We start from the raw sequence: 72,089 nt of genomic DNA on the forward strand, positions 1-72,089 counted from the left end.
TTCAGCATATACAGGAATATAAGCCAACAGCTCAACTAGTTATTCTCCCAGTTCACTACTATTATCCCACACATCCAGGCGTGATTTACACTTTTGTCCTCATTTGTGTTTACCCGGGTCCAGGAAACAAAGTTAAACAAATCCACAGTTCTGCAGATTTTCTGTGTGAACATAACTGACTTTAATGCTCTTGTAACACTGAGTTCAACTGCTCAGATTTTGCTCCAGCAGGATTTCTTCTCATGTTTAAAAAGTTTCCACCCACTGAAAACACAGCACACAAATCTGTCATCTCACATCTCAACCAAGTTATTGAGCCTAAATAACAACAAGGGAGACAGCCCTCCTAAAATAACCAAATTTGAGAAAGTCTAACAACACCACAGAAAGTGTAAAGTATTTGTTTTCATTTCTTTCTTTCTTTTTAGAATAGGCTTCCTATGCATATGTCCACTTCTTCTTGCTTTTGCATAGTTATCAAGCTGCCTGGACAGTAATGCGCCATGATGATGATTGTTTTCATGTGCTATTTGTTTTGATGTCTTTTGAATCAGTATGTTATCTATGAATAAAGAACCACTGAACCCATATGTCATATTTTTGTCATATTTTGTGCTGAAAACAAATTAGATACTTACAACTGAAGCTTTACAAACACTTTTTACATTTATTTAAACAAATCACAGAATTGCAGTCAACATTTTATGTTTAAGGCCTACATACCTAAAATAATGTATTATTGTTGTTCTAATTAAAATACTTATCCTTGCATAGCTTTTGAGAAGAGACGTATGTCTCAAACAAGATCCAGCCATTTCTCACAGATTGTTTAACGTCCAGTGTCAGCAAACCAATACTAGAACAAATTCACATCTACAGCATAATAGTATCCAGTGCTGACAACAGTGCATTGTCAGCTGCTTGCAATGTAACAAGAGCACCAATGATTAAACAACACACATAAAAAAGTTATGTAAAAATGTTTTTCTATAAATATTTTAGTAGTTTGGCTACCCTACTGCATGTCAGCATATGGAAACTCGATGACTTACAGTATTTTTTGAATATTTAGCCAGCTATCTTCAGTTAGAAACACTTATGAAGCACCTTTAAACCACAAAGCCTTTAATCACACCCATTTTAGTGTTTTCATAGCATTTATCAACTTTGTAAATGATGCACTACATGTACAAAAGTACTGGGCCACATTTCTTTATCTTTGAATTCAGGTGTTTGCACTCCCAATGCCACATGTGTAAAATCAAGCACCTAGTCATGCATTTAACATTTATAAATATATGTGAAAAAATCGGTTGCACTAAAGAGCTCACTGAATTTTGGCTTGATTTAGACTTCTTACTGTAATACGATAAAATATTTTCCTTCTTACATACTACACGATCAACTGGAAGCAGTTTTAATGCAAGGTGAATGTAAGGAAACCACAGCAACTCAGTCACAAAGTGGTAGATCACACAAGTGTGTAAAAGTCGCCTCAATAACTCCAGCACTCCAAACCTCCTATTGCATTAACATCAGCACACAAACAGTGTACTGTGAGCTTCTGGGATGGTTTCAGTGGCTGAGCAGCTCATTTAGGTGTATAATGTAGGTGGCCAGTAATTTTGTCCATATGGTCTATATGTAAATACATAATAACTTTGTTATTACGGCCAGTAAAAACACGAAAGTACACACTGAAACTTTGTAATGAGATCAGACAACAAGAATTCGACCAGAGCTCGTGTACTGGAATAATTAGATCCTCTGTAATTTGAAAACAGTAAACAGTTATCACTTTATGAACTACTGATACTGATACTAGAACCTTCTGCTAGAAGGACTCACAAGATTAGCTGCTATTACAATACCAACAAATATTTTTACTTTAGCAGAAAAAGATTCCCGGCAAACTTGCTGTAAATCAAATGAATCAGTCAATGTGACTATGGATTATATCCATATGTATAAAGCAAATGAGAAACTTTATTCCATACTTCATTAAAACATGATAAAAAGATACTGACATGGCAACTACTGAATGTACTATAGTGTTGAGCCTGTAGGGAAAGTTAATTGTTAAAGAGTTTCTGCCCACAACAGCCTGATGGCGACAGAGAAGTAACCCACTGCCCCATATGCTGCTGTCTTTCACCCACGCAGAAGACAGAAGGAAGAAATGAACAATGACCTAGTTCTTCCTATCAGAGGGAACAGTTACAGCCAGTGAACTATGTGATGATATCAGCAACAACAGCAGAAACATTATCATATGCTGCTAATTTTGGTACATTTTTTTGGCCCATTTACTTTAGAAATTAAGGCCAGTTACAAACAAAAACAACAGATCCAGCCAGATGTGCTATTCGGAGAATGATTTTTGGTTTTCATTCATTCCTCCTGTTATAACAAGGGTATAGTGTTTGAACAAGAAAACATTGTTTTATCAGTCAGGAATCCCTCTGTTAGCCTTATAGCACACATTACAGTGCATACACTACAGTATTTTATACCTCCTGTAGGGACATTCATAAGCTAGCTTAAAACCTTGTTATCAATGAGCACTTTGTGGGAAAACAAAGGTTAAAAGAGGCAAGAAGGAATACTTCCATCATATAACAATGGCGTTAAACATGCATATAATTGTCACAGCCGATAAAGACAGAAGACTGTGTAATTTGCATGCTGAGGTGGACTCATCATCAGCCATTAAGTGCCCTGAGGGACGTAAACAGCCACATTAAACATTAGCAGGTCAGACATGAAAGTGCTGGATCCCTGCATTATTAATAGCGTCAGTGCTAATTGAAAGTCATAATTCCACAAATAAAAGCATCTGGGGAAGACATCATGTGTTTCTGCCCTGCTGCCAGATCTATGCCCTCAGATGGATGTGGAGCTAATTTTAGATTTTAGGTTTCTACTTCATCATATTATTTCTGCATACACCTGTAGGTTTGTGTGCTTTAGAGCTGGCTGATTTCTGCTGGGTTGTCTGCAGACTTTGTATTTGTGTGTGTTCTAGTGTACTTCTGATTTATTTCTTGTTGAGCTATTAAAAACATGAAATAAGAACACTGTTCACTCCTGGCACATTTGAGCAATTATTTCTAGAAAGTTAGGTCAGGGTTGCTGACATCCTTTTAGACCACAGGACACGTGTGGCTCAGACCACAGGCTCGACCAGTAAAACCATTGCATAAACATAACAAGGTTGTTCTCCCATCAAGTCGTTTCCTGATTTATTTTGTTATCACTGGTCTTCGGGTATTCCTGTGAGTTTTATTTGCTGTTTTTGTTCATTGTCCCTGTGTGATTGTTCAGATCACCCTTGTTAGTGTCGCCTGTGTTTTGTCTGCCACAGCAGTCATCAGCCTCGTCTGTATACCTGCAGTTTTCTTACCTGCTTTCCAGGGTTCCTCTCGTTTGTTCTTGTGTGTGGCCTCTGGACTGATTTGTGGACTTGTTTTGTGTTGTTTGCCTACTCCTCAATTAGATTGTTTGCTCCACTGAATGGTATCATTCTGGAGGAAAGATTTGAATTCTGGACAACATTTGGGTCTTCTTCCTTCATGACTCATTTTTCTGAAGATTTTCTGTCCATACATATAAACACATCCTCTTGTGAACAGATAAAAAAGTAAGTGGTCACAACTCCTGGGTTCATCCATCTTACCTTTGTGTGGAATGACTGGTCAATGAGTAATGTCTTTCTGTTGTCAGTAAGAGAATGGTAAAAGTGACAATACTGGATGAAATTGAGTTTGTATGACATGATCCATTCTCAAAGAAAAACAGTGAAAAAAAAATGCTTCTCTGAAACATTTAATTTCTGTATCCAGTGTTCAGGACTGGATAATGTGGCAGACCTGGCTTTGCTCTATGTTTGGCACATCTTAATTAAATGGTCTTTTTCTGAACTTTAACTTAATTGCTGTACTTGAAATAGCTGTAAATCTGAGATAATTGCAGATTCAAATTTTAAAAGCAATAGTCAGCCAACTTTTTCTTTGGGCATTGGCTGCTTTTTCACTCATTTTCTGTCTAGTCCTTGTACCTGAGCATTTTCAGGTGAATACTCTACACATAACAGACAACCTAGCAAAGAACCAATTTTAAATGGTATGTTTACGAACTTTGTTACCAGCAGCCTATTGCAAAAACACACAATTGTTCCCATTTTTTGATGAATCTAAAGTTAACATAGTTTGAGAGGCATAAAATTCTGCAGCAACAAGGTGATTCCCAAAGAGCTATCATCTGACAAACTGGCATATCTCAGCGTGTTGTGCCGTGTCTCTTTAAAAAAAGCTGTGGAATGGAGATATGCTGACAGTGGCAACAGGTCTTATGGAGTGATGTATCCAAATTTTTAATTCAAATCATTGTAAATATGTACGGAGGAGGTCAGGACAGAGGTACAGCTGTGAGCATCTACACCCATCTGTAGAACACAGTGAAGGCTCTGTCCTGGTTTGGAGAGGCGTTGCAGCCATTAGTGTTGGGTATCTTGTCAAGACTGATGGAAAAGTACCACCAGATTTTGATCCACTGTGATATAACATCTGGAAAGAGTATGCTGCCAGTGCAATAAAAGCATACCTAGACAGAAAAATCATACAATGCAACACTATCAGTCACTGATTATACTCCCCAGAGCCTGCACTTTAACATTATTGAAGAAAAGGGCAGCCAGTGTCCAGAGAAGGGCTTTGAATGTCCTTCATGTCAACTATTCCAGAAGACTACTTAGAGAAATTACAAGAAAGCCTGTCTAAGATTTCAGGCTGTGTTAAAGAATGACGATAGTGATACCAAATACTGACCATCAAGCTCATTACATTTGTACAACCTCTGTTATTGCCTTATATACTGCATTTCCATTAATGTTTGCACGATGGTGCATGTCAAAACGTTTGCACAGCACTCTGTAATAAGCACTTGAAATATGCCATAAGTAAATTCCATTTTCCTGCATAATAACAGTCTACTAATGGAGAGGAGCAACTGCTTATTTTATATGTACATTTTTACGTGATTGCAGTTTGAATGTTTGAATTTTAGTAGAGTATTTTCTAATTTTGATTATGCTTATTTATTTATTTAAGTAAGCATTTCTTTCCAACTAAATGGTCCATCTTTAAAACAGACTGACCTAAAGTTGTCCAGGTCTAACAGGCTTAATCGTGCTGTGATCTCAGGACGTGGGGTTTATGATGTTGGACCTGTGCTCGTTTTCTTCCCTCTCGTGCTTCTGCATGTGGATGTCGCTCGTTCGGTGCAGCATTCAATATAATATCCCAGGGGACGCCAGACATGCCATTGCGCACGCGCAGCGTAGTCATCTGACAGATGAGCGCTTTGGACGTTTCGCAGCACCGCTACATCGAGGGCCACCGCTGGGAACACAGAGCAGGACACAGACTCCACGAGGGACCGTCTCCTGCAAGAATAAAAGGACTCGTCACACGGAGAGCACCCTGCAAGAACACCCGCGGGTTTGGAGGTTTGCAAGCGCTGAAAATTCAGTGTAAAATGTAGCCAGCAGCGCTGGTGAGGGGTCGTTGTAATTTCTTGGGGGCTGCATGGCTCTTCCCAGGGATGCCATGAAAATCAGAGCAGCCGAGTGACTGAGAGACCGCTGCTCCTCGTTATCGCAGACACGCGGCGGCGACGGTGGAGGAGGTGAGCGATGGATCCTCGTGGAAAGATCTACACGAGGTAGCGCTTACGAAGATCCATCCAGGGAGAGCTGAACGTCTCTGTCGCGCAGTGTAGCCGTGTAAAGGATGGATTTCAGCCTGCTCCGGAATATCATCAGCAGATACGTAAGGCCCCCAGTGTGTCTGTCAACACTGTCACACAAGTGTAGCTCGGTGACTGGAAGTGCTCTGACACACGTTTTCATGGCTTTGGTTTTTGCACCTAAAACCGTGTTGCGTGTACATTTGCTCAGAGGGTTTGTGTGAGAGTGATAAATAACTTCCTGCAATAATACACATTTGACTCTAGCTGTTTTTTGTTTTGTTTTTGGGGGGTTTGGCACAGGCCGGTGGCTGTGGGCTTTGCGATGTTTTTGTGGAGCTGAATGGAGAATGTTCCAGTAGTTACAGATGCAGTGATGACTGGTGAATGTGTAGAATTAAAGAAAAAAAATGCATGCATGCATACTAAACTTCCTCATGGCTGGGACTCAATGGAAGTGAGAGGCCATGTCTTACACCTCTAGCTTGATAGAAGTTGCCCAGGTTAAGTTAATGAGGTTCTAAGAAAGGCGAGGCCATCAAAGCTTCATCATTTATCTCTAATGAGCAATCAGGTCTGCTTGTGAGCAGGAAATATCCACACAGTAATGATTGCAAGCTGTAATAATATTACTGGTTAGTCTGGTCTCAGTCTCTGTCATCAACAGCCACTGATCATCTATCGGGACATGAGGCAGCTGGTCGGTGGGAGCCTGAATTAGAGGGGGAAAAAAATGACTATTAGGAACCTGCTTTGACAGGCCCAGTGATGCTCATCAGACTGTGTACCTATAGAGCATTGGTAAATCTGCTACCGTCTGTGGCCCTTTCCCGTGACCTTAAATCTGGCTCAGGTGCAGTGACGATAGCCGAGTGTGTATCGAGTTATCTTTCTCATCATTCAAGCCTGTTTCGTACCCCTTGGTGTCTATGTGTGTGCACATGTGCGCGAAGCAGGCCAGCGACAGTGTGCGTGGAGCTTGACTGATGTTTCAGCAGGGCTAATATCAGGGGAAATCAGATCTGGGAGGGAGGTCATCATCATTACGATCCCTCGCTCTTTTTTCCAATTGCATCCTGCAATATTAAATAGACACGCAATTAATCACAAATTAAATCCTCTGCATATTGATTTGCAACTGGAGGGATGGATGATGACTGCCTTGGCACCTATTAGTTGTGTATCACCTTCTATTAACCCTGCCGTATTCAGAACAGATGCTCGGGTAATGAGGGTGCGTAGTAGTAACAAACCTTACATCCTTACATGAGATGAGGACAGGGTCCAAGCCGTTTTTATTTAGTCCAGATGGAGCCAAGTACACCCAAGTTGAGGTTGCTGCCCAAATGTAGCCAGCCCTCTAATTATTTATCAGTGTTGTTTAAAAAAGACTGCATGTTCTTTGGCCGTTAGAGGATGCAAATTTGATTTAGCCCACTTTAATCCACAGGGCAAGTTTTTGAGCCATTGCTTTTGCAACTAGTTTCCTTATTTTTACTGTCATCAATTCAGGATTTCTTGCTTGAAGCATTTCTGCTACTCTGCTCTTTGAGCTTCCTGCTTTTTCTGGACAGCATTGCAATGCCATATATGTGTAACCTAGTTTTGTTAGAGATTAAAAAAAAAATACAAATTTTCATTGTTGTTTCAGGTGTCTTTGTTTCAACAGAGAGTCATTAAAAACTATAAAATCACTGAAACATGTTGGCAGTTGGTCAGTGACACTACAAAGTATTGTAGAGACCTCAAAACAATATTGCTCATTGCTTTAATAGTTCAGATCTGTTGCATACGCCTTTATAATTAGATGAAAACTCGGAATGCACTGCATTCAGCCATGCTCGTTCACCTCTTCCCTGGCTGAAAAATTGCGGATGAATTGAGCCTGTGCACCATGGCAAACAATGTCGGGAAAGAAAACTGTGGTGTCATGAGATTTTGTGGTGCGTGACGTTTAAATGGAACAACAACTTAAGTCTGTTAAATTTTTTTTTTTTTTTTTTTGCATAAAAGAATGGCTGAGCCCTCATGCATTGAGATATAGAGGCTGATAGGTGCATGAGTGTGCACACAGACTTCTTCTGGTATGTTAGCAGTCGTTGCAGGAAGAGATTTTATTATAATTAAATTTATCTGTAAAAGGACCACCTGTGCTCTGAGTGTGTGTATGTGTGTTATGTGTGTTCTCGGTCTCCGCTCCCCTTCCTCTTCAGTGCTGTTTTCTCATCTGGTAATAATAGAGATGGAGTGATGCCTTAGACTGTTGCAAACTGTGAGAACTGCATGAGGTCATAATCTGTATAAGATAGTGCTCGTGTGTATGGGGCTGGACTTATTAGAAATAGCTGATGCCATGTAATAGCGTAATTATGTCCTCATGCTTTTAACTTCCACAACAGCCTCTCAGGGTCTCAATATTTGAAACTGTATCTGCTTTATTGCCACTGCACTGTGCTGTATATAGCTGTAATTTACCCTTGCCCCCCTGCTATCCTAACCCTCTTCTATCTTATCTCTAAATGTAAACTGTTATTCATGCTGAGACCTCGCACAAAATCAGCAGATAAAAAGAGAAAGGCCAGCGATGTTTCCCTTTTGATTAAAAAGGTGCCAGCAGCACCTTGCGTGCTGAAGGGCTTAAGAAGGGTTTCTAGCAACTTTACAGCCCTTTGAGTCCTGACTGGTGTTGAAAGGCAGAACACAGCCTGCTAGATTACTGTTTGCCACATCACTGCTACAAACAGTTAAGGGCAGTCTATTCCTGTCTGCTGCACCCTTTGGAGATGGGGCACTGGTGGAGCAATGGCAGCTGTAGGTGACAAAAACACACAGGATTTGTGTTTGGGGTTGAGCTTTGCCCGCTGATCTGTGTGCATATCAGAGGAAACAGTCACACATCTTTTGTGCTGGCAAATAAGAGTGATTTTTAAAAAAAAAAAAAAAATTTTTTTAGTCTCACAGCATGGCCCAAAGACAACGTTTTCTTTATGACACACCATTTCAAGCCTGTATTGTCGTGTCAGTGTTAAACGCAGACAAAATGAGAGGGTTTTTTTTTTTTCTTTTTTTTTTTTTGGATGCAGATTAGGGTGGCAGGAGGAAAAGGAGAGAGGAGAGGGAGAGGAGAAGTAGCACAGCTGGATTAAAGACTTATGTAACTGTTGGATCACAGCGAGCTGAAGTGGGAGAGGAAGCTGGGACAACAGCAGAATACAAATGTTGTCATGTTAAAGTAATCAGCTCATATTTATCCTTTGATAATGTTGCCGGTGTTTGTGTTATGAGGTATCCGGTGGCTCTTTAATGCTTTTGAAATGCTGTGCGCGGGCTGAAGGGTCACCATTCCCTTTTTTGTTTGTTTGTTTGTTTGCACCTGTATATTTATTTGTCCCAAACACTATTTTTAATGAATGATTAGAATGCCTAAATGCCCATATTGTCCTTAGGAGCCGTGTTCTCTCTCCTAATTTTACCACTTCCTTTTTCATTTCACTTTGTACCCCCCAAAAAATAAATTTGATAAACAGCAGAGTCTAATAAGTCTCATTGAACCAAATAAAAAACTCCAAGAGGATACTGTGGATATTTTCTGGGACACTAATCCAGTCTCATAATCACTTGATTAATGTTGTATCAGAGCATTAAATTGAGGGAAAAAATCCTACATGTTCGATCTCTACCCATTATAATGAAGCCTCTGTGATCTGTCTCTTTGCCTAATGAACCTGCAGACATGCTGTAGAAGTCTCTGCGTACTGTATTGCTGTGGTGATCAGTGACTAATGAGTGTCATTTTTTTTTTTTTTTTTTTTTTGATCAAGGTCCTCAGGCTCCTTTTTGTTATCCGTGTTCAGTGCGACAACAGACTTCAAAGCCTCTGTTAATAGGTTATTGCATTTGTTTTAGTGTTACCCCCCCAAATTTACACAGAATTACTTGCTTTGCTCATTAGAGTGCAACAGAGTCCATTAGATGGCTAATATCGTTGGGTTACGGCAGCAGTAAAATTAAAAGTTGAACAGTGCCAATTAAACTAAAGAAATGCACCAGGTGATAAGAGACAGTTACGCATGAAGTCACTGTAGCATCCACATAATACTCAAAGATAACATTTCTGAGGCTCTGTCGCAATATATATTTTAAAACGAGCTAAAATTGCTTAATAATATGGTCTAGTTATAGCTTCTGTTTTGAATAAAGCTAAACAGCATCACATCCTGCTCTGGAGTTGTGTACGTTGTCCATTCTATGTTAGCATGAGGAGTTCATTAAGGTAAGGCTCGCTCAGAGGAATTTGATCTGTCGGTTAATGAGGGATCACTGCTAAACATGCTGCGTGCAGCACAGCATGACTCGGCAGTGGAGGAAGTATGAGACATGACCATTTAATCAAGCCAGTTAATGGCGTATGTCTTTTATTGCCCCTCTCTAGTAGAAAGGCACCGCATCACAGAGGTGGCATAGATGGCACTGCTGGGGTCGAGTTAGCTTTTTCGTAATGAAAATATATGCATTCATGGTGCCGTTAAGTGCTTATGGAGCAAAGCCTCTGTGAATGGTAGGCACATTATTACACAATGCTAGATCTGGAAATACTCTCATGGCTTTCTAAAGCAGCATTTCGAATTCTAAAAAAATGGCAAAGCACCTACCTAATAGGAGTGCTTCACCCAGTGCAGAAACATAAAAGGGAAAGTTGTAGTGGTGGTTTCTTTTATTTAATTTTTTATTCTTTGCTGTAATAAAGTATATCCTGTCATTGTTGATGATTGATGGTGATGTAAGACCCGTCGCTCTGCTGGTTGGGGTTGTTAATAAAGACAAAGCCTCCATGTCCTGCTACCAGCCACCAAGCCACTTTGTCTGTTGGAGCAGCAGAGTGAAGAGGGAGCTGTGGGACACGGGTTGATACGGATCAGTGAGGATTAATGATCAGATAACTGCACACCACAATGCAATCTCTCTGCGTCTTCCTCCATCCCTCTCCCACAGTCACGCTGTCATAATGTGACACTTGCTGCCAGGAGATGGTGGGAACAAAGGGAGAAAACACTGCAGATAGAAATATGGGGGAGATGGATGGTGAATTCAGAGAACTGTGGATTTGAAGACTGGATGAAACGATGTAGAAATAGACAGAAGTAAATATTAGAATGTTTAAGATGTAAGCGAGCAATTGCATTGAAATAGCAATGACCATTTTCCACATTTGTCCTGACTACAGTGCAAAACTTTAACCTGAACTCCCACTAATGCATAACGAATCTGAGGCTAGATTATTGTAATTCCTTATAGTCGGGTTTTCCTGATAGCTTTATGGAAAGTCTCCAGTTGAACCAAAATGCTGCTGCAAGAGCACTAACAGGAAGACAGATCACATTTCTCTCTTACTGACTTCTCTTCACTGGTTCTTTGTTAAATCCAGAATTGAATTTAAAGTCCTTCTCCTCACATTTAAAGGCCTGAGCGATCAGGGTCAGTCACATCGTAAAGATTTCATATCACCATATTATCCACAACTGAGCACTTTGTGAGTTACCAAAAGTAGAAGGGGAGCCAGAACCTTCAACTATCAGCCTCCTCTCATGTGTGTTATCAGCTCTCAGTTTAGATTTGGAAGATAAACACCCTCATACATGATTAGACTTCCTTTTCGATCAAACCTATAGTTGGGGCTGGATCAGGTGACCCAGGCTCAGACTTTTATCTACTCCTGTAGTTTGTGTTTTGTCCTGCTTGGTCTCTTTATTGCTGTCAATTAAGGTGAAAAATACACATGGTTTATGCATTTACTTGGCCACTGAAAGGTCACTGGTTCAAAAGGCCAAACTCTGTCAAATCAAATATGTGGAACTACCCCATGTGACAAGGGACCAGCTGAAAGTAGCTTCCTCTTGTCAAATAAAGTGAACCTCCCACCAAAGGCCCTTTCTATAGCAGGAAAAACCTGGAATGCCAAATTAGGAGTATTTGGAAATTGCCCTTTTAGTTGACAGTGCTTTCTATTCTCCAGCCTCCCATTTAGATCCCCGGTTTGTCCTTTGAATGGATCACATCCTTAGCTTGATTTGATGCAAGCACTATAACAAATTGTACAAAGCTGTCCTTGGTCCAATACACTGTTTTTAATATTAAACCATCAAATGTACTGTATGGTCAGAGAGTTTGATTGTAACCAAGTTTTTGTTGTTGTTGTTGTTGTTGTTGTTGTTGTTGTTGTTGTTGTTGTTGTTGTTTTGGTATTAAATCAGTTGAAGAGTGGAAAGCTTAAAAAAACTGAATATAGAAAGAAATATTATTACGGTATTTATAACAGAACATGAAATTTCTTTGCACATCATGGTTATGTCGGGTATTTATAAGACGTTTAAAGTAAACAACTAAGGCTCAAGGTTAGGTGGCTTAATATTACCAGGACAGCTGTTTGATTTAGTCAGTTCCCTTTACAAAAAATAAATAAATGAAAGATTACTCGCACATGCTGCATCATGTCAGTGACAACTGCTTCTATTTTTGCTCTCAGCCCCACCTTCTCTCCCCGTTACTCTCCCTATACATCCTTTTCTTTGTCCTTGTTACCCTTTTTCTTCTGTAGAAATCTGTTGTTGCTGATTTCTTCCTGCTCTCTGCTTTTGCTGCTTTCGGTTTCTGCCTTACTTTGAGTTTCTTTCGGTTTCTTTAAATTTTCAGTGTTTGTCTGGGTCATGCTGCTCCCCCACCCCGTAATAGTTTGGAGGGGTCTCCAGTCGGCTGACACTGTTGGATCTGTGTCTATTTTTATCTCACTGCCAAGCGTCTGATGCCAGGATCTGGGTTTCTTTGCTTTTAAGTTTTGCAGTTAGCTATTTGGGTGTCTCACCTTGCATTGAATTCACTGTGATGTTGCATTACCCTTCATTTGATCTTTTGGGCCGTCTTATACTTGTTAAAACTTGTGGATTAAGTTGACAGGAAACACATTTGGGACATGTACGTCCTGTGGACTGAGCACAAATGTATTAGAAGTTGGGGGTTTTTTTCTCACTGACAATAATGAGCTACGTCTCTGCCAAAATGTTGAGGACGTTTGAAGCAGTGAAGCGCTACTTCCTCTAAAGTGCTTGTTCCAGAACTTTTCTGCTAATGGTCAACACTTCTGCTTTGAGCTGTGTCAGGTCAGCCGCTTTGCCAAAGTCTACGCTAGTGCTGCCCACTCAGGCCAAAACATTAGGACTCGTGTAGACACAAACAGCCAAATCCTGGTCTCGTGATTCTTGTTTTGTCTCGGAGAGCTCTGTTACTGCAGTAGCTTTTAATGTGGGACATCTCTGAGAAAAAATGTGCTGCGGTGAAGTCCCACAGTGCATTCTGTTAAGCCCTGGGGATGGTTTGCATGCACGGGAACTGATGTGTATTTAATTTTTCAAAGTCAAGCCACTGAATCAGTTGAAAATTGTAAGAGCAACAACATAGCTGTGTTTTGGACCTGTGCAGATGGAAGAGAGTAATCGAAAGATGGAGCAGAGGGCTGACTGCAGAATATCCTGACTGTTCTGCAGGAAGAAAAAGATAAATGACAAATCCACTGTACCGTGACTCAGAGCCGAACCCACCTACATGCATCACAAACATTAACACATCCTTCAATTTGGCTTGTCTTCTCTGTAAAGTTGTTTGTTAAAAGAAGTCACAGAAGTCGTGCAACACAGTCTTGTGTAACATTCTGTTGCAGTTTTTCTTCTAGGACTCTGTTTTTCTTGATCCTAATCAAAAAAAATTATAAATACTGTTTGCAAGAATTTTTTGATTAGTTGTATATTATCTACAATAATGTATACTGGCTGCTCATATACCGGTAAACTATGCTTCTACGTTGTGAAGTCATGTTTTAAGGAGGTGCTGGTAAAATGTTGGTGTTATTCAGCTGCATCGTTTCAATTGATGTAAGCCAGATAATAGCAAGGAGGTCATTAATTGTAAGTGGACACTTTGTGATATAACCCAGTTTCTTGTCCCTACCTTCTATTGCTATTTATATCTGTATGTTATTTCTTTCTTCTGCAGTGTGTCGGGGAGGAGATCTGGGTGGACAGTCGGACGGTGTATATTGGGCATAAAGAACCCCCTCCAGGAGCTGAGGCGTACATCCCTCAGCGTTATCCCGACAACCGCATTGTGTCCTCCAAGGTGAGCGGTCCTCAGCCCACAAGTCACTGCTGTAACACTTTTTATCATCACGCTACGTTAGTTTTATACTCAGGCAACCAAGTAATCCTGTTTTGTAGCTGTGTTTCTTTCATTTTTAAAGGATGTTTTACTTTTTTTGTCTTTATCATTGTTTTTTGGCACAGGGACTGTTACGATGTTTGCTTTTCTTTTCTTCTAAATGCCTTGATAGTAATTTTGCCGTTACTCTCTTCCACAGTACACCTTCTGGAACTTCATTCCCAAGAACCTGTTTGAGCAGTTCAGAAGAATCGCTAACTTTTACTTTTTGGTCATATTTTTGGTTCAGGTGAGATTTCGGCTTTATTAATGACAATTATTTTTCCACATCTCTTTAATCTGCCTACTGTGCGAGCACTGTAGGCACTGCATGTTTGTGCACTCTCTGTAGAAGATACTGTATGTTTATGCCACATTTCTGTCCTTGTAGAATTAGCAAATCATTTTTTTCCAAATTCTTTTTGGGGGGTTTGGTTTCTTTCTTTTAAACACAGCTTCACAAGTTCTTTGGAAACAGTAATAGTGTTTTGTGTCACTCTTTGATTTCCACCTGTAATATGGATCTCTGGTTGTTTTAGAATCTGCTGATTTTACATTTGTTAAGAGTCTTGAATTGATTCATAATTGCCAGAAGTGACAGTGGTGCTGTCTCATTATGTGGCTGTTTGCACTGTTTAATCATATGAGTGCTGATAGCTGTTTAGAAACTCCCTTATCGTTCACATATTTCAAAATAAGAGCACTCACTCATCTGAGGCTAATGCAAATGTGCAAAGTCAACGTTCTCGAATGGATTGTTGTAGTGCTCTCTCTGTACGTCAGAAGCTTTTCTTCTTCTTCTGAGCTGCCACATTGTATCAAATATAGTGGCTGAATAACAATGCAAGGATGGACTATTGATAATAGTCAAATAGTTAATAGTTCCGGTCTATTAAGGCAATTTCTCTTCCAGCAGTTGCCTTGATAGAGGAGTTTGAAACATGGCCACAGACTGGGAGCATGCATTTATTGATGATGGGGCGTGCTGAGGATGTGTTTGTAATTTAATAAAAAATTTTAAACTAAAATAATGACATTGCTTGCTGCATTTAATGTGTCTCTGAAACTGTAGGGGTGTATACACCTAAATATACTGATCATAACTATCCCAGCATGGTTAATCCTAAAGGAAAAGATCAAATTTGATCCCCAGCTTGAAGATCTGGTTCTTGGTTTTAAAAGCTCTTCACTTTTAAAACCAAGCACATTGAAACAGTGCTGTTTACTTGGCATCCTATCTTCTATTTGTGGCCACTTCTTAACCCCCACCCCCCCACTCTACGTCTTCCTCCTCCTGTTTCTTTCCCTTGCAGCTCATCATCGACACCCCCACCAGCCCAGTCACTAGTGGCCTGCCCCTCTTCTTTGTTATCACGGTCACCGCCATCAAACAGGTAGGACGCTCACAAATGTGCTTATATGTCCAAGAAAAATTGCCCACGATTATCCTCTATACGCATCAACTGCTGGCCTCAAATACCCACGCACTCTCCGTTCTCCGTTGCTCTATTATCTGTATATACACATTCCACTCCCAGCAAAGGGGCATGCCATTGAATCTGTCTGCTGATGTGAGAAATATGATCATGAATGGTCTCCTCTGTTAATCACTCGAGCTGAGGATCCCGTGACTCTGGGCGATGCATCCTCTCCGTTCCGTCCCAGTACTGAGGGATGGGGTACTATCAGTGATAGATAGAGCTATTCTCGCTCAGGAAGCCAGAGCTTTACTAGGACATAAATCTAAAACATGACACATTGGCTACAAATCCAGGAAACGGGTCACCAAGCTCAGAAAGTGCGATGCTAATTAATTACTGTGTATGACTTTGACCTCTTGCTCCCCTCTCTCTTGATCTGGTGCTGGCCCCAATTCTGCTTGTACAACAGTCTATATTCTTTGTTTCCCCACTGCCAACACACACACACACACACACACACACACACACACACACACACACACATACATTTATTTCCTCCTTTTTTTTCCGCCTCCCCTTACAATCTCGTTTTCTATCCCTTCCCTTGCTGCAACCCACTTGCTGCATCTCTCTCAGGGCTACGAGGATTGGCTCAGACACAAAGCTGACTGCTCTATAAACGAGTGTCCGGTGGACGTGGTGCAGCAGGGGAAGGTGGTGAGGACACAGAGTCACAAGCTACGGGTAAGAATGGCCTCATTAGAGCAGCATAGCACCTGAGGCCACAAAGCAACACTGCTGTTCTGCTGCATAGCTCACTTTTTTTTCCCTGTAACTGTCGCTCTCACCAGCCCACCCCACCCCTTTCTCTTCCTCTCTGCAGTCCTCTCGAACTTTCTTTACTGCTGCTTTTGCTCTCTCTTCACTTTCCCACCAATTAATTTCCCTGAAGCTGTGATAGATTGTCCCCTGGTGTAGCACGCAAGACCCTCGGAGGACGAAGACGACTGATGTATTTCACGATTTAGGATATTCCTGTCATCATCCTCTGATGTTCTCTTCTGTCATTCTGATGCAACAGTAAATCTCTGTTTGGTGGTGTGATTCAGTTTGCCCTCTGCAAATGATTTTCATAATTTCAAATCCCATCTTTGATCCAACTGGTAGTTTTTTTTTTGTTTTGTTTTTTTAATGTTTCCATCTTTTCCATCTCAGCTCACACAGGATTTCACGTTATTCCAGTATTATCGTTTCAGGTGAAACCACCATTGTTCCCTTAAGTCTTCTTTATTGAAATACGACTCAAGGAATCGTCTCAGCCCACTATCCGATTCTGTTCACTTTAATGCACAAATTAACTCTTCTTCTTTTCATAGAGCCATTACACCTCTTTCTGTATGAAAACACTCTTGTGTCGAGGTAATAGTGGAAATAAGGCTCATTAATTTGCATTTATTAGTGTGGCTTTATTTACAGCAGTGCTGCTCGTGGTACCAAATGCAGGGGCGAGTGCCAATATTTCTGTGAAAAATATAAACTAGTGTCACTCAGCTGGCATGCTGCTCTGCAGTAATCTGTCCTGTATCATCCAAGTATGAATGAAAACATCAGACTGCATAATACTAGCCCATCACCTAAAATGTAGATGCATAGAATAGAGCCTGACTGATATTATGTGTGTGCTAATATCAGTCTGCTGATGAATCTGCATTGGCAGTTATAGCAGCCGATAAATTCTTAATTTATCTGCTAAAAAAAAAAAGGAAAGAAGAGAGCGGAGAAACACCCTTCAACCGTGTAATAGGTGTTACAACTCTAAAACTTACCTGTTGGCGACACAGGAGTGCCTGGAGCTCACGAGGTAGACAGGCTGCTCCAGTCTCCATCAGTGAGATGCTGAACCACCAGTTGCTCTCTAAAGCGTTCATCAGAATATAGAAAACACTTAGAGGAAGCATAAAAAACAGTGTTTGTATGAATGGGTGAATGTGGCATGCTGTATAAAGTGCTTCGCCTGCTCAAGTAGAAAATCCCTGTATAAAAACCAGTCCTTTTTCCATTACTGTTTACGTGTTTGGACCGCCACATACACAGCAACCAGCTGATCTGAGTAGGGTAGAGCATAAATGAGTAATTGACGACTTGTTGAAACAATAAAATAAGGTCATTTTTAAACTGCATTGCCAATTTATTAAGGACTCATAAATAACGACACATTCATTCTCGTTTTGAAGCATTGTTTTTTCATAATATGTAATTGGTGCTGGTTACATGTCATTTCTGCTGTGTCTGCTGCTCTTAAAGTAGAGTTAATGCAGACTATGTGGGAACCTCAGTATATAGTTTGCACAGATCTACCAAGTGAAAGCCCAAATGCACAAATATACTTTTTTTTATTTTTATTTTAATGTTTCCTGCCTGGCTTTATCTGTCACGGTCTCTTTCCTGTCTTTCTGCCTCTCTTTAGCTGTCTGTGTCTGTCTTCTGGGGGATTTTTTTTCTTTAGTGCTAAGGTTTCTTCCTTTCATAGATCAGAGAGGATTAAAGTGTGAATTGGGAGCAGGAATAATGATGAATACATTAATCATGCAAAATCAGAGAGCGTGTGTCATGTGTATGGTCACCGTGGAGATGGGATTTATCAGAGTTTAAGCTGCTCTGCTCGCATAATCCGTTATGCAATTTCTGATTTTTTTTTTTTTTTTTAAAGAGAGATGGTAAAGGATTTCTAACAGGTTTGTCAGTCCCTGTCACTAATTCTGTGTTTATGTATTTATTATTAATGATATCGACACCACTGTTGGTCCTCTTCCAGGTGGGGGACATCGTTGTGGTGAAGGAAGATGAGACGTTCCCCTGTGACCTCATTCTTCTCTCCTCTAGCCGCCCTGATGGGACCTGCTACGTCACCACCACCAGCTTGGACGGGGAGTCTAGTCACAAGGTGCCACAACTAGTGAAACTGTTTGAATCAGTCTGTTTTCAACTTGTCTTTATATTTCCTGTCAAAAAAGAAGTTTACATAGGTCCTTAAATTAATCAGAGTTAAGGCCTTCTGAAGCACCAAATCACCACAAATATGTCTTTTATGAAATCAAACAATGCATGTCTGCTCACAAAGAACAACAGTTGTTATGTAACAGTGTAATAGTATTATCCAATGCTATTATTCTCTCCCTAAACTGTTTCAGTCTCCCTAACAAAAAAAGGAAAGCATCACTGTTTCCAGGCATACGGAGAAAAGATTATTGTATGTATTATGAAAAAAACAATCTCACATCCATGAGTTTGCATTGTCAGGACTATTGATTATTATAATATTGATTAAGAAAAAATGTAGGAAGCTAACACAACCATGTTCATCATTCTAGTAAATATGTAATCTCAACACTATTCTGCAGTGTTTTACTGTAAACCTATAAACCTTACTGTTTATAATTTGGGAGTTTTTAATTACCTGGAGTAAGAACAGTCTTATGTGTTACAGATTTTAAATTGTGTGAACATTGCCTGTAATTATTATTAGTTATCTGCTGCAGTGGACTATTTAAGCTGCTTTACCCTGCTCACAGTTGCTGGGCTCGTGCAAGCTGCTTTGCAACCCTACTTTTTGGCTGTTTGCCTAAATGTTCATTTATTACATATTTATTACGCTATTTTCCAGCTCCCTGACTCTGCCAGTATTTAAAAGATTAATCTATTTTAAACTGTGCCAATCATTTGGCTCCCTTCTCTTAAAGGTTTAACTCCCCTTAAGTTAACTTTCTTCTGACCCCACAAATAGAAGATTTGAACAGCAGGTGGGCGGGCCTGCTGTGCTCACAGGCAGAGCTGTGTGGCCGAGATGAACATATTAAGAATATCTTATCTCTTTGACATCATGAAGATCTAAACGTTTAAAAAAGAAAAGGTTGAAGTGTTTGGAGCTGTCCCAAGTCTGAGGTTTTGGCTCACAGGGATAAAATTATGCCCGTGTTTATTATGAACACCAGTGTAAACGAAGGAAAAACAGAAATGCCATAATGACCTTTCATTTGGTGACACTGCCACTGGAACACAGCAGCGAACATTGCAGATAAATGAAGTATGATTGTATCAATGATTTATTGTCATTTCATCCATTCTACAAGTAGCGACCATGTAACGATGAATTTAATTGATTCACGTGCCACTTTAGACAACTGGATTTTTACCCTAATGTACAGATTTGTTGCTGATAATAGCAACAAATAATAATAGGAGAAATATCTTTTTGGTTGGTCTAGAAAACGGAGCAGTTTAAGAAGGCAACCTTAAGGTTTAGCGGGAGTGTGATGTTTCCATTTATTCTACTTTCTCATGTTTTCTGTCAGTGATTATTCACAAAAAATAATCAATAGATTTACTCACTAATCAGAACAGTAATTGGCTGCAGCCCTGCACTTTTCAGGCAACATGCACCTACTCATAAATTCATAATGATCGAGGTGACACACTGGCCCACCAGCACTGCGTATATATATATATATTTTTTTCCTCCATAGGTGATCACTGGTGTCACTCACATGATCTTATGCATGGCTGATCATATGCATACACAAACACACACACACACACACACACACACACACACACGTATTACCCACAGTATAGAACAGACGACTGAACTCATCTTCCTCATACATGCCCTCGGGGCAGCCCTCTGATGTGTTCACCATCCCAGCATGCTGTCCCCTGGTGACCCAAGAGCACCCGACTCATCTCGCTGCCTTTTTTTTTTTTTTTTTTTTTTTTTTTCCCCTCAGTCATTTAGTGAACCTGCTGAGGCAGAGGCTCTTCTCATTAGCGACTGTGGGTGACATTTTCCTCTTGTTGTCTTCTTCTTCCCCCTCTCCGGCACCTTTTCTGTCTCAGACCTATTATGCTATACCAGATACCATGGCCTTTAGAACAGAGCAGGAGGTGGATTCGCTACATGCCACTATTGAATGTGAACAACCGCAGCCTGACCTCTACAAGTGAGTGGGACGCATGCTTACTGATGCATCTTTATACACAAACCTGTTACAAGATACGTCCTCGTCACTGTGTGGGTCTTGTTTTGACATCGCACTGACTTCTTCACAGATTTGTGGGACGTATCAATATTTACAAGGACAAAGAAGAGCCTGTGGCGAGGTTTGTGTTCACTTTGTGTGTGAGTGAGTGTGTGTGTTTCAAGGGTTTAATGCCAACTGCCTTCAATTGTTTTCTCTGTAATAACACCAGCATCTTAATTGTATTGTTGCAGACCACTTGGAGCTGAGAATTTGCTCCTTAGAGGAGCCACACTGAAGAACACACAGCATATTTATGGTATTGATGTGGATTCACTTTGCTTAATGACTCCTGAATGTTTTACAACAGTTGAAGAAATGCTGGTATCATTTCTGCATTTGTAACTCACTGTTGTCTCTGCCTTCAGCTGTTGCAGTCTACACTGGCATGGAGACCAAGATGGCACTTAATTACCAGTCTAAATCTCAGAAGCGCTCTGCTGTGGAAAAGTATGATGAATGTCCCAGCTCATTTCACTGCATGATTGAAAGTCGTTCTTTGAACTGGTTAATTGAAATGCACCCTTCTTTACGCATACTCTCTCTCTTTCTCTCTCTGCAGGTCGATGAATGCCTTCCTCATAGTGTACTTGTGCATCTTGATCAGTAAAGCGGTAATCAACACTGTTCTGAAGTACGCGTGGCAGTGGTCGCCCGATCGAGATGAGCCCTGGTACAACCACAGGACTGAGCACGAGCGTCAGCGCCATGTGGTCCGTTCACAAGTCCTCTACATTTTTTAAAAGTACCCACTTAAACCAAGCGTCTGGTGTCACTTAAAACTTCATAGCTGTTTGTCTCCCTCCCCCAACTCAGGTGATCCGAGCCTTCACAGACTTCCTGGCCTTCATGGTTTTGTTTAATTACATCATCCCCGTGTCCATGTATGTAACGGTGGAGATGCAGAAATTTCTTGGCTCCTATTTCATCAGCTGGGACGAGGAGATGTTTGACGAGGAGCTGGGAGAAGGCGCTCAGGTGAACACCTCGGACCTGAATGAAGAGCTGGGACAGGTACACGCGCACACCCAGATGCGGACTGTCGGATGCAATCTAAACTCTGAGGCATGCCCTTACTGTACCCTTCTCCTTTCTCCCTCCCAGGTGGAATACGTGTTTACTGATAAGACGGGCACTCTAACTGAGAACAACATGGAGTTTATCGAATGCTGCGTTGATGGGAACGTCTATATCCCACATGCGATCTGCAATGGCCAAATCCTCAGCGCTGCGTCAAGTATAGACATGATTGATGCCTCACCTGGTGGCTACAGGAGAGTAAGTATGTTTCGCTAAACAAACAAGGGGAAGCTAACCTCAGTTATAAGGCTGGAGGAAAGCTGAAGGCAAGGATTTTGATATATCCTATACCCAATACATATAAATTTTAACACTTTCATTGTATAGTGTATACTTTGTCTTATATTGGGGGCGAAAAAAAGTCCTCTGGTACACGGAAAAGTGATGAGCATTGCACTTATGGTAGTGGCAACAAAGATTAGTTTAGATTTAATAAAAGAAAACTTGTGTAGTCAGCATGAGCAGCAGTAGCTGCCACAGATGACTAGAGCGCGAGAGAGAGAGGACGAAGGGTGCTCACTGCCAAAAAGTGCTGAAAAGATTTCCTGCTTTATTGCTGGGGGTTTTTTGTTTTGTTTTTTTTTGATATATAGCACAGAAATGCCACGCTATCGACTAAACAGAATCGATTGTGTAAAAAAACAAAAAGAGGATTCGTTCTTCACTCTTGTTTTAATTATGCACCTTCTAACTCGGCCTGTTGCCTCCATTAGAAATTGTTACGATATGTAGCTGTGCCTTTTGTCTGTCGCTGCAGGAATACGAGGATTTGTTTTTTCGGGCGCTGTGTCTGTGCCACACGGTGCAGGTGAAGGAGGAGGAAACGGTGGATGGCATCAAGAGGGGCATCCACCAGGGCAGGCCCACTTCCTTCTACATCTCTTCCTCACCAGATGAGGTAGCTTTGGTCGAGGGAATGAAAAGGTAAATGAGCTAAAACCACACAAAGTTCCCTAAAATCTTTATAGGTTCAAGTTACATTAAACTTTATTAGTGTGTATTTTATATCTTGGTTGGGAATCTATTTCAGTCAATTACCGTCCAGATCTTTTACTTTTGCCTTCAGGCTGCTCTTCCAACAGGGACTTAGCCAGGAAACAGGAATCTGCTGTTTATTTCACAACGGATTAGGGGTTTGGCTGATTCATCAGTTTTATCTAGAAAGGCTTCGGTAAGGGAAACCTGACCTGAAAGTGTCTGTGTGTTAGCCATAACAAGAGCTGGTTAAATTCTCTAAATACTAATAAAAGTGCTTCCTTGCTTCCTTTGTTACCTCCTGTAGCAGAGGATACACTGGACCATCCTTTAGGAAAGGAAAGGAGAAAATTCCATTTATTAATTCATAGCAATGCAACATCAGACTGTTCATTAAAATAAAAATGACAAAGTGGTGTTTATAAGCTTGGTTTTTATTTCATATCATATCACACCTCGTTTAAATGTTTTGAATTTATATCATAACTATGATAACTTCCTGTACAGTTAATTGTAGTAACAGCTTGGCTTGTTTTCACCACTTGCAGTGAGTCCACTATGTTGGCAGAGCGAGGGTGCAGGATCACCCCCTCCAACAAAATGGTCTAGGCTCAATTTTTCCTGAAGTACTATCTGGCAGTGCAAATTGTTGGTCGGTCAAGAACAATTTAAAGCCTTGATGGCACAGAGGATGATGCAGACAGGCTGCTGTGAAGTTTTCAGACTTGTATTATCCTTGAATAACTTGTGCTGTGTTTTACTGTCTGATTACTGTTGAATTACTCAAACTGGACCACCTATAATTTATATAATCTTTATACCAAGAAGCACCAAGTCCACGCCAACACAGAGAACCTTTTCATTTTTTGTGTGTGCTATTTTAATAGTATAGTGTAGGACACGTCAACCATGCACCATCAGGGAATGCTGCTGTCTTATATAGCTTTCACAGATGTGCTCTGTCTTCTGCGTATGTGTGAGCTCAGGTTACGCAGAATGCGTCAGAGCACCTTTAGCCTTTGCAAGTGGGGCATAAGCGAGTATTGGTGTACATGGTTGCTTTTTGTTGGGCTTTAATGCATCTTTTCCCTTTCACTCTTGTTGGTAGGCTCGGTTACACATATCTAAGACTGAAGGACAACTACATGGAGATCCTCAACAAAGATGACGAGATTGAAAGGTCGGTGTGCTAAGAGACTGGTGCGGTTACTCCACAGGAGATAAAATGAGATTAATTCACTTGATGGAGTTGCGGTCACACATAAGCCGTCATACAACAGCCCTCAGCTTGTGTCTCATGTTCACCCGAGGTTACAAAAAAAACTACAACCACCAAAGAGCAGGCAGAGGGTTGCTTTTTACGAAACTACTCAATCGAATCAAAATGTTCCAGCTGATCAGAAAAAATGGAAGCCGAACGAGTTTCCATTAGAGAGTGGTTTTGTGGCAAGTGTTTAATGTTTTGATCCGTGGGATGTGTTTGTGTAACCGCTTTCCCTCGCTATCACTCTCTGCAGTGGCCTGTCAATAGTGAGCTATTTTAAGGAAGCAGGGGAGCTCAGGAAGGGAGGGTGGTGCAGTGGGCAGCGGTGAAGACTTTAGAGGCAATGTGAAAGCAAAAGGTTTTACAGCTTTCTTGCATTTTGTGCTTTTACCCTTTTTAAGGAATCCAAGACCACTCGAGCCAAAAATAGAATTAATTTAAGCCTCGGCCATCAATCTGCATTGTGGTCTGTTTTACAGCTTGCTAATCAGGAAGTTAAAGGATGTAATGAAACTGTAAGAGGGGGATAATGTGAGTTGTTTATCTTACAAATTATTGGAAAACTAAATTGAATGGAGGGAAAAAAAATGCAAAAATGAGTGTGTGCACTTATCAGAACTGTTGAGTGTTGGACAATTTGTAGATAATATGCAGCACTCTGGAAAAAAAAAGCCACAAACAAATATCTTTGCAAATAAGAAAATTAACAAAACAATAACTGCGTCTTTGCCAATGCCGTCTCTCCATCAGGTTTGAATTGCTCCATGTACTGAACTTTGACTCTGTCAGGAGGAGAATGAGCGTCATAGTCAAGTCAAGCTCAGGTAAGATATCGTCTAACACGGGGCTGTTTATCAGATGCAGTTCTTGCAGTTGGCTTTACGGATATTTGTTTTGCGTGCTCCCAGGAGACTACCTGCTGTTCTGTAAGGGTGCTGACTCATCCATTTTTCCACGGGTGGTCTCGGGAAAGGTGGAACAAGTTAAAGCCCGGGTGGAACAAAATGCAGTGGTAAGTGGACAGTTTGACCAGCACTGGTTATATAAGGGGATTGATGATACACTGCATCAGGTCAGTTTTAGATATCATTCAGAAATCTTTCATAGCTTCATGTTATAAATTTAAATTTTAATGTTACATTTGAACAAGAGGTTTAAAGAAAATTAATATTTCCTTTAAAAACATGAAAAGAGTACCTCTGTGTGGCATTTTTATTTTTTCATCTTTTAGCATACTAGTTTTTTGTGTGTGTGTGTTTTTTGTTGTTGTTGTTTTGTTTTGTTTTTTTACTGCCCTTCTTTGATGCCTTGCACCTTAATGAGTCTTACTTTTAGCTAAAGCAGTCCACTGTTCCAGCCAACAAAAAAATCTCTAAATGGTACCGATCCAGCACTCAAATTATTAGAAGACAAAGTTAGCAACTACTTAGACAGGATAGTTGAGCATGTAGCAGTTAAAGAGCCATATATTTCCCTCAGGGGTTTTTTGGAGCCCAGCTAAAAAGTGAAGATTGCACCTACCTTGAAATGACAGATACAAATGTAACTACAAATAAGTGCTAGTGCACTTATAACTCTGCTAGATGTGAATGAAAACACATTTTATTCTAAAGCACGTATGGCTCTAATGTGGATGAGATTGGAACACTTGCGATCAGCATTTGAATTTGTTCATTTTTCTCCATCGCTCACTTCACTGTAACACCAGGAAGGGCTGCGAACTTTGTGCGTCGCCTATCGAAGGCTCTCAGAGTCTGAATATCAGGAGGCGTGTCATCACCTGATGGAAGCCAAACTGGCCCTGCAGGACAGGGAGCAGAGGCTGGCTCAGGCCTATGACATCATCGAGAGAGACTTTGTTCTTCTGGGCGCCACAGCAGTGGAGGACAGGTTGGTCAGAAAGAGGGGAACAGAGAGAGTTAAAAACAGTACAGCAGTGGGGGGACAGAAGGACAGAAGGGAAGATTAATGAATCATTAAGCCGCCCTTAAAGGATTGTCTTCAGAGCGTTTTCATGACTCATGAGTGCAAGAAGAATATTGTGTCAGAGCTCTGATAGGTGACTTACTATTAATACTGCTGTTTCTTTTCCACTGAGAGAATAAATATGCAAGATGTTTTTACGCTCGGAAAAAGCAGACTACAGCATTGACCCCAACTTGATTGATCGCAAGCACGACAGTTTAATTTCCTAACAGATAAGCTGCTGATGGGCAGGGACAGGGGTGGCCATCCATTGATAAGTTATCACCAGTCTGTAATGGATTGATTGAAGCTTTGATGAATGCTTTAGTTCTGCATAGCTGAGTGGAGGCTGCATCACTTATTGACTTATCGATGCGCAGGCTCCAGGAGAAAGCAGCAGACACTATTGAGTCACTGCACAAGGCCGGGATGAAAGTTTGGGTCCTGACGGGGGACAAGATGGAGACGGCAGCGGCTACTTGCTACGCCAGCAAGCTGTTCCGTCGCACCACCCAAATCCTGGAGCTCACCAAGAAACGCACGGAAGAGCAGAGCCTTCACGATGTGTTGTTTGAACTCAACAGGACTGTTCTCAGACAGCGCTCCATCTCTGGGTATATGCTCATATGGGCAATCTGCGTCATGTGTGCAACTGCCTCTTGGTCAAATCAGTAGATCTTTTAGTCCTTCTGATGTGTAGATGGATCTCCCTGTTGATTAGTCTGTGATGCATTGGTTTTTTTTATTTTTCTCAGCTTGTCCGTAGACTGCCTCGACTTTGGCCTCATTATCGACGGGGCCACTCTTTCTGCAGTATTGAAGCCCAACCAGGAGGGTGCAGGCCACGGCAACTACAGAGAGATCTTTCTAGAGATCTGTCGTAACTGTAGCGCCGTACTCTGCTGTCGCATGGCACCTCTGCAGAAAGCACAGGTAAAGGAAGTATGCGTGAAGTAAATATGCCACCTCCAAAGTGGCACATTCACAGTGGTACTGATTGGAATGGGATGGACTTTTTGCAGATTGTGAAGCTGATTAAAGCCTCCAAGGAGCACCCCATAACCCTCGCTATTGGCGATGGAGCCAACGATGTCAGCATGATCTTGGAAGCACATGTGGGAATTGGTGAGTTTATTTAAGCACCATAATTAGCAGCTAATTTGCTAAATCATCCATTTAGTATTTAACCCAATGCTGATCATGATATTTCATAGCAGAGCTTTAGGTTAACCTAAAGTAAACCTTTGTTTTTGACAATAATCTATCAATTTAGGTGATCACATGTGGCATAATTGCAGGATATTTGCAAGTAAAATGCTAAAGGCAGTAACTGCAGCAATAAACATGCAATTAGACTCGTGATCAGGCTGCATTTAACCCTCTCTTCATTTCTTTAGGCATCATGGGTAAAGAAGGTAGACAAGCAGCAAGAAATAGTGACTACGCCATCCCGAAGTTTAAACACCTGAAGAAGATGCTTCTGGTCCATGGCCATTACTACTACATCCGAATTGCTGAGCTCGTTCAGTACTTCTTCTACAAGGTACTAGACGGGCGCCTCATGCGCTCAAGTGGCTCATACGTTTTAATCACTTTATCGTAATTCCCAGTGAAACACAGTCACAATGAACCAGATTTTGCAGCTACTCTGACAGATTACTGGATTCATGAATCCGTGGTGCAACCTATTCCCGGATTCATGCCCATGATGATCAGTGTGGGCGGCTTCCACAGCAAACAGTGCCCTGCCAACTGATTCATATTTTTTTTTCCCTTTTTGGCAGGCCAGCTGCTTACGGCCCACTCAGTGAGCTTATAGCACACAATTTCTGCATAAACAGAAATGTGTAGATAGTAGCATTTTTAGATTCTTTAATTTTTTTTCATTCGTACTTGTCACAAGCTTATCACTTTCTTTGCTTGTTGTGTTTTTTTTTCTTTTTTTCCCCCCCCTCTTAAATCTTTCCAGAATGTATGCTTCATCTTCCCTCAGTTCCTCTATCAATTCTTCTGTGGATTCTCCCAGCAGGTAAGTACTTTATACGGTGTCAGAGTTATCATTGAGAAGCACGCAGTCATATTTGCATTGGTCACATATTCTCACAGGAGCTTCAAATAGTAACTATTTCTGTATCTATCACTGATGATGAGAGAGGTTTTGCTGGCATGTCATCCTTCTTCCCTCACTTGTATCTCTTCTTTGATTCTTAACTCCTCCCACTGATGTAGGAGAGATGGGCAAGAGAGGAGACATGACCTAATCCTTATCCAAAAGGCTCTCTTGAGGTGTCTTGAAGTGAATTTAAGTGATTAGAAGAGCTTCAGTGATGCTGGACAAGGAATAATTTATAGATGGAGGGGAGAGGAAGTGATAGTTCATAAGTTAGTATAATGAAAAGCACCCATAGACGCCACATTTTCTCTCAGTTCTGTGTTCTCTCCAGCTCTGAGGATCTTTCAACCATAGTAACATAAAACAACATTACATGCACAACAGTATTTATATGGCAGATGAAGTAACTAATCGTCTGGCAAACTTAGCGAAGCATATAGCAGTTGAGACCAATTTAAAACCGATAGAATAAATTAGACATACACTCACAGGCCAGTTCATTAGGTACACATGTTTAACAGCTTGTTAATGCAGTTAACATGGCAGCAGCCCAGTTCGTTGAGGCATGTAGGCATATTCAAGATGACTTGTGAGAACTCAAACTGAGCATCAGAGTGAGGAGGGAAGGGGTTGTTTCATGTCACTTCATCAAAAGCCATCACACATTAGCCATTGTGCATGTTTTGTTGGTGTAAAAGTTGTTTGTGCACCTAAAGGGTTTCAACAGACACCGTTAAGAGAACCACAGTAACGTTCTTAGCTCTAATAAGTCAAATATGTCAGTATGTAAATGGTTTCAGATCACTGATGCCGTCTGTGTTTCCTCTGCAGCCTCTGTACGACACGGCGTATTTGACGCTTTACAACATCAGCTTCACCTCCCTCCCCATTCTGCTGTACAGCCTGGTTGAGCAGCACGTCAGCATGGACACATTGAAGAGAGAGCCCTCCTTGTACAGGTGAGCTCAGAAGAAATCTGATCCCCAAATATTCTCTTTGTGCATGTAATAGCAGTTGTTCCTAATGTACGTTTTCACTCTGTGTTTCTCTCAGGGACATTGCGAAGAACTCCCTCCTCCGCTGGCCTGTCTTTCTCTACTGGACATGTCTGGGTGTGTTTGATGCTGTTGTCTTCTTCTTCGGTGCCTACTTCCTGTTTGACAACACCACCTTCACCAGCAACGGCCAGGTAAGCCTCTGTCTCCCTGTCGGCAAAAGGCGGTGATAACGGCCAGTAGGCGAACAGAGCGGAAACTGAAGACTTAAAGGGTGTTTGTGGTGTTTGAGGCATCTTTTAGGGGATTAGAGGGAATAAATGGATGTAAAGTAAGTGCTCTCATTATAAACACTCACTCGATGGGGTCTCGTTAAAGAGGAGCTTAGGTGTAGCGGTTTGACTTTGTGGTCCTGGTATTGTGGATCTGTAGTAGTAACGTGTCTGTCCTGGGTCCCCATAGGTCAGCTACATTGGATCTCCATTCATATTGACAATAGCATCTTTCTCTGTATTGTTAATTTGTATCATGTCAACTGTTTTTGATCGGTCCTGTTTTTTAAGTTGAGACATCCTGAAATTCATTTTGCCCTTTGTCCTGATTCTTTTCTCTTTTCTCCCCTCCCCCTCCTTCTCCCTGCTTCCTCTCTCTTTATTTTGCTCCTCTTTCTTCTTCTTCTCCCTCTCCTCCTTCAGCTTATGACCACCAACACACAGATGGTAAGCCTGTCTCCCTCCCTGTCAGCTCTCTCTGTCTCTCATACCCTTTTTCGTTCCTGTCGTATTGTTTACGCCTTCAGTTTGACCGTCTCATACCGCTCCATCCTTTCTCACGTCACCGTCATCCATGCACTTCCGTTTGAATGTGTAGTTTTCTAGCGTTCCATTATTCCCCTAATCTATGTAAAGCCCTGAATCCTTGCACAGTATCCTGATCTTAACTGACATGGTAGAAATCTTAGATGCTTCCTCACATTATCCTTGTGTTTCCTTCTGGTAGTAAACAAATGAATACTAGTGTCGCTGTGGCTCGAGATCCAACATCTGTTTGTTTTGTTTGTTTTCCGTCGACCTTGTTTGTGCATTTGTGTGTATTTGTACGTCCATGTAATTTCACTGATGTGGGAGGTTTATAAAGGGGGGGGATCTTACTATTTCTTCAGTTTATAAAGGAAAGAAGTAATGGACACTGGTATCAACAGACAGCTGGTTTCTTTGCCTTGATCTTCCTATCCTGTCACACTCCTCCCTCTTTCATCTTCTCATCCCATCTGTTCACCCCTGATGTCTCCTTAAACCTTTCTAGGATTTCATCAGGTAGAAATATTTGCACACTGAGATATGAAGTGAAAAAGCCTCCAGTTCAGTGCCCACAATATCCCTTTCTCTCACCTATTATCACAGCAGATATGATGTAAGAGTGTCTGTTCCCTCCTCGTTTTACTTGCTGGAGGGGCGGGCGGGTATCATAGGGTGTTAAGTAATCCGTGGATGCAGGGAGAACAGCTTGTGCGATTGATGTTGCCTCTAACTCTCTTCTTCCTCTCTTATCCCTGCAGATGTTTGGAAACTGGACGTTTGGGACTCTCATCTTTACTGTTCTGGTGTTCACTGTAACACTAAAGGTGTGTTTGGAAATCCACTGAGGGGAAAATATTTAAGTAAAGCTAATATCAACTACCTTTACATAAATGATATCTTAGTTTGTACCCGCCGACTTCATTGGCTTGCTCCTTTTCACTATGTCTATGTTCTGTTTGTTTCAGCTTGCCTTGGACACACACCACTGGACCTGGATTAATCACTTTGTCATCTGGGGGTCGCTACTTTTCTATGTTATTTTCTCTCTTCTCTGGGGTGGGATCATTTGGTAAGATGTGCTATGATTTTACTTGTATCAGTAAAGTTTATGCTGATCAGTGTATTTCAGGAAAGTCATTGATTTTTTTTTTCTTTCTGCCTTTTATTTTGCTGCTCAGGCCCTTCCTGAACTACCAGAGGATGTACTACGTGTTCATGCAGATGCTGTCCAGCGGTCCGGCCTGGCTCAGCATCATCCTCCTCATTACAGTCAGCTTGCTGCCAGATGTCATCAAGAAGGTCCTCTGCAGGGCCATGTGTCCCACAGCCACTGAACGTGCACAGGTACAATGTTGGCACCACCTCCACATGAAGCTGGAGGTTTGAAATGTCTCGTGTCTGAAATTAGGCTGTATATTTTTTCACTTTAGTGATTTCTGATAGTGTTCACTAAATGCTAACCAGTGACTAATTAACGCTTTCCCCCTTTTCACTACACAAAATCTGAGCTCATACTACACATCTCAGTTACCCTAGTGGTGTGCCATAAATCTGTTAACTGTATTATGAAAGGAGGCCATTCAGATCCTTAGTTTATTTGAATATCAGCTGGATTTACTGACTTCCCGTTCCCTGTGGCTTAGCCTTACGTTGCCGTGAAACAAGCTTCACCGTGAGTGGAAAAGCGAGTGAAAGGTCTGACAGATTTTTTCCTCTTGTGCTTTTTTTCCCTCCTCTTCTCTTCTTTCTCACTGCACCCTAATGGATCACCGTAATCAAAATTCACACCACCGCTCATTGAGCCTTTCTCTCCTTTCCTTTCTTTTTGCCTTGTTATGCCTTATCTTCACTACTTCCATCCTCCTCTTTATTATTTTTTTTTCTTCCTCCCTCCTCATTACTGTCTCCTCTCTCGCCCTCCTTTGTTTTGTCCCCCCTCCATTCCTCTTGTGCGGTTGTGACTCTGCACTCACGCGCTCTGTCATGGTAACTACAGTCCACCCGCCCGTGCCTTACTGTGGAACCGTCCACCATCTTCATGCTTTCACAGTCCTCCAGCAGAATGAGTTTCTGATTGGGCCAGAGAGACGAGAGAGGAGCGGGAAGAGGAGGTGACTCTCTCTTTTAAGCCCTCATCTCTGTTTGCATGGTGGCATGCCCCTGTATAAACCACATAGCACCATCTCTACTAATGTGAAACTAACTACTAGCTGCTAATGACGACACAGCACCCGGTTTGTAAGGTTACATTTGTAGTATCCTTTTGCTGCCATTTTCATTACATATTTCATTGTGTTTAGTTTCCCTTGGTATGTTTGACATGTATTTTGTTGTCACCGTTCCAGCCAGTCTCATCTATATCTTGTTAAAATGATGATGTGTCATTGTTGGTAGGACTTTTGTCATATTAGGTTTTACCTGAAACAGTTGGAATTTTACAGAAATTTGCTTCCACCCACAGTTTCAATGCACACTGTTTCCTATAGAAAATACCAGTTTAGCTTTCCTTATTTATTTGTAGCTGGTTTATTAGTCAAAAAGTGAATCAATTATTAGCTGTTCGGTTTAAAAATTCAAAACGACCTCTGGTTCTAGCTGCTCCAGTATGAGTAACTTTCATGTCACTTTAAGCAAGTATTCTTGGGGGTTTTTTTTAATTGTTTTTGTTCCATTTTTTGATGTTTGTTGCCTTGGCCAACAATTCTAAAATTGAATTTAAATAGTGTAGCAGTTTATACATTTGCTTAACAAGCTAAAAATCCCCAGGTCAATCCCAGGAGGAGACACAAATCCCTGGGGGGGGGGGGTGTCTGGAAGGGCATGCAGTGTAAAAATCTGCATATCAAATATGCAAAGGCATCCACTGTGGTTCACCCATTGTGAATAAGGGAGCAGCCAAAAGTAGCTGTATATTTAATGACAAATAGTCATTAAATATACAGTTTTTCAAACATCACCAAACCATAGCAGCCTCACATGATAGTACAAACCTGATTTATGGAAAAGATTTGCAATCCCAGACCACGTCTGGGAATTAGACAGCTGTTAAAGGGACTGTTCACCCCAAAATTAAATATCCATATTTCTTTTAAATCCATCTAGAAAACACATTTTGAATCCTCATGTCAGCTTAAAGTATTGAAGCATTACTAGACAAAAGACAAAAGGTTGAGCAGATTCCTTCATCAACCCCTGTCCTTTAACATCATCCACAGAGGGTAAGTTCAGTGCAGGTTCTGGAGGACGGCCTGGCTCCTGGCTCTGCTGGTGGAGGTGGAGGCCGTGAAAGAGACCCACTCCACCCTGATAGGACCTGTGAAGGAGACAGTGGAAAAAAAGCTGCTAGAAGCTCTGACTCCTTGGTACCACATAGTCACAGCACCCTACTCAGCAAACCCTAGAGTACCACAACAGGGGGGCTAGGGTCACCATGGTAACGGCACACAAAGGGCGTGGATAGTGGGGTGTTGGGCTCTTAATGCTGATGCCATGATGCTTCCTGCTGCTTTGCACTGCATGCGGCATGCAATTGTGCTGTGGCTCAGAGTGACGGGGATGCGGTGCTGCTTCATGAAGAATTTCCTTCTGCCAAAGATACTTTCAGGAATCACAATCCCCAATTAAGTCAGCAGCGTTAGTTTCAAAGCAACTCGTCACATGTGGGATGAGAATTAACTTGATCTGGGTAGAAGCCAGGAGAGAAATCCTGTCTTTATTATACATGAGGATACGTGTCATGGTTTGTTGGGTGTAGCTTATGATGCACTCAATAGTAAAGTTTGGGAACCCAGAGAGAAGGCTACAGGTTTAATACAGATTTGATAAGTGCAGTCTGTAACTAAGGTTATATTTTATTAGGAAAGGCCCCAAGTAGGTTACTTCCAGCACTCATGTTAACAGATTAAACTCAGGGGTGAAATTTAGTTTGTCTCTGGCAATTTGGCAAACCAGGTTGTGCATCAGTGTCTGTAATAAGTGTACACTGGCGGCGCCATCTGGTGCTGAAACATAGAATTGCAAGTGAGTTTTGTCTTCATTACACAAGCATGCTTAATCGAACATGACGGCCAATCATGATGGGTTGTTTTCAGAAGGTTTATTGTTATTGAGTATGTTCTTTTCAGCATTTAAAGCAGAGTCAAGGTTACTTTTCACATTTAAAAAATAAATGAATAAATATGCAGCCCACCAAATAAGTATATTAAACCTTCTGAAAATAATTCTGCCTTTCGTGTGCATGTGTCAGATTTTTTCGCAAATTCTATAATTTCAGCTGCATGTTTCTTTTCCTCCAGTTTCCTCTTTTATCACTTGAAATGTCTTATGATGGTGGATTCTCTGTTTTTGTGCAGGATCATCAGAAGCTGTTGCCGGGTAGCGTGGCGGCCGTGACTCCACTGTCCTTTTGTCGATCCTGCAAAGGCACGAGCGCGGACTCCTCTCACCTCCACCTTGGCACAGCAGAGTCACTGTCGCTCTGCAGGTCTGACCCTCTACCCCAGAAACTCCTGGCCCATTTGGCAGAGGGCGGAGGGACAGACTTGTGTCCTCTCAGCCCTTACATGCTCCGTCTCTCTGGGGCAGGGTTCGCCTACTACGCTCCTGGGCCGGAAACCTCAGTGTGAACACAGATGCAGACTCTGAAGCTTCTGCATCTCAGAGATCCGTGAATTACACAACGCAGACATGTTCAAACACATCTGAAGCATGGACACTCCATGCTGAGTTCACCATGTGCATTTTTGGGCTACACCTGAGTGAAAAACCCTTTAGATAGTATTGCCCTTACTCCTAATTCACATACTTGTCTCATTTTTTTTTTCTTTTCGTTTTTTTTTCCCTGCTCAGACTCTTACTTGAAAAAGTTTATGAGCAAAAGGAGAACCATATGCGAAAATGTTTCTCGCACTGTGGAGCTGTGCCGTTTGAACTGTTGAACCTTTTTGTATTTCTTCGTCTCATTTTCAGTCTGACACTCTTGCCTGGTCCTCCACTTTTGCGTCCCCTTTTTTGCTTCTTTATAAATGTTTGTCGGAAACATTTATGTACATTTTGTGGTCTGGCCAAGTAAGGGGGGATAGCCTTCAAGCTCAGCCCTTTAGGTGTGCGTGCGTGTGCATGAGCGTGAGAGTACGCATGAATTTTGCCTGTTTATTGTATGTTTGTATGTGACACACCTTTGCCTTACAGGTAACAACACAGCAGCAGGCTAGGAGCCAAAGGAGAAAGGTGTTTAGTTTTAGAAAAACTGAAAAAAAAGAAGCATAAGTGATGTTTTTACAAAGCCTTACACACAACCATCAGCTGAAGGAGAGAGGCGGGGGAAATCTGAAGAGGGATGTGCAGTATTTTAGCCACCATGCCTTAATTCATAGATGCCCTTTTTTCCCCTTTTAAACTGATTACATTTGGTCACTTTAAACACATTTGTGAGAGTACAAGGAGGTTCAAAGAGCATAGATATAAATATATACAGTACAATGAGTCTATTATTCCTCCTACTTTCTTTTACTCTCACACTTGTGTCGAGCTTTGTTTCCCTTATCTGTCAGCGTAGCATGTCAGATCTCTCTCTGCATGCTGATTTATTCTTCTCTCAGTTGTTCCACATCCCTCTTTGTCCCAGACATCATTCATCACCAAACCTTTCACGGCACTTGTGTTTTTTTCCCCTTTTCCCTGAACAGTTAGCAAAACTGCACCCTCTCCTGCCACCACGTGGTTGTGCAGGGTAACAGCAGCAGCCTGGGACTTGTTTGGGTATTTGTTTGTGATGTCCTAAATGACTTGCTACTCCTCCCTGTTGCATTGTGCTCGTGTGTTTGCTGCTGTGCTCCGTGTTATGCAAAAGTTAACGTAAGAATGCTAATGTTGTCACGTTATAAGGGGTTGTCTCTGTGTCACATAATTCCATGAGGCTTTTTTTTTTTTTTGTACTGTTCTAAAATTATTGATGTCAGTCACTATTGATGTGTGGATGTAAATTTAAAAAAAACAAACAATGTTGATCTATATTGTGGTGAGAAGGGGTGTTGGATAGATTTAATTTGTTGTAAGAAGGTGGGAGACTTGAATCGGCGATGTCACAATCAAATCAATGAGAATGTTGAAGTGATTTGTCCATCACGTCCTCCAGCTGAAGATTGTAGCTCATTTTCGGTGAACCTCTTTTTCTGCATTTCTAAAAATCTGAATTTTGTTGGGTTACATAGCAAGTTACTGACTCTGGAAGTCATGAATGTGAGATTTTCTTCTTTTCTTTTTTTTTATACATTTATACAGTTTCATACACATCACCATTTGCCAATATGTATAAATTCATTAATCTGGACTTTTCCCTTCAGTTTTCACTCCACAAGCCTCCACACGTGTGCAAACGTGGAGGGGCTCAACATCCCGACCTCAGCGATAAAAGGAACATACTTGGTGCTTGTAACGCAGTGTCCCACCTCACTGTGCCGTTGCCATACCGTATCGAGACATAGTCTAAATGTCATATTCTACAATAATAATGTAACTTTTGTGATATGACGGGGAAGCATTTGTTGTAATTCAGACATGTTTAGTAGCAAATTCCTCCACATTTCAAATCTTCACCACTTAGTCAATTTTTGTGTTGTCCATTGTGTATATTTTTTTTGCTACTTTTGTATCTCAGAGAGAAGACTATATTTTAACTCTATGCTAGAGTATGTGGTCGAGTTTGTAACCAAAACGAGAGGAAAAAACTATAAGATTCATTAGATTTACCAATAGTTATACACAGTGCACTTTGTTTTACAACAGATCTGTTTGACCATTCAAAACCAGGTCTTATTGTCTTGTCAGCTGGGGTTTATGGTTCACTCTTCCTCACAAGTTATTTTTCTAAGAAGATTGTATTGGGTGAGAAGGGGAGGGGGAATAAAAAGAAGTGACCAAATAACTTGACTAGGAATGAACTGTCTGTATGTGTCAGCTCTGTCGCAATGGATTTATCACACCAGCCTTCTACTGCTGATCAGAATGTCAAACTGCTTTTTTCTAAGTCCATCAGCACAACAGCAGGTGCTCATCTTGTCACTCCTGAGCTTGGCAAAGGTCTGAAATGTCGACTTCTGTGCTCTGAGCAGCACGCTTCATATCATACCTTTTTAGTATGGCACTGTTTGTATTACTAAACAGGTTTTGAGAAATTACTTTTTTTCCGTTTTGGATAAAAGATTTTAAAAGTTCACCTGTTGACTTTTTGCCAGCCTGTCTGTAGCAAATGAGGGCAAAGCACTGTATTGTCATTCTGCTTGTAATAAAGAGTGAAAACACGTGTCCTGCCATGGTTTGTGTTATACACTATATCGCCAAAAGTATTTGCTCATCTGCCATCACACGTAGATGCAATTGACTAACATTTCATTCTTGATCGATAGGCTTGAACATGTCGGCCCAGCCTTTGTAGCTACAACAGCGTCAACTCATCTGGGAAGGCTTTCTGCAAGAGCCGAGCCCGACTCCTGAAAAACAGCCCCGTAGCATAATTCCCCCTCCACTTAAGTTTGGTGGGGAGGAGGGGGGGTTTGTCCCAACTTACACTTGGTATAATGCAGTCACACAAGTACCGTTCTGGAAATTGCCGGACAGAGAAGTGTGATCACTCCAAAGGACATGTCTCCACTCCTAGACTCTAGAGTCCAGTAGCGGTGTGCTTTACACCACTGCGTTCAGTGCATTGCACTTGCTGATGTAAGGCTTGGATGCAGCTGCTTTGTAGAGGGAGCAAAAGTACAGAAAGCTAAAGTATTGATTCAACTTCATTACTCAAGTAAAAGTGAAAAAGTACGGGCTCTGAAACTTACTCAGAGTAGCTCTTTTGAAGCTGTTTCTACCAGCTATTTCTGTGGAAAGCTAATTGAACCTTATGTTATATTAATGTAATTAAAATCACATTAACATAGTGTGGGAATACAAATGGGAATGCAAACTTTATTTCAGTCTAATGAATCCTTATGAATCTACTCTGCTTGAATCAGTTTTGGAAAAAAAGAGGAGTGTTAAAGTGAGACTTGGCAGGTGGGGGAACCCTAAAGTTGGTCGTAGTATCACAGCATTGGGTAAAGAATCACAGCTGAAAATTTTTATTGTGAGCTCCAGTAGGTTTTCTTAGTGTATAGGCTGTGATCAGCCGATCTGGCCTACTGCTGCTACTATGAGGTTTACTGCTCTGTGTGGATTTGCACGACTAAATTCAACTAGATGTAAGCAGATGTTTCATGAATGGTCTTGGCTGATTTCCATCTTATACACTGACAATATTTTGTTTATACTAGATGGTATAAAGTAGCTATGAAGGTTAATTTCAGTGAATGCCACTCAGCTAAAGTCATTTTTATCTCTGCTATCCTTTATGTAACCTAGCTCCACCCAACACACTGTCCATCACACTTCAGCAAACTAGTCAAAATTATGACATTTTTCTCAGAATTCTGAGATTTTAGTCAGAATTCTGATGTTTTTCTCAGAATTCTGGGATTAAAGTCAGCATTCTGACTCAGAATTCTGAGATTAAAGTTAGAATTCTGACTCAGTATTCTGAGATTAAAGTTAGAATTCTGAGAAAAAAGTTAGAATTTCGACTCAGAATTCTGGAAAAAAAAAAGAAGTCAGAATCCTGAGTCAGAATTCTGAGATTAAAGTTAGAATTCTGAGATTATAGTCTGATTTCTGAGAAAAAAGTCAGAATCCTGAGTCAGAATTCTGAGATTAAAGTTAGAATTCTGACTCAGAATTATGAGATTATACTCAGACTTCTGACTCAGAATTCTGAGATTAAAATTAGAATTCTCACTCAGGATTCTGAGATTAAAGTTAGAATTCTGACTCAGAATTCTGAGATTATAGTCAGAATTCTGAGGTTTTTCTCAGAATTCTGAGATAGAATTCTGACGTTTTTCTCAGAATCCTGAGATTAAAGTCAGCATTCTGACTCAGATTTCTGAGATTAAAGTTAGAATTCTAACTCAGAATTCTGAGATTAAAGTTAGAATTCTGACTCAGAATTATGAGAAAAAAGAATTCTAAGAAAGAATTTAGAATTCTGACTCAGAACTCTGAGATTAAAGTTAGCATTCTGACTCAGAATTCTGAGAAAATGTCAGAATGCTTACTTTAATCTCAGAATTTTGACTTTTCTCTCAGAATTCTAACTAGTCAGAATTCTAACTAGTAAGAATTCTTACTAGTTATTAGTCAGAATTCTAACTAGTAAGAATTCTGACATCAATCTCAGAATCCTTTTTTTCCCCCAGTGGCCCTAATCCCCTCCCGTAGAGTTAGCACACTGTAGTTTGTTTTACAGGATGTCTCTCAATTTAGAATAACATAAATTCACATCAAATACATATCCAAAATCTGATTTAACAATTGAGAACTTGCATATATTTCCTGTTTATTAAATACCACTGAGCAGTCCTTACCTTTAACTAGGTATTCCTTTCCTGATCTGTCTTTCTTTCTCCATCTCTGAGTGAAGTTAGCTGGACATTAGCTAGCTAGCAGACAAGTTGCACACATAGCCATGGAAGTGATTGAATTCAATGACTTGACTTCAATGGGTGAGTGAATACTTTCAGCAATATAGTATGTCACAGTTCATCAAAACTTCACCAAAATGCTCCACCCACAAGTTGGCGCTAGCTCTACGCAGTCACTGGGCTGCATCTCCATCCTGCCTGTAGAACTTTGTATTTGGCCACACACATAGGACTTTTTTCATCTTTTCTCAAACTAGCCTCTTGTTGGCAGGGCATATGATCCTGCTTAAGAAGGCCACTGCCATCAGGTGACACCAAATCCAGGAACTGTGTTGAGGTAGTCTCCAAAAGTTGATTCTGTTCATCTGGACGTAGCGTTTTGTGGGAGAAACGTTTCGTCACTCATCCAAGTGACTTCTTCAGTCTCAGCTGACTGCAGGTTTTCCCAAATCTTATAAACAGTACATTTGCATAATGACCGAAACCAGCCCACTGAAGGAACAATGGGCTGGGACCTCCCAGCCTACGCTACGTCCAGATGAACAGAATCAACTTTTGGAGATTTACTTTCCTGGATGATTAAGAATGCATCAAGATGTGTTGAGGTAGGTGTCTATTAAATGTGTCAAAGTCATGAATTTCACTCTTGATGTCAGTTTTGTTTCTATAGCACATTTAAAAGCAACAAAGTTGACGAAAGTGCTTTACAAGTTAGTTGATGAGCGCAAGATTTCCTTAAAGAGAGAACACCACTTTATACCACAATATGGCTTTTGCTGTAGTGTCCCTTAAGATGTATCACCTGAAAAGGAGCTAACGCTGAAGCCACAATCTGCTATAAACCTCTTCTTTCTTTTTTTTTATCCATAATGCAACTCAAGAACAGATGAGAAACAAAGTCATCTACCAGTCTGGAAATGGTTAAAAACCCATTTCCTAGGCTTTGCGACTCCAGTGAGAGCCATTATTCACTAATAGAGAAAATTTGGAACAGTGGTGAACCTTCCCAAGAGTGGCCAGCTTGCCAAAATCACTCCAGAAGTACACTCACAACTCATCCAGGAGGCCACAAAATAAACCAGAAAAACATCAAAAGAACTGCAGGCCTCACTTATTTCAGTTAAGGTCAGAGTTCATGATTCAACAATAAGAAAGAGACTGGGCAAAAATGGCATCCATTGGAGAGTTGGCGGAAACCACTCCTGACCAAAAAAAACACAGTGTTTTAGGTAAATATTCTGTGGACTACGAGACTACAGTTGGACTTTTTGGAAAGCTTAAGTTCTGTTACATTTTGCATAAAACTAACACAGCATTTCATAGAAAGAGCATCAAAGCAACAATCAGACATGGTGGTGATAGTGTGATTTGCCACTTCAGGACCTGGACAATTTGCCGTAATTGATGAATGTTCTGTTTTCTACCAGAAAATCCTAAAAGATGATTTCCGGCCACCAGTTTGTGTCCTAAAGCTCAAGCTCACTTGGTTTATGCAGTGAGACAATGATCCGAAACATACAGGCAAGTCCATCTCTGAATGGTTCACAAAACAAACGGTAGGTTTCGGAGTGAAAAAAGTCTGAACTGAGTCCAATTGACATGTTTTGGCATGAAGTTAAACAAGCCATTTATGCTTGAAAACTGCATTGCAATCTGTAAATTCTGTAAAGAAGAGTGGGACAAAATTCTTCCACAACAATGTGAAAGACTCGCCAGACTTGCCAGTTATCGTAAATGTTTGCAGTTCTTGCTGCCAAGGGTGGCACAACCAGTCACTATGTTTAGGGGTTAGGGTTAGTCCTCATGATATAAATGAGAAGAAAGTTCATCATGCAATGTCACAGATTTCTCTCTGGACTAACTGACAATACCACTTCTATCTTGAGGTGTCAACCAGTCAAGCCAGAATGTGCACTTCTTATTGTCAATAAGTAAGGCTGGAGTTATTCGACTGGTTAACGAATTCATGCATACCAGTGACATCGCGTCACCCCCGTCAACGAACACCTGAGTGGCTTCAAGCGTAGGCTTAGCCTCTACAGATGGCAAGAACATCCCTGCCGTACAACTATGGCAGTGTAAGAAAATGAGTGAACATCTGACATAACTGCAGTAGATCAATGACAGATAAACAACAATAAACCTCTTGTTGTACACTAGTGCTAAAAATATAAGGTCACTGGGGTCAGAGTCCCCAGAAGAGACCTAGTGTCACCTGAATGGAAAAGTACACAATAATGATGGTCCTCACTTAAGAGGTCTGTCTGCTAACTTTTGGATTAAATGCTGTATTGCTATTGTCTGAGTAACATTTTCTTTGAATTTCCCTGGATTATCTTGTATTTTCAGCTTTTGAGTCTACACAAGACATCGCTAAAACTTTAGAAGCTAGATAAGCAGCAACCAGCACCCACAATGAATACAGATTTATGAAATTCATCCATCATTTTATTGAGCGTCTTACCTAGTTGTGTCAAGGATGCATGTAATTAAAGCTCTCATATATGTAGTCTGTGAGGTTTGTTTACACATGAAATTTGCAAAGAGGGTTACTGAAGATGATCCTACTGTATTTTGTCATAACCATGTGCCGTCACATGGTGGCAATGCAGCATAATCAATGATGCATGGCCGGCATTGGTACCATTGCCGTCTCTGTTTCTGCAGATAAGAATGTTTCATGACAAAGCTGTTGTCCCTTTCCTTTACGCTGGATGTCACTATTGGATCAGCTGTTTGTGCAAAACTGCTATGCTGACCTTCACATCCCCTCCCCCAATCTGCCTGCCAGGTCTGCACCATCATGTGTGCTGAGGCAGAAGCATGCATGTGTGAATGAGGCTGTCTGCTGCTCCACCTCCTCCCCGTCTCCCTCCTTCACCATCCTTTGCGTTGCATTTTCCTGCGGGAGACTCGTCACTGTGGCTGAGGCTGTCACAGCCATAACAGCTTCAGCATCAGCATCATTTCCTCATCTGTCTCAGCAGCATCCACTCCATCCTGGAGAGCATTCATTTTTCACAAGCATACTCGCACTGCCACGCAGCGCACACCCCCTTTTACCTCTCTTTCCTCTAGATTTTTAACTCACATCCTAGGTTCGTTTACCCTGTCGCATCTCCCTCTTCCCTTCTGCTCAACTCAACAGTCTCCCTCACCACCATCCACTCTTCCATAGCACCGCTCAGCAAAAAGCAGGCAAGCTGTCTCTTCTTCCTACAAAAGCGTCTCTTAGCTGGACAGCTGGTCTTCCACTGTCCCTCTGGAGGATGATCCTGTGGATGAAGACAGAGGAGATGGCCCTCGGTGAGCTGCTAGTGAGACTGAGGACCGTCACCCAAAGCATAGGTGGGTGGCAACGACACAATCGGAAGCAGCTCTTGTCCCTGGTCATTGTATTTTTTGCTTGCTGAGGATGTTGGATGTTGATCTTAAACATAGACATAGGTGAAAATACTATTACTAAAATGTATGCAGGCACAGTAAGAGACATATTATTCCTTTGCCTTGATGGAATCAAGTCCAAATGGACATCAAAACAAAAGCAATTTACAAAGCCAATGCAGGATCACAATGTCGAAGCGTGTTGTATAGGAAACCACACAAGCTTGAATGTGCTGCTGTTCATGATCATTCTGCCTCAAGACATGCAAGTGCTTAGCCAGAATACGATTTTATCTTCTGAAATAAAATGTGGTTCCTGCTGACATTAGAGATATTAAAGTATTTATAATGTGGATAGACAGAAAAACTATTGCATGAAAAGCTGTCTCATTTTTTTACAGAAACGCAGGCTGTACACAGGGTGGTTTGTGTTGTGATACACTACCTCACTAACCCCAATTGTAGTACTCCACCCTAGACAACTAGAGTGTGTGGAATATGTCTGATTAGCAAAAGTGTTTTTAAAAAATGAGACACAATGACCTTCCTCTGTAACCGTGGAATGATTATTTAACATAACCTTTTCATTTCCGAATATTCGCACGGTTTCTTTTACTGATTTTGCTGTTAGGTCTGCCTTCCTGAGCTCCCCTCATGGTGTTTTTGTTTTTGTGGTTAGAAGTCTTTTTTTTCTACTCTATATATGACGTTCTCCTGCTTTTGCAGCTTCTTGATTTATCGCCACCAAATGAAGGACAGACGTTTCTCCTGTGCTAAACTAATGCCACTGATGTGATTTGTGATCTTTGCTTCTGGTCCCTTTTGATCCATTTATAGAGATCTCCCCTAATCCACTCACCACCAGCACACAACCACTCTAATAAGCATGAACACACACATGCACAGCCTGCACAGCCAGCACACACAACCTGCCAAACACTTGGGCGTGTTAATATTTCATTTAACGTTTGTAAAACCTTACTTAGAAAAGCCTACCCTAAAGATTTATAGCTTTCAGACCCTCATTTCATTTTGCACCTGTACATGTAAAGCTAAAGTGTGAGTGCTGAATGAGAGGAAATAATGTTTTACTAAGTGCGTTTACTGGTTTCCCCTTTGCATGGTTTCATTTTTAAGATGGTGAAAGCATGGCAGTAGTGAGTGGGTGGACTTGACTAAGGAGGGGGGACTTGGCTATGCCCAGGCTAGAGGAATGAAAATGCAGAGACTCTAAAGGCAAATCAAGAATTGCATCACTCCACTTAGCTAAAATCAAAATGAAAATAAGGTCATATTGTTACTGGGGTTTTTTAAGTCTGCAATACTATCCTAAAACTGCACATTAATCCAGTCCCTGGTAGCTGTTTATAAAGAAGTGTGACAGGAATTCGCTGTGGCAGGAGAATGAGAGCAGTAATCGGCTCAGAGAGGAGAGTAACGCTGATCACAGAAGACAGCAGAGAGGAAGGGAGAGTGAGGAAAAGGGAGATTCGGGGGAATCGAGTCAGCTAAGGATGCATAGGATTTAGCATCATCTAATCTGAAGAACTGTTTTTTTCTTGTTGTTTTTCTCTTTCTCTGATGGATGTTGTATTGTACACTGTAGAAAACTGAAGTATTAATGATTTTTTTTTTTTTTTTTTGTCCCTTGGGGAATACTGCACTCCTGTCTGTTTCAACTTCTGGTTGCTGGCTGTCTTTGCAGCGCCATTAGCATGAGTGCAACACAACCTGATATAAACCAAAAACATCTATTTGGATCATAACCTGTAGCTGAGTGCATTTTCCTTTTTTGGTAAAGATGATGGGTGATCCAGTTCATCCGTCGATGTAGTAAGCTGTGGGTGGACAAGAGTCGGTTTTTACAGCTTATTCAAGGGAGAGAGAAAATAAAATATTGGGTAAATGGTAGCTTTTCCTAAATGCAATTAAATAAAGCTATCTGATTTTGATCAGATTGTTGCGAATTACACTTATACAGGTATGTGATAATAAACCAAAATATTAGACACATTAAAACTTTGACCTGATGATGGTGCTAGAATACAGGTTAAAGGATCACCACAGTAATCATTCTAAGGGAAGTGTGCGTGGGTCTTTGTGTGGGTGTGTGAGCCTTTATGGCAGTTTATCAAATACTTAGATGTTCACTCACAAAATCACAATTAAAGACACCTGTTGTTTTCATACAGGAAGTCATGGGATCACTAGCGTCATGTGTAAACCATGAAATTTCATGGCAGTCCTTTTAACAATTGTGGAGGTATTCTAGTACAATAACACTGATGAACCAATGCATAGCACCATGCTCAGTAATTTAATTGGCAGAACCATTAGTCAGTTAACTGAAAGGAAAACAGTAGGTCAATTATGAATATAATACTTAGAGCCATAATCACTGGAAGCCTCTTTCTGACTTTCTAACTGGGAATTTGACCTACTTCCAGCTGATTTAAAAGGACACATCCAGTTCACTGAGTCACAGGTGTCGGCTTTTCCAGCAGGAATGTGTTCTTCTGTAGCTGGTGAAGCTTAGGGGGGCTGTTTCTTTATTTTTTATTTATCGTGCAGCACATGCATGCAAGCCAAGTGGAAGAGGCTTATTATATATTGCGTGGGGGAGTTTATGGCTTGGAAGGAGCTGACTCTCATGAACCTTTGCTTGAAAGCAGTCCATCTATCCCATGAGTATGGTTACATTTTGATAATGGTCATTTGTAACTGAGCAGATGTTTCACTGTTTCATTGCTGGAACATTAACTCAACAAGGAGGTGTATAAATCAAATAATATATTGTGTCAGGTTCCTTTTTAAGCTAAAGGTCAATGGTTCATTCTGCCCTAAGTAGGCTATGCTGTTCATCCTTAAAGGCAGAGCAGGTGTATAGCCAGATGGATCCAGCAGGCAACTATCAGCTTCCAGCTAGCCAGCCATGCTCAGAGAGGTATAGTACCTAGGGATAGCAAGAGTGGTACTAAAAGCATTCTAAATTTGTCTTTTGCTACAACTAGTTAGAATTACTGTTTCATGTAAAACAAAATCTAATGTATCACTATATATGTCCACCATTTTGGGATACACTGAAACATTTACTAAATGAGACAATTTTGAACAAAAGTTTCAGTCTGGACCCCTGTAGTGAAGAGAAGATTTCCATCTGCAGTGGTTTATATTTAGCGGTGTGGCTCTGTCCTGTGACCTCCCTCTAATGTACATGAAACCCCAGAGGCAGGGAGAGAAGCAGTAAGACCTTGACAAAGAATAGAGCATCAGTATAACTTTGATTAAATAGAGAAGAAATCATGAAAGGTGGACCTGAGGTGAAGATGGTGATTTGCTGCAACTGCAGTCAGACTTAAAAAGTAGGCCCTATATAGGATTTGTCATTTGTGTAGAAGGGTATAGGCTAAGCCATCAGCTGATCAGCTTGGACTGCAGCTGAGCTTGACTTTGAGAAAATGCAATGCTCGATTTGAGGTCCCCAGACGATGAATCCTAATGGCTTTGGTGATCCCCGGGCAAAGTGTGTGGAGCACAGAAGAAAGCACCATTATTAATAAGTGTACATTTGTGGTTTTTAGTTAAATGCCCTGACAACTTTTGGAGTTTTTTTCATGACTGTAGACTCTTTACTTATTTGTGCTCTTTGCAGGTTTTACCACATTGGGTTATTGCTTTGGTCTGTATGAAGGAGAGGAAATTTAAGTTGTCAGTTCATCAGTTCATGCCCTGAAGCTCAAGCACACTCGGGTTATCTTTGTCTGATATTAAAATGTATTTAATCTAAAATATGTTAACTGTGAGAAATATAAAAAAAATAAAAAACAGGAAGAGAGAGAATAGGTTTTCACAGCACTGTATGTAAGTATGTGCCCAAACACCAAAGGGGTAATAGAAAGTTAAGTATAGGAGGTGGAATATGTCATAAATGAGGGATCAGACTTGGTTAACAAGAAGACAGGGATGGAGGGATGAGGTGGAGATTAGGGCTGAATGTCACTGAATAGCAAGCTGAAGTTGTGTGTCCCATCCACTGTAGGTGCTTCATTGGTATGTGAGAGAGTGCATCTCCCCTCTCATCTCTATTCTAAGCCTATAAAGTGCAAGCTGCCTTTTTGCTTGCCAGCCAAACACTCACACAAAACTCACAAATAAACCCAAGCCTGCCAATAAGCAACCTCCACTGTGTTTGCTCCTCCTCGGTTTCAGGCAACATAGTAACAAGAAACTTTTTAACTGTCGCCATAAAGTTTATGGGTTTTTTTCTTGTTTGTTTTGCTGGGTTTTTTGTTTTTTAAGTCTTACAGGTGATTGGCTTTAGCACAGTAGTTTTTTGCACTGTGAATTTGATGCATGGAGGAATCCCGTGAGATAGAGGGAAAGAAAGGGTAGATTAGTTCAGGAGTAGAGGAGTATAATTAGCCTAAACAGCAGAAGGGGATTTATGCTCTGCCGGCTGCCCTCTGCTTCTGCTGCCTTCCACCCTCCTCCCCTCTTGTCCTTCCCTGGAAAGCATCGCTTCTCTCAGTTGTCAATAGTTCCACTGACGATGTGTGTGTGTACTAGGGGTCTATGTGCGAATGTGCGTGAAGGGACCTGGGCTTGTTCTCACCTCTAGTGTGAACAGTGTTTGTTTCAGAGTTTATGCAGACAGTGACTAAGCTGTTTGTGATTCTGCAAGCTTTGCACTGTGCGCTTGCCTTGAGTCCCCAATGTGGCTCTGCAGAGGACAGTGGACTTATCTTATATGTAGCCACTGCAAACATCTCCGCACAGGAGCACGTGTGAGAGCATCTCTTTGTGATTCTGAGTAACCTGGCACATTAAAAGAAGGATCCTTCCCATGTCAGCATTTGGGAATTATGCTTTGGAGTCTGTCAGAGCTTTAAAAAGTGCAGCGAGGGATCTCTCTCTCTGGATGACAAAGTTTGTTTGAGAGGGGTGAGACCAGCAGCCAGCTCTAATGTCTCTCCATGAGTTTCTTCGGGAGGGCGGTGAGGCGTCGTTCCGCATCATGAACCGCCTCAGTCATCTTATGCAGAACTTGGACATCTCTGGACTGGGCTCGGCTTTCCCTTTCAGCCCTGCCAGCCGCAAGAACTCTTGGAGAGCCTGGGATGGTAGGACTGAGAAAAAGAGAGAGTGTATTCTGTGTGAGCGTGAGTGTGCATGTGTGCACGTATACTCGCAACTTTTTGTGCCTTTGTGTGTATTTGCGCATAATATATATTTCATTGAAGCTCTGGCTAGAATATGTAGGGCATCGCGCCCAGAGACTCACATACAGTGTTTCCTGTGGGCTTCCCTTGCCCCCACCCCCTCTGCTTGGCTGTTTCTGTGTCTTGATGTGTATAACATTTTGTGTGTGAGTGCATGACTGCGCAGCTTAATCAGCTGCTTCAGTATCCAACATGCACATCTCGGCAGCTGCACTGACATTTTTCCATAGAAGCAGTGAAAAATTCTTCAGCAGATGCAGAAACTGCAGCACAGAGCAGCTGGTGCAAAGGAATGCTGATTAAAGCTGCTGAGCTAACAGTTTGGTGTCGTCTCAGCCAGATTGTTGCCACTTTTACTAACACACAGCAAGAAAAGAAATGGTGAAGAAAACCAAGAAGAGTGTTTCTCAGTGGGATAGTGGGATGCCAATGGTCCCGCTTAAGCCATGTGAGTCAGGGGTCTTTTTTCAGTGTTTCTCTTTATCTGGGAGATATAGAAAGCAGCTGTTTTCAGCTATTCTCCTGCTGACTGTCTATATAAATATTTTAAAACCTTTTGTATTCTTCATATTCTCGTTTCTCATGTTTCTCTTTGTGATTTTGTTAGATATTCATGCAGTGCTTGCTGTAGGTTTTACTTCTACATATACAATTTGTGCATATACTTTATGCAAAATGTGCATGATCTGAACACACAGTATGTGCATTTTTGTCTGTACCTGAAGCTATGAGATTTCAGAGGAAGGTTTTCATTTCCTGTCCTCCCAGCTCTGTTTAAGTCATTAGCCATGAGGAGAATTTGAGAGAGGGATCCCTGTTTTTTAGATGTTATGTTTTGTAGACTGAGACGGCTAACTCTGACACCATGGAAAATTTTTAGGAGAAAAGATTAGCAAATGTTTTGGTGTAGTAGTTTTGTTTGATTTCTTGCATTTGCAAGTAACTAGTCTGCCAGTCCTTCGCTCTTCTTGTTGATCAAAGTGATTTTTGCACAGTTGTCGCAGCCTTTATAATAACATTTGTAGACAGTGAAACTGTATACAGAAGTATGCTAATTGGCCACTTTATAAGAACTGCTCATTGATGCAAATATTTAATCTATGTGCCTACATGTGCAGAGTTGGCAGCATTTAGACATGTAGACTTGGTCAAAATGACCTGCTAAAATTCAAACTGAGCATTAGAATACATACACCAGTTAGTTTACATCAGAATGAAATTTCAGTGCATTTACTCACCATCAGATTGCACAATCTCAATAATAAATAAATCTAAAGGTATAAAATATAAAAATATAATCTAGGATATGTGCACATAATAATATAAGAGAAATGAGTCCATATGAATTATTATAGGTAAAACTTTACAGAATATTAACAATGGAGCAGAAAACCAGAGTAAATCATTATTCCAGGCATTAAATTGCCCTGTTCTAAATATACAGATGTGAAACGTTTAAAGAAATTTGCCTTGTGCACAAAATAAGGAAGAAAGTAGCCAAAAAGGCTGGTCCAAGTGTTTTAGAAACTACTGATTTACTGGGATTCTTCCATAAAATCATCTCTAGGGTTTACAGGGAATGATCCAAAAGAAAGGAAATATGCAGAGAGCAGCAGTTCTCTGGGTGAAAATGCTGTGTTGATCTCAGAAGAGCATCTCTGAACATGTCAAACCTTAAAGCAGATGGACTACAACAGAAGACCACACTAGGGGCTATTCCTCTCAGCTAAGAACAGGAAACCAAGGTTACAGTCTGCATGGGCTCACAAAAAGTTGAGCCTTTTTCGAGCAGAAAGGAGGGGAGAGAGGGAGAGAGAGCAAGGAAGGACATGCAAAGGGCCACAGTTTGGACTCAAACCCCGCCGGCTGCGTTTTAGCCAAAAGGCATGTGGCTTCCACCACTGAGCTAAGCTGGCACTCTGACTTTCAGTTTATGATGCAACATTTGATTGGTTGAGTCAGAACTTTGTGTAAATAACATAAAAGTATAACTCCATCCTGCACTGTACCATTCAGGGGGTTTGTTGGGTTATATTGGTATTGAAGATGTTTTCATCGCCCACTTTGCACCTTAGTACTGACAGAGCATTGTTTAAATACCACAGTCTTAGTATTGTTGTTAACATGTGTCAGTATAGCCATCTTCTGATGGCTACTCCCAGAAGGATAACCTACTATCTCACAAATCATCTCAAACTGCTTCCTTGAACACGACAGTGAGTTCAGTTTACTCAAGGGGTATCCACAGTCACCAGATCTCAGCCCAGTAGAACACCTGTGTGATGTGGTGGAAACAAAGATTTACCCAAAATGGGGGTGGGGTGGGGTGTGTGTGTGTGTGTGTGTGTGTGTGTGTGTGTGTGTGTGTGTGTGTGTGTGTGTGTGTGTGTGTGTGTGTGTGTGTGTTCTTAACCGTTTTATGCAGCGTGTTTTCTTTTATTCGACTGACACTGTGAGCTGATCTGATGGACTGTGCCTTGTTTGACTATCTTGCTCACTTTAAGCTGCATAGTTTTCCAGTCTAGTGGCTTTAGCTTTGAACTTATAAAATTTATGGCACTGATAACCTGCATGCCCTTGGTCATAAAGCAAATGCCCACTTTAAACACAAAGTCCCACACACAAACACACCGATGCAGAGGCAAGCTGCACACACTTTACACAAGTATATGTTCCCCAAGCCATTTAGCACCACTGCATCTTCGTTTAATAGATATTGGCTGAATTAGGAGACAAAGAATCAAGTCTATTAGCCTTTTTTTAACTGAAATGCATCTTTTGAACAACTCACTGTAATGGAATCTAAATTGCCACTTTGTATTAAGAGACAGCGTCTTTCTTTGAGAGGTCTCCTTAGAATTAAGTCTTTCAGTAAGTTTGTAAGAATGGGGTCTTTTGAGCGGAGTAAACAAGAATAGAGGCTTTGAATGGATCGAGTCAGTGAATGGTTAAATGGGGATGCAGGCAGTCTTTGAATGGGTTGGTCAGAATGGAGGCTTTGTATTTTTAGTCCACATTTCCTGAGATAAGGCAGATGTGGGTTGCGAGTTTTGTTGCCGTAGGTAAATGAGCAGTGGAAGCTGCAGTACCTTTAATAACCAAAGTGACGCACAGCAGCTTAATGTAGAACCTATTTCCCTATTCTTGATTAGTCATAAAGAGGCATGACTACTTCCTTTTTATTGGTCAGACTGTCATTTATGTAAAGTTGGAGGCCTTTTAGCTAGTTAGATAACTGTCCTCTTAGGGGAGGTATAAAGGTAGTTGGACCAGGAGAGAGGGTGGGGTCTAGCAGTACACTGTAGCTTTTGTATACAGGGAAGGTAACCTGAGGTTGCAATAGGAAGTCCTCTCAGTTACTGCGTCTGCGGGCTGTAGAGCACCTGCAGCCTGACCAAGAGGTTAAACGTAGTGTCTGGCGAAAGGTAGAGTGAGAATGAGAGGGAAATTGTTGTTGTGATATTGTTTATGAAGCTACATGGAAGGAATGCTGGAGAAGAGAAGTGAAGGAGACATAGACTGGGACAGGAAGATGGGAAGAGAGGAGATAGCAGATTTGGGCTCCTTGATGGATGTAGACATCGAGGTTGAGCTAGATCCTGGGTTTTGCATGGAAATGGACTCAGAGGTGACTCTAGCGGGACAGGTGAGTCCAGGCTCACAGGAGTGCTCTGACAGTGAGGAAGTGGACTGGTTTGTAATTAAAGGACACACAGATTCTCTGGTTGTGGGTGAAGACATGAAAGAGGGAAGGGCAGCTGAGATTGAGGCGTATTACACGTCAAAGGAGAATGGAAAGACTGATGAAAATGCAAACATAGATATGGAAGATCAGAGGAGCAAAGAGGAAATGGTAGAGGAAGTATTGGATGCATTTTTGGGGCCAAGGGAGGAAATTGGGGTTCATGTCCGGCTCACTATTGAGGAGGTGGAAAGTTACTACAGATTTTCTTGCCGTTGCAACTGGTTATGTGGTAAGTTATACCTATTAATTCTTCATCCTCTCTTTCTTTTTTATTGTTGTATTACATTAACAGCAGTTTAAGTAATGGTTCTCATATCTTCAAGGGGGTATCTTGTAATCATTTAGACATGATATTTTCATTCTTGGACTCAGTTTCAAATAATTCTTATTTTTCTTATACTATGCATTTGTGCAGGCCTCAGTTCATCCATGGTCCGAGAAAGTAGTTCCTCTCCCTTCTTTTTCTTCTGGAGTGTCACCTTTGATAAGAAAAGAAAGGCTAATATTTAGTTCTCTCTAAAAAATACCAGAGGTTCAGTGAGCATCACGGCACTGAATTTGGACAAGGGCCAGAAATGACTGACAACACAATGTAAACCCAGTAAATTCCAAAGTTGTTCAATCATTTGACCAAAGAAATCGTGATTAGGTGCTGAGCCACCACAAGCAGCAACAGTGCAAGCTGACAGAGATATTAGAAGATTCTGTAAATCTTCTGAAGGGATTGAACCATACTACTATTCAATTTTCTATGCATCCAGCTTTCTGCCATTTATGTCCAGACACCACTTCAAACTAACCCCCCCACCGCACAATTTGGATATGCCCTCAAAAACGTCACTTAGGAGTAATCAGGAGCCCAAACCACATCACCTGGCTGCTTTTGAAGTGGAGGAACAACAGCTTTTCATCCTTTTTCTAAGACCTTCAGCTGAAGCTCTGTTGCTTGTATCATTTTCTTTTGTTCACTACCTACATAGCCAAGGGCGAGGGTAGGAACATAGATCGACCAGTAGATTGACAGCGTAGCTTTCACATTCAGGTCTCTTTTCTCCACATCAGACCGGTACAGCTTCTGCATCACTGCAGACGCTGCACCAATCCATCTGTCAGTCTCCTGTTCCACTCTTTCCTTGCTTATGAACAAAATCCGATATACTCATAGAGCAATTTATTTGCTTTTTTATACTAATAAACTTAGTGACCTCTTGTATCTTATTAATGGGAATGCTGTATTACTAGGAGCCCAAACCCAGTAGGATAGAAATGCTTCATTCTAACATGAAGTCTCAGTTTGCAGTGAATTGCAGCAAACTTTTCTCCAGTGGGGACAAGCGAGCCTATATCAGCAAAACTATAACTATAACAGCAAAATGTTCCAAAAAACCATCAAGTCCCTTCACTGTAAGTCACAATAAGATAAGATTTTTGTTTTGTTTTGTTCTTTTTCCAGGGGTAAATATCACCCCTTGCCTTCCTCCAACCATTTGCTTTATCTCTGCCACTCCTCCTCCTTCATGACCCCTTAAGCACCTTATTTCCTCTTGTTGCCCACCCAGACCCCCACTCCTCCGCTTCCTGCCCCTTCCTGATCCCAACTGTTAATTATTTGAATTTTATACATTACTATAAGATCACATAGAGGGAGTGGATCAATTGAACAGCTCTGGTGAATGAAGCAATTTCTTAACCATGTAAATTAACAAGAAAATAGGCAGTTTGTTTTGTTGCATGTGCGTGTGTGTGTCAGTCACGTGGGCCTGTCAATCCAGGATTTCTGTCCCCTCGTCTACTCCTGCTTAATCTGTGTCAGTAGTGGCAGGCAGTCCAGGTGTGTCACTGTGACCCACTAAAGTTTGACCAGTTGCCCACAATCGTGTACGTGACTGGACGCTAATCCCAGTCGTTAAGCTTTCTAAAGAACATTAGCGCCTCACCCAGCAGGTGGTATGTGATTGTGTGTCTGTATGTGAGTATGCAGGGAATGTTGAAATTACTTGAACATTATTTAGAGTGAATATTTTTTGTAACAGACATAGTTACTGTATCACTAAAGAGCAGAATGCTCTAATAATAGCATCTCAGTCATCTTAATGTAAAGAGTGCTCTGTTACACGTACATCCTTGTCTCACTTTAGGTTGTTTTGACACCACAGATACTCTGAGGAGAGAAAATACAAAGAAAGACAGACTGGAAAAAAAACTTCATAGTTTCAGTGTCTTGTAGTATCTGATACTGTTTCAATTCACAGCCAGAGGGGCTTTTAGCATTGTGCATGTGTGAATAGTTTATGCAAGCATGCGAGAAAATTATGATTTGTAGAGTAAGGGCTATAGGAGATAAAATTGGTATGAAGACTCTAATAAAATAATGTGTAATAATAATAATGTATAATAGAAAGTAACCATACATAAGGTTATGTTAACAAATCAAAACAAAAAAAGCTGTTAAAAAGGAGCCCGATCGGATATTCAGGGGGAGACTTTTCGGTAACCGAATAGCCCCTTTCTCTAGACAGTGCAGCTATTGCCGGCCTGGGTCGGGGCTGGCTTTGATTTGATCTGCGTGGGAGATTCTGGGTGCAAGGTGTGGCTGGGCAGGTCAGAAAGTGGAAACTCTTGGAGGTTTCTGTGTGAACTTGAGCACATTAGAAGCTTGCGAGCACCTGTGAGAGCTTTCCAGATGGCTAGCCTCATGCAGCTTTGTGTCCAATGACCTCCTCAGGCACTGCTGGCCATTATTGACGTAACAACACTGCTTTACCAAGTTACGAACATCAGATATGGTCATTTATCTAAGCCTATATCCACTTGCTTGGTTTCTTTTATTAAAAAGCCATTTGTGGGCGACACCCTTGCTTGAGGTTAATTTGAGAGAAAAGAGGAAAAGAGAGTTTTTGTTCCGATTAACATCTGTAGGGGTCAGTCAGTAGAGAACCTTTATTATCGCTTGGCCTTAAAAGCATTGAAGGGACAAAACTAACTCAGGTCAAAGAAAAGAGGATTTTTACTAAAACAAACTGAGGTTCAATCAGTCAGTATGTGATCAGTATGGTCTGCACACCTACATTTAGGAAGGTAATGTACAATAAATTTGTCCAAGCTTAGTGCTACAGAAACATGTATAGTGAAGGAGATTATGAGTCCGATTATTTGACTGATGATGGCGACTGGGTCAGGTTTTTGCTTTTGAAATGTACACTTTACTGAACTTCAGACACATGCGTCAGTGTATTCCTGGATGTGGCAGATTAGTGTAATCTTGGAGTCCACCTCAGAGGTCTCCGGCTGTCATGCAAGATTTAAAACCACCTGCTACAGTAAACAGAGGCTGTACAGGACCACATGTGATAGGCTTCACAGAGGTCATGCCATTGAGGTGCACTCCCTTTGTTGCTAATTTGGTTTATTACACATAAGGTGGCTATAAAAACAATGCTGAAAACCTATTTTCTTGGCCATCTTGTTACTGATTGACTTCTTAAACGACTTTTTTGTCGAGTTTGTTTAATGCTGCTTTCTCCTAACTCCTCTTAACAGCTTGGAAGAAGGCCAGTGTGTATCAAAAAATCTTAACATCTGAAAATTACCAGGACTGACGGCATTGATTTGTTTACTTTTTGCTAGATCACAGTTATAGTCAAACACAAAATGATTAAGCCAATATCATTCTAAGCAATCATTCATTTAGTTTATACACAGAATTTTAAAAAGATGCCTAATATTCCATTTTATTAGATTTTTTCATTAGACTACTATTATGGAGAGAAAAAACCACGAGCACTCATACGTCTGTGAAAAGGCTCTGCTCTACAAAATCAACAACAAGAAGAGATTAGATTAACAACAAGATTAGATCAAATATGGACTGAGAGGGGAAAGGGCAGCAGTAACAGGGGCCAAGTGTTACACACCCAGTTGCTTGAAACAGAAACAAACTGGAGTGATTACTTACTCTGCACATGCTCATTAGGATTCCCTCTCTCTCTCTCTGCTTATGGAAAGACTGCACAGTTGCTTAACTTCTGCAGAAATTCTCAAGGACAAAGCTGGTTTGGATATAATTCAGTTCAGTTCAGTTCAGTTCATTTTTATTTCAAACATTTCAAACATGTACCTTCACAATGTTTACAAAATATCGTTCCATTATTTGTTTGAAAAGGAGTAGGCAGAAGTATTTACTTATTTGTCCCTACCCCCTCAAGTTTTACCTCTCATTCATTTAATTTTCTTTTAGTCTTAAATTAAACAAACAACATATGAAACAAAAGTAAAGCAAAACAAAACATACATAAATCAAAAACAAGAAATAAGCAAGCCCCACCACAGTATAGTTTCTTTCATATGAAAAATACAGAATGTGTAAATTTGCAAATTCACAAGTTATGGAAAAACAAACAAACCAAAAAAACCAAAAAAGAACCACAACACCATTACCAGCAACATTACCGTCCAAGTCATGTTTTGGATATGAAGCATTTTTCTTCTGCTATCTAAAGTTTGGATGACTGTGAATTCAAACTTACATCAGTTCTATCCCTGTGTTAAAAATTTACATCAACAGCCCATTATAACATAGGTGTTCGTAACTAGAATCCAGGATTTTAATGTACTGTTGTGGTATCTATGTCAGGGGCTGGGTCTGTGACCCAGAATTTTGTGTTTATTTTTGCATTTGTGATTTATTATGTTATATTGAAAGGATGTTAAGATCTAGGATTATCATGTGTCTGCCTTGAGTTTAGTTTAGTTTATGTTTTTCCTTAGTCTTCTGTGTTACTCTCATGAATTTCTTGTCTGTGTGCTCCATGTTGTCTAGCCGGTGTTATTATATCTACGCCTCTCCATGTTTCCTTTTTTTTTTTCCTGTTTGTCTTGTGTTTCTTTGTTCAATGTGTTTAATTTTACTCCGCCCTGTAACGTCGCTATGTTCATTTGTGTCAGCTGTTTCCCCATGTGTTTCCACTTCCCCTGATCACCTCCTGTATGTATTTAAGTCCTCTGTCTTTCTTTGTTCAGTGTCAGGTCGTCTGTGGTAATTCCTTCTGCGTCACGTCGGGTTAAGAGTTTTTCATGATTCTGCTCAGTTCATGTTTTTTCATCATAGTTATTTGCATGTTCCTGCTCAGAATCATGTTCCTGTCTGTAGTCATAGTTATCATAGTTTAATCATAGTAACCACAGTTTAGTTTTCCAAGTTTAGATTTTAGTTCAGTGTTTGCCCCTATTCACCTTTTGCCTTTTGTATTCAGGTTTAATCAGCCTGAATAAACGGTTCGCTTTTTGTTTGAAATGCAGTTTCGTCTCCTTTTCACGCTACACGCCGTCGGCTCCCGCTGGCTGTGACAATTTATTGGGGCAATTGTAACAGTTTATTGTTATTACTGTTCTTTTCTTTAAAAGGACATATTCCACTACACTATGAAAAAGCATATTTTGTGTAAAATAGTGTTTTTTTTTAAATGTGTTAAAACAATATTAGCTTACATATGGACAGGAGAAAAAGAAAGGAACAGTTTGCAGGTATATGCATGACATATACAGGTGAAGCATGTGAGAATTAAATAAATACATGTCATCCATTTTACTTCGGGTGCTTTTAAATGAATATATCAACATGTTTACATGATCTTATGTTATTTTATCAAGATCTGTTATGCCATCTGCCATATCTGTTGTCAATACTAACATGAAATACGTTAGAAACTTGTTTCATCAAAGCATTATCATACATTTAAGTCACCTGTACTTTTATTTAATATGTAGACTTAAAATCGAATTACCACTAGAATAGCTTCCAGGTTTTTCAAGTCTTTGTAGGCTTTGGCACATCCTGCAATACCCAACATTTAAACAAATTTTAAAGTATTTAAGCTATGTCATTAGATACAATTGCAGCAATGTGATTACCTCAAAGATTGCTTCTTTTTGAGATATAGTGGCGTGATGAGTTTTTTATATAATAATGGATTGCATTTATATAGCGCTTTTCGAGACCCTCAAAGCGCTTTACAATTCTACTATTCATTCACTCTCACACTGGTGGAGGCAAGCTATAGCTGCCCTGGGGCAGACTGACAGAAGCGAGGTTGCCGTATCGCACCATCGGCCCCTCTGGCCAACACCAGTAGGCGGTAGGTGAAGTGTCTTGCCCAGGGACACAATGACCGAGACTGTCCGAGCCGGGGCTCGAACCAGCAACCTTCCGATCACAAGACAAACTCCCAACTCTTGAGCCACGATCGCACCGATCATGTTTGTACACACCAAGGGAGCCATTTATAACAGTCTGACTTCCTGGATTAAAAAGAATATTGCAGTCTTGTCCTTATTAGTAAAAAAGGAAACACCTATTGTACTGCTAGTTAGTGTACATACATATGTTTCTTTTCTCAATAAATGTTACAATAGTCCTCGGGCTTCCCTGCCAACAGCTGGGAGCAAAACAGATTCAAAGGACAGACGAAGACGGCACATTTAAATGAGTCCTATCACTAAACAGTGTATATGTGTGTGTTGCTTTGTTTGAAAAGGGAAGAGAGTGACATGTTTTTGTTTCCCACTACACTAACTCTCTGATAATGATGGTGGTAATACCCAAAGGCCAAGTAACCTGATATGACCTGTTGTCAAACAAAGAGTGACACTAAGACTTTGGTTTGTTTAAGCTACACTAAGAGAAGTGTTTGCATAAAGGGATGGTGTTAGTCACCTAAAATGCACAGCAAAGGAGGGAACACTATGATTAACAATGAGGATTACTGTATGATGGACTGAAAGCACCAGGTCATATCTTGTCTGTGCTTTGTTCTGGCGAATATCATGGACACAGGTATGGTTCTGGGGACAGACTCTTTATTCATCTGACTTTTCTGTATATTTCTCTATACATTGGGTTTCTTCTGAATGTTTCGTGTGTGCATGTAGAGTCTAGAGTCTAATGTTTGTCAGCTTACCAAGTCTTGAGTTTGCTAGGATGAGCTTAACAAACCATTTAATTTACCGTTATGTTGTCTCTCTTAAGTTCTAATAATTTCCATGCGTATATTTTTTAGGCACCCCCTTCCTTATGTATGTTTGTGGACTCTTGCTATAGGTATCAAAAGAAGCATAACAGCTTGCAGTATAGCCACAACATTAAACCCAATGATCGATTGCAGATATAGCGCATCAGACCAGTGGCAGTCTCCGGTCAGGACACTGCCACATCACAAAATAAACAAGAGTCTGGGCTTGCAGACTTTACAGATCCCAACGCAGTCAAGCAACCAGGAGATGTGCCAGAGCAAGCCCGATCCACAGAGGCCCCACTAATGTCCTTTTCAAAGAAAAGATCATAATGATGAGGGAATAAAATAACAGTTTTGATACAGTGAAACAATAACATGTGAATCCAGTGTGGATTATTTGCTTTAGGAAAATGAAGCAAACAAAGTCAGACTGATACCAAAAGTCAATATTGCTCTTCAGTCTTATCTTAAGCCGTATGTCTGTGTTCACATCCATATTTACAGGAAACTCCCCTCCTGGAAACTTGATGGCACAAATAAATGTTCTGTCTCTCTTTTGGCTCAATATAATACAGATTTCTGTTCCTGGATAGCTTAGTGAACATGAATGTTTCTGTAGGAACTAAATAGAGTGGTGCTTCAGATTTGCCCATGTTCTGTTTTTAAATTAAATTATTAGGTATCATTATGGACCTTAAATCCATGGCTCAAAAGAACCTGATGTAAAAGATGCCAGAACGCTGCTGCAAGAGAAAGAAAACCCAGAAACAACCACACATCTGATTCAAGCTTCTTCCCCAAATTAATTGAACCACAACTGAAAAAGGGATTGCCACTAACTTTCTACTCAACTCATAATTATTAAATAATAAACGCAACTGCAAAAGTAACACAGGAATAATGCCTGTGCTGATGGAGGTGAGGGAGCAGAAGCTCCAGCTTCTTGGGTTTTATATGAGCTAAGGCGAAACTTCTGCAGCCAATCAGCACTAGGAATAAATCTGAAGCTTAAATGTAACGGTAGAAAGTTAATGACAGGATGACAGATGTACTGGTACACTGGGGCAAGTATAACACTTATATTATTGAGCTCGTCACATAAAACACATCTCGGCATAAATAATTAAATACCAAACTGTCATAGAAAATGGCAGAGAGTTCATTACAGCAGTGCCACATTTTCTCTGCTTGTTTTCCCTGCTCAAAACCAATAAAAAGCTTTTTTAATAAAACACAACAAAGCTCACAGAGCTTGTTTAGATCTTTAAAATAGAAACGTGGATGATATGTACTATGAATGGATTACAGTAGAGTACTGCTTTTTTTATGGATGCTGTGGAGGTGGCTTAGTTTACATGTCTTAACAGTGGCAGTGAGTGATGTTCATTTTTTTTATTATGGGAGGATGAATGTATGACTATCTGTGGCTATCTATGCTTTGGCAGTTTATAGTTTTTATTGTCCTATCAATTTCAAGTTGAGCTCTGGGCAGTTTTTATTGTATAGTTTCCATTGCATATAAAATACCAGGCAGTCATAACCCCTACAGCATTCACCGCAGTAGTCTAAATCAGCTCTAAGTGTTGCTAGAGTTTTGCCCTCTTCATCACAGCGGCCTGTGCCAACATCAGTAAGCGACCCCGCCACTTCAGCCAGATTCTTAATTCATGATTGCTCAGTCCTAACTGGTGCACCAAAGTGAGTTTCCCTGTTGAGCCCCTTCTGCTTCAAATCATTGAGAAGTGTTGAGAAGAACACCGAAACTCTTATGTGATGCAACCAGAATAGTTCAGCAGAAAGTAACATGTTAATTTAAGAGTTGATTACTCAAACTGTAGTGAGAGGCCAACCGAGGACATAAAGTATGTTTTTAGTCTCTTTTAATACATATTCATGAGGGTTAAAAGCTCAGAAACTGGGATCTGTAAAGCTTTTTCAATATGTATTTAATCTGTTTCTCTGTGCTTTGTGGTGAAGATTATTTTGGAAAGTTGTCTGTTGCGTGATTAAAATCTCCTTCCACTTCTGCATATTATGTTACAGGTTGTCTAGCCTACGAGGCTCCCTAACCTCTAGTTTGATCCCCAGTATAATTACAATCTCTATCTCCAACTGGGGGAATGACCTTTAATCTGATTAATTTAATCTGTATGAGGCGAGCACATGGGCAGATCAAGAGCTGTTGACAAAGCCTGTTAATGTATCAGTACTGTTTGTTTACAGCAAAAGTAACCTGCATTTTGGTGAAATGAAGTATATATGAAAATGCACCAGAATATGTGTAGAGATGGTAGACAAATTTTTAGAACCATCACAGTCTAAACAATCCTGAAATTAATCTGTCAGACTTTGCTAAACTTTGTGTATTCAGTTCAGATGTATTGCTACTTATAATTTTGTAACTTTTTTTTCTCCAGATGAGATCATGCAGCTGGACAGCTGTCCTCTCCGCGCTGCTGACATCACTCCTGACCTCCAAAAGAAGTTTGCCTTCCTTTCAGGTCAAATTGCCATGTCTTTTTTTTGTCTTCCTTTTTGTTTTGTCTGTCTGCTTCACCAGATTGGGTTATTTGTCATTTTGTTTGCTATTTTAAATGATCAGCACTCCTCTTAAATTTTTCATAATTCAGCTGAACAGGACAGCATTAATTTGCCATTCAAATTTCCCCTCTATCGGTTTCCTCTTCACGGTTTATCACGTTACGGCCCACGCCTCATTGATACTGTTACCTGGAATTTTTGGACTTACTGCCTCCGCATGTTCAGTGTTTTCACCACCAAAAAAGTGTCTTTTTAGCATCATTTTAAAGACATTTCAAGCTACAGCAAGTCCTACAGTGACAAAAATCCTGTCCAAGAGGCGACCTTGTGGCTGTGGCAGAATTGGGAAAACATTTTGCAGACAAAGGTCCAAGCAGACGTTGAAACCATGACCATGCACTTGCTGTTGCTATAGTGATGAGGGACGAAAAGGCAGAGATTTATATTCTAGTCATGAGCACTGACAGAGCAGCTGTTTCACACAAGGACAGGCATGCGCGTGCATGTGTGTGTGTGTGTGTGTGTGTGAGTGAGTGAGGTGAGACTGTTGTTGTCAACGTTATTCACTGTGTGCAAACACTGAAGCATCCCTCTGTCTCATATCATTTTATTATTTTACTATCCTTCCATCTTTAATTGTTATGTAATCTTTTGTCATCGTCTTATTGAGAGTGAGAACACTCAAATATTTCTTTTTTGTCATTATTTCATGTAAATGATCTCTGAGTCTCAAAGTCTCAAACCTGATGCAACATTTAAATCATGTGCTGGAGATCAGTATTGGAGAAAACATTTATTTACATGAAACCAGTGGCTTTTTGCCGATTGTCTGTTGAAGAGAACGAGAGCCTACAAGACTATATTTTTTATGTGAATATATAGTATTTTTTTCTGTCCAGTCTCCAGTATCACAATCTAGTCTTCACATCAGTGCCCCCTTGTGACTGCATTTTTCGCTCTATCCTTATGTCCTATTAAACAAAAAGCATCCTTACAGAACCCCCTATTTTATCTGGAAAGTTTCAGTGTGTCTTGTTTTCCTTTTCTTAGGAGGAAGAGGAGATAATGGCAGCCCCATCATTGTGTTCCCAGAATTCCCTGCATTTGGGGAGATCACAGACAGGGAGTTTCACAACGTGTTGACCTACCTGACAAGCGTCCCAAGGTAAAGTCTGAACTTTTTCACCTCTAATTAAAGTCTCATCTTGCTCACCCTGTGCCACCTTTCCCTTGGTTTCTCTACGGTCATTGAAACAAAGTACTGCTGATGAACATGTCCAAGTTTATGGATAAACCATTTGGCCCAGACTGTATCAAATATTATGTAATAAAATAGAAAGGCTTTGAAAGTGGCTCAAACTCGGGAAGTTTTCATGCAGATCACCTGAACTGAAACTAGAGGAAGGATAGTGATGAACTGGAAGGAGTGTATGAAGTCTGCCAGTAGGTGGCAGTAGTTAACTTATTACAGCCTCACTCTAGATTTGCTCAAAGAGGAAGACTCAATTACCTCATAGCTTTGTATAAAAGAAGAGGGCCAATTGGGATTCCTGTGGACACTTTATTTTATAAGTGTTCTTCAGTTCAGTCTTTGTCCACATGGGCAGAGCAGATGACGAGAGAAGAGGAAAAATGTGCAGGAGCGACTGTTTCTCCAAATTTCTTTTATAATCATCACCTGGCTCTTTAAATCATGATATTTTTTTATGTTTTTTGATTTAGCTTATCATCTTGTATGTCCTGCCTTCCCTTCATTCTGCCTGAAATGTCTCATTGTGTATAAATAGAAACCAGCAGTGATTCTAGCGGGTTGAACCTGAATAATGCATACAGCTAACCAGAGGTGTGTGTGTGTGTGTGTGTGTGTGTGTGTGTGTGTGTGTGTGTGTGTGTGTGTGTGTGTGTGTGTGTGCGTGTGTGACATGGCCGCTTGCTCACTGAGGCATGTCTCTGTATCCATGTGTCTGCAATGGCCTTTAGTCACAGCACAGCTTTTCTTCCTTTAACGGTGGAGCTTTAATCACTTGAAGTAAATACAGAGTTAGTTGCCCAATGTTTGGCTAACTTTATTTCAGTATGGGCTTAATTTTCCTAACTGGATACAATTTAGGTAATGCACTTACTTATTGGTCACTCTGTCAAGTGAGTGAGGGTCAGCCACAGGGTGAGATGGTGCTGAGCCAGCCTCAAGCTGTTCTGAATGCACAGACAGATGGCTGGAGCTACCTGAGGGACTGACACCACGAATGGCACACAGAATCCAGGGACAAATGTCTGTTCTGACCTTGGACAGCTGCTGCTTGTTTGAAATTAATACCACAGGATCGATATTAATTGTAGACATAATTCCTTATGTTGATACTCTCATACATACGTACGTGTACATGCTTGACTGGCTGGTTGCTGGGATGTGTTGACTACTAAACTAATTTGGGTCTTGTCTTGTGAATGAAGGAATCTAATTAACTGACTCTATTCTTTGCATCCGCCAACACTCAGTAAATGAACCCGTAAATGGTTTGTGTATCTTGGGGAATACAGTCAGCAGACAGACTGTGGGGGGAGGGGCATTAAGCTGGTGCACTCTCTAGACCATGACGAACTCTTAAAGTGGACATGAAACACTACGTATAAAGGTTAAGACCATGGAGCTCTACTCTTAAAAGAATTGTCATAGATTTAACAGTCTGTGACTGTGAAGTGTTTAAAGCTACAGGTTTTAGCAAATGCATAGCACCATCTTGTGCCAGTACAGAATGTAATGTCACAGGGTTGGTTGGTTGGTTGCTGCTAATAGACTTAATAATAACTGGTGACAGAAGCGATAACTCAGTGGAAAGCAAGGAAGCTAAAACTAAAAAGCAGTCTACAGTGGTTACTTTATTTTTACTGTCTTTTTCACTAACTGATTCTTTATCGTTGGCTAGCTGCACCGAAACAGGAGAATCCACTTGTTAGCCGTAATGTTAGGGTTTGCAGAGTACTTTATAAATAAGGACTGCATGGAGGAAATCCAGTTTACAGCATATAACATTTACTACATGAACATCACAACACAAGCATAACTACGTTTTTTACCAAAGCACAATTGGGAATGCCAATCTCCATCAGAAGGTCCGCAGCAAGGTCCAGATGTAAATGAGGTCACTTACATTTGGACCTTGTTTTTCCTCACTTCTTGTATGAATTTCTAATATGGCACATCCAGTGTCTGCAGTGGTTCCACTACTCTAGGGGACCTACCAATTCTTGCAAAAAATGAAAAAATGCCTATATAACAGCAAATATGATCTTGGACTTAGGCTCATTTTGGGTGTAAACCCAGTAAGTAATCACCATGTCCAGCTTTCACTGAAATCTGCTAATATTTTTAAGTAGAACAGCAGTTCTTGTGCCTTATAGAGGGATGGATGAACAGATACGTTGCCATCACATAACTTCATCAGTCCTTCAGCCAGACCTCGTTACACTATGTTGACACAGACAATTTGAATACAAGTTATTGTTTTGCATCATGTTAAATAAACCAGTATAAAGCATCAAATAATTATAGTTTGTAATTCTTCAAAAACCATGCAAGGACCTTGAGAACTGGCCTGAGGAAATTGAACTCTCACTTTTAGAATGAGATAATCAGTGAACAGAACATTCTACATTAGTTATATTACTATAGTAAGTACGGAAGTAATTATATATGACTTTTAATGTCTTCCTCATATCACACTTTGCAGACTGATGCCGAAAATAAAATGAAACCTCAGTACTTCCACAGACGGTTTCCCTCTAATGTGACCATTCAAATAGTTAAATGTCTAACGTTACATGTGAGAATGTTCAATACTTCAATTTTCTTGAAACAGGAGCTTTACTGACCTCTTGAAATTCCTCATAAAATGTTGTTCACTGTTTTAAATGTCAACTACCACTCATGTGTTCAGCTGCTAGTGAGGGGAGGGGCTCTGTGCCTGCTCTATCCACAACGGGTGGACCCAAAGATCTCACTGTTGGTTTTGGTAATATTTTGATTGAGTATCTAATTTTATAGTCATTTTTAGTAGTGATTGGCATCTGGATATCGATTTTGTGACAATACTGATGGAATGCTCCCTCCTTAAACACATTAGCAAGGTGCCTATAAGCAGGTCAGCTATGTTTTGGCAGTAGGTCTCAAAATTGGTGTGATTGGTTTTGTCTGAACATACGCAGATTGTGTGATATTCCAACAAAGACACAACTACAATTGTTAGTGTGTACAATCAAATTGTAAGATTTTCGTTGATAACGAAAGACCAAAGAAAGAAAGACAGACCCAAATGACTTCTCTGAAATCACACCGTCTCTGATCTAAGTCTATATTAATTTGGTCTTTGCTAGAGAAAATCATTTCAACTTCATAATACATTAAATTAACATGGATACAATCACTGCGAGAAAATCCCCCTTAGAAGTCAGGCGAATGGTGTTGTTTTCATAAGCATAATCCAAATTAAAGTTTATTTTAATTTATTTTGTTTCTTATAGATTCACAAATTAACAATTTGATTGTTTCTTATTTATTATATAACACAGATGCACATTTCTTTGCCCTGTTAAAAGACGAGAGGAGGCCGGAGCTGTACCATGCGTGTTATGTGTTGTATATCCACTAAACCGGGAGACTCATCCCATCACTGCAGTGGCTTTAGGCAAAAGCTTTTTCACAGCTCGACTCACAGCTCGAGGTGCTTCTGTACCCTTTGTCATAAGAAATCCAATTATTAGAAGGACACTCATGGATGTGCTGCCCCCAAAGCACCAGAAAATATCTATGAATATTTAAATGAGTAGTTTTTGCAGTAGTTAGGAAATTGTGTGTTTGCAAAAAAAAAATTATAGCTACACAAAAAACTGTACATCCACTTATTCACATTTACCTTCAAATTTCTGCTAATTCTTTACTTTAAAGTTGTGCTAATACTTGATAGGCCCAATCATTAAATTTCCCATCCCCTGGCAGTGGATGTTCAGCATAAACCACCTTCTTATTTTAGGAGTCATAAATGTCTGAAAGGATGAAAAGCTCTTGTCTCACTTTACCTCTGCACATGAGTTGTAAAGCAATGACTGTGTGAAACTGCAGGGGTGAAAAGTGAGGATGATAGAGGAGGAGAAAAAGGAAAAGATGAAAGGGGAAGGAAATGCCAAAAATAAATGGTGAGAAGTGTCATGATTAATGTCAATGATACAGTAAGTAACAGCATTAACTAGAGAGACAGACATGAATAGATTTACTAATACTGCAAGCTTTGGGTGCACACTGTAAATGCTCTTCAGAACCTCACTCACATCTGTTTTGATCTGTTGATTGGCTAATAAAGCTGCCCATTGCTATGCACCCTTGGTTTGGTTGGCTCTTATTCCAGCAGCTCTCAGTCTCTCATTGGTTAGCTCACAGATGCAGTGAAGGGGGTGCAGAGTCTGGATCCTGGGATGGTCTTAAACATTTGGCTGCCTCTGCTTCAAACAGCACAACACACTGGGATCTGCCTCCTCTACTGTGTGGTTTCATTTTGCCTTCATTGTTACACGGACTGCTCTTTTTTTAACTGCTGCCACCTTGTCTACGCAGTCAATAGTTGCAGAATGAAAGATGTGAAAACAAATACTTGAAGCTTACTGGAATATTTCTGCTTGAAAGGTAATGACAGTGCTTTACCACTACCTGAAACAGGATGCACATGTTTCAGGTAGTGTAGATAGGATTCTGCTGGTGAACTGCACGTGCGGCCGTCAGTAGTTGTTGTCAGTGTTTACCCATCCCCTCCCCATTTCTACTGGGACCACAAAGAACAGCAGGGGAATGGGGGAAGTGAGGGCTGGAGGCTGGTGGCCAAGAAATCTGGAGGCGCTTCACAGTATCTCCTTTTATTGATGGTACCAGCTGTCTAAGAAGATAAAGAGCAGCACAACAAAACTGAAATCTGTGAACAGGCACTTGGCTTCACTTCTGTGCCATAGAGGATTTTTCCCCCCTCTTAAAGCTCTTGTGTTACAAGAATTCCCTTCTTGTCTGTCGTGTGGTTGTAGTACAGGCTGTTTCCATGTAAAAAAAAAAAAAAAAAAAAACACTGATATGACATCCTCCACATTCACTGTGCTGCTAACTTTCTCACCCTTGAACCATCAGGCTGGTCATAACAGATCTCTGTTTAGTTTGTGCTGAAAACGTTTCCTCCTTGTGTGTTCCAGCTTGTCGTCAACAGGCGTGGGGTTCATCCTGGTGATTGATCGCCGGCAAGACCGATGGGCAGCTGTAAAGGGGACCCTGCTTCGTATTGCAGTAAGTTTGTCTTTGCCTCTGCAGATCTGAGCGTGCACTTGCCTTCTGCATGAGACTCACTGGGACAGAAACAGATATTTCATCAGCTGTTAGAGTGAGGGGACCGAGGTTCGACAGGAACTGTCCGTAAACCATCACCCATGGGAGGATGAAGCTTATTAGGCCTCAGAGAGATGTTGTAACTTTCTCTACTTAACAGCTCCGCCACTAATATATGAGAAAGCACAGCCATAAGCTCTCGACCATTACCATCACAGCCAGTGTTTTCACAGCTATGGGGAAAAATAAGCTGAAAATACAGCAGAATGTGTTTGTTTTGTTCACACATTCATTTAAATCTCTCATTCATCATCTTGGCTTTACATTGATTGATATTTGGGCCTCTATTATAAACAATTGAGTAAATTAGTATAAATGAGTCACTTAAACGCTGCTCACAGTGGCTTAAAGGACTCCTGCACAACTTACTAAGCAAAGTAGCCTTTATCTTGTATGTTTTTCAGCTGCTGCATGATTCATCAGGATAGAGGGAACTTCTGATATAATCTCTTCCATTGCTCATTAATCCTACTTCTTTTTAGATGGAAAACTGACACTAACAGAATAAGGAAAATGTTAATTTGGAGCATGTTTCATTTGTTCCAGGCTTTACTTGTGTACAGTGAGCCAGAGTGTCTATATGATCATCCATGTTTCAGGCTTTCTGTAGGGAGTTGATGAAGCACTGGCAGCGCTCCATAGTGTATATAGATGGGGGTGGGAATCACCCTCTTACACAATCTCTCAGTATTGTTTAACTGGAGCTAAAACAATGGACTGCTGACAAGCACCATGATTCATATACTAATGGAGGAAGGCCACTTTTCTTTGGCTTAGTAGCTTCTTTATGTAACAAAAATGAGCTACTGTGTTGATCTCCAGTATAATAGAATTGCTCCACTGGAAGCAAAAGAATCTCAGGATTTTTCAGAAACGGCAGATGACAAAGATGGTGTGTAGGACAGTTTTCCTTAAGGAAATCTACATTGAACAGCATTTTTTGTGTGAAGCAGATCCTCACGTGTCTATTGAAAACACTGAAGGAGGCAGATGTATAAAAAGATGAAATGCCTGAGTGGGAGAGCAAACGATGGATATTACCACCCACTGTCTCCAGAGATATGGGAGACCCACTCAGTCATTTCAAATTAAATCAAGCTTTATTAATCCCACAAGGCAGAGTTTTACAGGTTGACAGGCTGGTAATAAGGGGCCATTCAGTCAGCCCTGTAATAATACTCTGCTTGAAGTGATTCCACCAGGCTGTTAAATACGTGGTGATGAAAAGTGGCGCTATCTGTAGAGTGGAGGTTCTTCCGTCTGTGTGTTGGTCTATGTCTGTGAGAAAATAAGGCGGCTGAGGAGTGATGCTCTTTGTCTTTTGCTGTGCATCTATGTAGATGTGTGTACTCGTGCATATGTGGGCTTGTGGGCATGAATGTGGGTCAGTGTGTTTTTGAGGACAGCTGAGCTGAGTCTTATGAGAGAAAGTGTTTGTAGACTGGTCTTAATTAAGTCTGTCACTACCTAAAGCTTGTCATTTATCAGGCTCCTCCTGAGGCGTGTGTGTGTGTGTCAGCCATTGTCAAAGAGCAAGTAGTGCATGACTGCCAGAGACCACAGATCCAAGCAACATGGATGAATGCTTGGAAGCTAAGGCTGGATATATAATATAGTGTCAGCTTCCAAAACTGTCTGTAGCCTTTAGCCTATGAGAACTTTAATTTAAAGAAGATAACCTGCAGCATATGAATATATAGTTATATTTCTAAAAAATATATATATTTTTAATTCCTGCGACTGTTTTAGAAAACACACTGTGTTAGTTGGACTATATTTAGCTAGTGCACTAGGACTCACAGCAGTGCCTTTGTTCAATGTATTCTCTGAAGGTTTAACAATACGTTACATTAAAGTTCCTAACAGAGCTATTCCGGACTCTTACCAGGAATCGGATATATCAGGCTTTGCTACACGCAGGCTCAGATATTAATTTGCATATATATTTCTTGGGATTTTTTTTTTGATGGTGATAAAATATAGAATCTTACCAGATTTACCATTAAAGTGGCTCGTTTCAGATTTGTTTCTGCACAAGATTGCCAAATCCATTAATCATAAAATAATTAATAACAGGCCTTTCTTTGTTTTGTGATAACACCTACCACTACCAAACAGAGCCATGTGTTCTGCAGATTGCATGATTCATCTCTGCAGATGGTGAATGACCATTTTAACCAGTTATCTTCCATCTTCCAGCGGGACAGTAAGGACAAACAATGGATTGATTTATTAATCTCATTAATAATGCTGCTCCCAAGAGGATTTCTTTTATGAACAATGTATTCGCTCTCACTTCTGCTTGGACCAGCATTCCTCAACTCACTCGAGGAGGATGGCCAATCAGACAAACCATCCATTTAGGTCATTAGCTAATTAAAGCTGCATTATCTATTGTATTGCCTGAAGAACAGAGATCAGCTTGTGCCCTCCGTGCTCATCCAACTGCTCTCACAGCAGTGCGCAGTCTGTCAGTGGGTGTCAATCATGACATTTTAATTAGCTTTTATTGGGTCTGTTGGCTGAGTGTGTGTGGTAGATGGACAGAAAGATAAATATGAAAAGGATTTATGTGGATGTTCTGAACACATGAAGCAAAACTGTTTTGCTTAGTGAAATCTGTTTTTGTGCTGAGTATGCTGTTTGAAGCAACTGTCTTTGTTTTCTTTTTGCAAAGAAATAATCAAGTTAATTATAGACATGTCCCCTAGTGTTTATACTGTGCAGCCAAGCTGTGAAAAGGGCTAAAAAATACTCCTCAGATACAGGGATAAGATGTGAAATAGATGTGTCTAAAAAGGAGATAAATTGATAAATTCCTTGTCACCAAACAACTCAAAACTATGCCAGTTCAGCTTGACAATGTCAACTGAGTAAGAGGAAAACCTGATTGAATGTGCCTGCACACGTGTGAATACGCCGTCTACCTCATTATTCATGCAGAAGCGTCTCAGAGACATGAAGATTAATGTCCCTGGCATGCAATGGCGCCCTGCACCCTCCACATTTTCTTCATTCTCTAGTAGTCTACTAGCTTCTTCACATCAGTGTTATCACGTGGGAGATGGAAGGAGAGACAAAGGGGGAGAGTAATATATAAGAAGTCCATGCTGTCAGCAGGAAAACAAAAGAAGAAAAAAACAGAACATGTACAACTGAAGTGTGATGTATAACTGACTTGCTTGCCTTACTACATACTCGGTCTCCTTTCCTATGTCAGGGCTCCTTCCCAGGGAACCTCCAGCTGGTTCTGGTTCTGAGGCCCACTACCCTTCTGCAACGCACACTCTCCGACATCCTCTTCAAGTTCAACAAGGATGAGTTCAAGATGAAGGTGCCGGTGGGTGCGCTTTGGGTCTCCTGTGCAAAAACACACTCATGTCTATTCCATGAGTGACTTGTGTTCTCCTCTCAAATAGGAAAAAAATGAAGAAGAAATATAGTTGCTCAAAGATGTTGATGTTTGTCTCTCTCAGGTGATTATGCTGAGCTCTATAACTGAGCTGCACTCTTATATTGATCGAACCCAACTGACCCAGGAGCTCGGGGGAACACAGGAGTACTGCCATGAGAAGTGGATCTCTCACCGCACAGTATGTACTGTTCAGTACTGTCCATTGATCATAAGGCATTTTTATAAAACCTTTTTCTACATGCCTATGAGCAAGTGGGTTTTGGCAGAAGGGAAAACTCTAATATTCAATGCAGCTGTACAGATTAGGCGTGGGATCATTTAAAATAATACTTTAACCCTCTCCAGGCAGGCGTTGCCGATTTGCAACAGTTAAAAACTAACAACCTGATTACCCCACATACATATTTTATGAGGTTTTTTTTTTTGATAATTTTCCCCAAATATCAGATTTGTCCTGTAACTAAAACTTAATTTGAGCCTGAGAGGGTTAAGATCTAATTTAAACTGAAATGTGCTACCCTTGATATAACCACTTACAATGAACACCACAACCTGCACTGCTTAGTCTATGTGTGCCACAGTGCTGTAAACTAACCACTACAGCCTGCACTAAAATCCCCAGCATTTTCATCCAGCACATATATATGTACCATGTATAGGTCCGACATCTGATGACCAAAAAATAAGCATGGTTACATAAGCTTTAAATTTCCAGTTTATCAGATGCCTTTGAAAACAATTTCTCATCTTCTTCTCCTGTCCTCTTTGTCTTATACCTTTCTCCATCTCTGAGGGAACTTGCTATACAACACACAATTGGCTCACAGTCACACTGTGGTCCAAACGGTACAGAAACAGTTTGTATTTGCTGATATTTGCTAAACTGTTTGAAGCATTTGAAATTACCTGAAGGTTATAAGTGTTACTCTGTTTATCAATGAACACATTACTTGTGTTCATGCTGATGAGAAGGATATTGTTTAACGTGGAAGCTGGCTTGTAAGTTGGCTGCAGCACATGAAAAATTTATTTTTCGGTTCTATTAGATATTAAACTGCCGATAAGATTTGATCACTTATTAGCTGAAATTTGTTATTAGTGAAATTTGCAAATTGAATACTGACGATATTGGAACTGCAATTCGGAACTAGCCAATCCCCTCAAAAGTGCACTT

The 72,089-nt window shown here is 40.7% G+C and overlaps 2 protein-coding genes across 12 annotated transcripts in view; both read left to right on the plus strand.

Annotated features, from left to right (window-relative positions):
- The first annotated feature begins 5,334 nt into the window (after positions 1–5,334).
- LOC134645011 (phospholipid-transporting ATPase IH-like) lies at positions 5,335–36,980 on the plus strand. Of its 4 annotated transcripts, none has more exons than XM_063498233.1 (31): positions 5,335–5,828; positions 13,789–13,911; positions 14,150–14,239; positions 15,303–15,383; positions 16,047–16,154; positions 18,226–18,354; positions 20,304–20,407; positions 20,517–20,567; positions 20,680–20,744; positions 20,854–20,935; positions 21,048–21,198; positions 21,302–21,499; positions 21,590–21,763; positions 22,323–22,489; positions 23,649–23,720; positions 24,555–24,628; positions 24,713–24,816; positions 25,513–25,694; positions 26,150–26,383; positions 26,525–26,702; positions 26,792–26,894; positions 27,167–27,312; positions 27,739–27,798; positions 28,714–28,841; positions 28,936–29,071; positions 29,573–29,596; positions 30,436–30,501; positions 30,643–30,746; positions 30,856–31,021; positions 32,893–33,110; positions 34,030–34,134. In XM_063498233.1, the coding sequence occupies exons 1-30, from the start codon at positions 5,790–5,792 to the stop codon at positions 33,076–33,078; spliced, it is 3,525 nt and encodes a 1,174-aa protein (XP_063354303.1). In that variant the 5' UTR covers positions 5,335–5,789; the 3' UTR covers positions 33,079–33,110; positions 34,030–34,134. The 4 variants fall into 4 exon arrangements, with proteins under 4 accessions (XP_063354303.1, XP_063354302.1, XP_063354304.1 ...); XM_063498232.1 differs by lacking the exon at positions 32,893–33,110 and having other exon boundaries at positions 5,336–5,506; positions 5,600–5,828; positions 34,030–36,980; XM_063498234.1 differs by lacking the exon at positions 32,893–33,110 and adding an exon at positions 31,674–31,788 and having other exon boundaries at positions 5,336–5,828; positions 34,030–34,138.
- Positions 36,981–42,051: 5,071 nt separating this feature from the next.
- The window catches only part of mcf2lb (mcf.2 cell line derived transforming sequence-like b), a 45,793-nt gene continuing 15,755 nt past the window's right edge, over positions 42,052–72,089 (plus strand). For 3 of the 8 annotated variants that reach the window (XM_063497246.1, XM_063497247.1, XM_063497253.1), the window contains exons 1-6: positions 47,087–47,687; positions 60,959–61,042; positions 62,133–62,247; positions 67,311–67,401; positions 70,721–70,840; positions 70,977–71,093. In XM_063497246.1, coding sequence (XP_063353316.1) covers positions 47,531–47,687; positions 60,959–61,042; positions 62,133–62,247; positions 67,311–67,401; positions 70,721–70,840; positions 70,977–71,093 — 684 coding nt within the window. In that variant the 5' untranslated portion in view covers positions 47,087–47,530. Of the gene's footprint in view, positions 42,532–47,086; positions 47,688–48,193; positions 48,235–60,958; positions 61,043–62,132; positions 62,248–67,310; positions 67,402–70,720; positions 70,841–70,976; positions 71,094–72,089 lie in introns of those variants that run through there. The other 5 variants (XM_063497248.1, XM_063497252.1, XM_063497254.1 and 2 more) reach the window with 3 other exon arrangements.

This window comes from Pelmatolapia mariae, linkage group LG16_19, assembly GCF_036321145.2.
Source record: "Pelmatolapia mariae isolate MD_Pm_ZW linkage group LG16_19, Pm_UMD_F_2, whole genome shotgun sequence".
In the NCBI taxonomy this organism is placed as follows: Eukaryota; Metazoa; Chordata; class Actinopteri; order Cichliformes; family Cichlidae; genus Pelmatolapia; species Pelmatolapia mariae.

What these genes read in the sequence shown, in the direction of transcription:
- LOC134645011 (XM_063498231.1), top strand. Translation starts at nt 5,790, where the DNA reads ATGGATTTCAGCCTGCTCCGGAATATCATCAGCAGATAC. An exon ending in AAAGAAGAGCCTGTGGCGAG is followed by an intron (nt 20,568 to 20,679) that starts GTTTGTGTTCAC and finishes GTATTGTTGCAG; the next exon opens with ACCACTTGGAGCTGAGAATT. An exon ending in TTGGTCGAGGGAATGAAAAG is followed by an intron (nt 22,490 to 23,648) that starts GTAAATGAGCTA and finishes TCTTGTTGGTAG; the next exon opens with GCTCGGTTACACATATCTAA.